Source organism: Staurois parvus, unplaced genomic scaffold, assembly GCF_062004578.1.
Source record: "Staurois parvus isolate SC_StPar_1 unplaced genomic scaffold, SC_StPar_1.0 ptg000827l, whole genome shotgun sequence".
Taxonomy (NCBI): Eukaryota; Metazoa; Chordata; class Amphibia; order Anura; family Ranidae; genus Staurois; species Staurois parvus.
In genome coordinates, this window is record NW_028318623.1 from 4899405 (window position 1) to 4971493 (window position 72089).

General features: G+C 43.2%; 3 protein-coding genes and 1 long non-coding RNA gene across 6 annotated transcripts in view; 1 reads left to right on the forward strand and 3 right to left on the reverse strand.

The window, feature by feature from the left end:
• Positions 1–6672: 6672 nt before the first annotated feature.
• On the reverse strand, positions 6673–31770 carry LOC149443870 (trypsin-3-like). Of its 2 annotated transcripts, none has more exons than XM_089655196.1 (5): positions 31689–31747; positions 29112–29277; positions 26870–27129; positions 24196–24332; positions 6673–6879 (listed from the first exon to the last, which is right to left on the reverse strand). In XM_089655196.1, exons 1-5 carry the CDS (start codon positions 31726–31728, stop codon positions 6730–6732), a joined length of 753 nt encoding a protein of 250 aa, XP_089511322.1. In that variant the 5' UTR covers positions 31729–31747; the 3' UTR covers positions 6673–6729. The 2 variants fall into 2 exon arrangements, with proteins under 2 accessions (XP_089511322.1, XP_089511321.1); XM_089655195.1 differs by lacking the exon at positions 6673–6879 and adding an exon at positions 16679–16883 and having other exon boundaries at positions 31689–31770.
• A 3293-nt stretch (positions 31771–35063) lies between these two features.
• Positions 35064–48102, reverse strand: APOC2 (apolipoprotein C2). The gene is made up of 4 exons (XM_089655197.1): positions 48079–48102; positions 40329–40413; positions 38106–38265; positions 35064–35303 (listed from the first exon to the last, which is right to left on the reverse strand). Exons 2-4 carry the CDS (start codon positions 40381–40383, stop codon positions 35216–35218), a joined length of 303 nt encoding a protein of 100 aa, XP_089511323.1. The 5' UTR covers positions 40384–40413; positions 48079–48102; the 3' UTR covers positions 35064–35215.
• A 190-nt stretch (positions 48103–48292) lies between these two features.
• LOC149443872 (uncharacterized) lies at positions 48293–54369 on the forward strand. Its single transcript, XR_016306603.1, has 2 exons — positions 48293–48816; positions 54107–54369. It is a non-coding gene; the product is annotated as an uncharacterized LOC149443872 (long non-coding RNA).
• Positions 54370–64700: 10331 nt separating this feature from the next.
• The window catches only part of LOC149443873 (uncharacterized), a 13389-nt gene continuing 6000 nt past the window's right edge, over positions 64701–72089 (reverse strand). For both annotated transcript variants that reach the window (XM_089655198.1, XM_089655199.1), the window contains exons 2-4: positions 70210–70272; positions 66809–66968; positions 64701–65057 (exon numbers count right to left, since the gene is read on the reverse strand). In XM_089655198.1, the coding sequence (XP_089511324.1) occupies positions 64865–65057; positions 66809–66968; positions 70210–70258 (402 nt within the window). In that variant the 5' untranslated portion in view covers positions 70259–70272 and the 3' untranslated portion in view covers positions 64701–64864. The remainder of the gene's footprint in view (positions 65058–66808; positions 66969–70209; positions 70273–72089) is intronic.

The window sequence follows — 72089 nt, forward strand, 5'->3', positions numbered from 1 at the left end:
GCCACCACTGGGTTGAAGTGCTATGTGACTGATGGGGAGCCAGCAGCAGTGTGAATCTGTGCCCTCCTCCCAAAGGGACATAGCAGAAGTGACATAATCCCCAACTACACTATATTGCCAAAAGTATTGGGACAGCCCTCCAAATTATTGGATTCAGGTGTTACAATTACCTCCATGGACACAGGTGTATAAAATCAAGCCCCTAGGCATGCAGACTGCTTCTACAAACATTTGTGAAAGAATGGGTCGCTCTCAGAAGCTCAGTGACTCCAAGCGTGGTACAGTGATAGGTAGCCACCTGTGCAAGAAGTCTATCTGTGTAGTTTCCTTGGCACTAAATATTCCACGGTCAACTGCTAGTGGTATTATAACAAAGTGGAAGCAAATGGGAACAACAGAAACTCAATCACGAAATGTTAGGCCGCGTAAAATGACAGAGTAGGGTCAGCGCATGCTGAAGAGCACACTGCAAACTTAATGTGCCCTTCAGATTAACACAACAACAGTGCGTAGAGAGCTTCATGGAATGGGTTCATATGGCCAAGTAGCTGCATCCAAGCCTTACATCACCAAGTGTAATGCAAATCGTCAGATGTAGTGGCGTAAAGCATGCTGCCACTGGACTATAGAGCAGTGGAGACGTGTTCTTTGGTGTGATGAATCACGCTTCTCTGTCTGGCAATCCAATGGATGTCTCTGGATTTGGCAGTTCCCAAGAGAACGGTACTTGCCTGACTGCATTGTGACAAGTGTAAAGTTTGATGGAGGAAGATAATGGTGTGGTTGTTTTTCAGCAGCTGGACTCGGCCCATTAGTTCCCGTGAGGGGAACTCTTAAGGGATCAGAATACAAAGACATTTTGGACAATTTCATTCTCCCAACTTTGTGGGAACAGTTTGGGGATGGCCCCTTCCTTTTCCAACATGACTGTGCACCAGTGCGCAAAGCAAGGTCCATAAGGACATGGGTGAGTGAGTTTTGGGTGGAGCAACTTGACTGGCCTGCACAGAGTCCTGACCTCAACCAAATAGAACACCTTTGGGATGAATTAGAGTGGAGACTGCGAGCCAGACCTTCTTGTCCGACATCAGTGCCTGACCTCACAAATGCGCTTGAAGAACAATGGTCAAACATTCCCATAGACACCCTCCTAAACCTTGTGGACAGCTTTCCCACAAGTGTTGAAGCTGTTATAGCTGCTAAAGGTGAGCCAATAAATATTGAACCCTAGGGACTAAGACTGGGATGCAATTAAAGTTCATGTGTGTGTAAAGGCAGGTGTCCCTATACTTTTGGCAATATAGTGTATGTATTTATTCTGCTTTATGTAGAATCCATGAGGGGAGCAAGATACCAAAGGCTTTGTAATGGCTGTGGCATGAGGATGATATACTGGTCCCCAAGCGATGTAAACCCAGCAAAAATATTACTATCATATTTACATGTTTTAAGTTCTGAGCAGATTTGACCAAAATCAAAAGGTGTGTGGGCTCCATATCCATTGTATTCATAAAGATCGTAAGAGTTTTTTTTCAAAGCACTGATCATGTAAGAAGGACATGTTTCTGTTAAATGTAAACTTGTTATGAGAGGGGGGACCTTGCTAACCTGTTCTGCAAATGCCAGTTTATTGGCTGATTCACTGACTATAATTCTGTTAGAATTTCTAAAGTCCAGGCACATAAAAAAATAATGCCATTGCATATTTGTTAAAATGATTAAATGTATTTTGAAACTGAACTTATATAAACTTTCATCTACTGCCATGCACCCTATTGTCCTTTTTCCTGCTTAATTCATCTTTTATTTGGTCAAAATGTCAGTAACCAATTTTTAGGAAGATACAAGGAGGCACCTCAATAAGGAAGATACAGTATACTGTACATATGAGTGGGAGAAAGCTGGTTGTGTTTCTCCAGGGCTTTGTCATGAGTGCCTGGAACCAGATGATCACCGTTCCAGGAAATTGCCTGATCTGATCAGAAGTTGATGATTCCCTTGGATTGGAATGTTGCTATGTATATCTAATTTATTATCTGTAATGTATCTTTAACCCAAGCTAAATAAATGTATTTTATTTTACTTTTTTGTGAGTTGTTGAATTATTGCAGCGCACCCATCTATCTGAAAAGTTGTAAACCTCTGAAATAAAAAGCGAACAAAGCATATCCTTCTACAGCACAAGTGTCAAACTGGCGGCCCTCCAGCTGTTGCCAAACTACAAGTCCCATGAGGCATTGCAAGACTGACAGTTACAAGCATGACTTCCAAAGGTAGGGGCCCCCTACTGACTCCAGGCCCTTGGGCAGTGCCCGAATGCTCGAATGGTTAGTCTGCCCCTGAAGCTAAACGTCATCAGTTATTTATTAAATACCCTGTGAAGCCTATGAAATACCTGCTAAGGCCACCTAATAACCAACAAAAGTGTCAATATAGCACAAGTAGAAGTACGCATGGACCTGCACATTAAGTGGTTACCTTGATGTTATTATCTGACTTCTCTGAACTAAAGGTGTCTATACAGATTCTCTGTCTTTAGCTGTATCACTACAATAGCTGCATGGCTTGGTAAAGTTATAACAATCTCCTTTTGTAAAAAAAGGCACCTCAATAAGGAAGATACAGTATACTGTACATATGAGTGGGAAAAAGCTGGTTGAGTTTCTCCAGGGCTTTGTCAGGAGTACCTGGAACCAGATGATCACCGTTCCAAGCAGGGGCGGACTGACAACTCATGGGGCCCCCGGGCAATAGGGGATCATGGGGCCCCTGTATCCTTGCCCAAACTCAAAAAAGCCTATGAAAAAGGTACCAGGGGCATCTCATGGGGCCCCTACTGACCCCGGACCCTCGGGCAGTGCCCGGGTTTCCAAATGGTCAGTCCGCCCCTGGTTCCAGGAAATTGACTGATCTGATCAGAAGTTGAGGATTCCCTTGGATTGGAATGTTGCTATGTATATCTAATTTATTATCTGTAATGTATCTTTAATCCAAGCTAAATAAATGTCTTTTATTTTACTTTTTTGTGAGTTGTTGAATTATTGCACCGCACCCATCTATCTGAAAAGTTATAAACCTCTGAAATAAAAAGCAAACAAAGTATATCCTTCTACAGCGTGTACTTGACTCCCAAACAGTATGATTTCTATATGTGTTTGAAACTGTACATTTTTAATGCTTGTAGAGGAAAGAGGGCTGCAGATAAATAGGTTCAACTTATGTAGGAGTCAGGGGCGGACTGACAACTCATGGGGCCCTCAGGCAATAGGGGATCATGGGGCCCCTGTGTCCTTGCCCACACTCAAAGTACACCCAAAAAAGCCTATAAAAGGTACCAGGGGCATTTCATGGGGCCCCCTACTGACCCTGGGCCCTCGGGCAGTGCCCAAGTGCTCGAATGGTCAGTCCGCCCCTGGTAGGAGTATTTGTTTCATTTTGCGTATTTGAAGCCAGTCACTTCAGTGGGTTAATTTAAGGGTTTACAACCACTTTAAGTATATTAAGCTTTTATAAAACAAATAAGTAATAAAGAACATCCCTTTATTACAGAAGTGGAACCAGTGTAAGCACTTAACTTTGTTTTGGTATCAGTATCAGCTTCTCCTTTGCTTGATGAGTTACTTAGTGAGGAAAGGGATGCAGATTAGGAAAGTCAGAGAAAAGTCCTTATCTGCATACTTGTTCCATATCAGTTATTTGGAAGTCTTTGATGCAACTGGGTAAGCAGAAAAACCATTTAGATAGCATTTTTTGAAGGAAAACACAGCAATGGTAGCCTCTATGATCCTTTTATGGCATATTTCATTTAATGTCTAAGAACGATGAATAAAACTCCTAATAAAAATGTTGTTTGCAGCATTAAGCTAAGATCCATCAGGCATTTATTAAATACCCTGAGAAGCCTATGAAATTATTATTTTTTTTTCCATTATTATACAGTATTTATAAAGCGCCAATAGTTCGCTCAGTGCTGTACATTACAATGGGGGACGGAACAATAACAATACCAATACAATGCAAAACATGAGGGGATTGAGGGCCCTGCTCTTTCGAGCTTACAATCTAGGAGGGAGGGGATGGTGGCACAGGAGGAGATAGCTGTGGGGGATGGAGTGGTAGGAAGAGTGGAGGAGGTCGGCAAGTTAGCAGGGGGTGGGGTAGGCTTCCCTGAAGAGGTGGGTTTTCAGGGTGCGCCGAAAGGAGAGGAGAGTAGGTGATAATCTGATGGGTTGGGGCAGGGAGTTCCAGAGGATGGGTGAAACCCTGGAGAAGTCCTGGAGGCAGGCATGGGAGGAGGAGACCAGGGAACTAGAGAGAAGGAGGTCTTGTGAGGAGCGGAGTGTGCATGCTGGGTGGTACTTGGATATTAGGTCAGTGATGTAGTTCGGGGCAGTATGGTGGACAGCTTTGTATATCAGTGTTAGGATTTTGAATTTGATCCATTGCGCAATCGGAAGCCAGTGGATGGATTGGTAAAGGGGGGTGGTGGAAACGGAGCGGTTGGAAAGGTGAATGAGTCTGGCAGCCGTATTCAGGATGGACTGAAGCGGGGATAGTCAGTGACGAGGCAGGCCAGTGAGGAGGGAGTTGCAGTAATCGAGTCGTGATATGATGAGGGAGTGGATGAGCTGTTTAGTGGTTTCTGGGGTTAGGAACGTGCAGATTTTGGCGATGTTGCAGAGGTGGAGTCTGCATGAAATGCTCACTAAGGCCAGCTAATAAACAACAATGTCTCAATACAACATAAATAGAAGTACGCATGGACCAGCACATTAGGCGGTAACCTTCATGTTATATTGAGACCTCTCTGAACAACTGGTGTCTATACAAGTTCTCAGTCTTTAGCTGTACCACTAAAACAGTTTCATTGTCCTAAGGGCAGGGACAAGGAAGGGGGGGCAGGAGGGGCGGTTGTACTGGGCGCTGGTAATAAGTGATGTGGGAGGGTGCTGCAAGGAGAGTTCCTGATGCTACAAGCTGACAGGGGTAGTGAGAGTAGCTTCATTACTCATGTCAGCTTAGCACAGAAAGTGACAGGCCAAATCCATAGAGGAGGAGAGAGCCAGGTGCGGGCTGTGTTCTCTCTCCCCTCCAGCTCCACATACATGCCACTACAGCGCTCCCGATCAAGACTTTCAGATTGAGACTTTGCAGGGTTTATTCACCCGCTTCCATCCAAACAATGTGGATAGGGGGCAGCTAAACAAACCCTATAAAGTCCCGATCTGAAAGCCAATGCCATTGCCAGTATGGGTACTGGTACGGCAATCCTGCGCCAGTCAAACGTATTGTAATGTTGCTTCCCCTAGGCTTCTCCTCAACTGTGATGCGTCAAGATGAGGAGGAGCTCAGGAGGCAGACCTGCATCTGAGATCTGTGTGTTGAAGGGAGGGGAGGATTGCACTGGGGACTCTGGGAGGTTGAAAGAGTAAAAAACATTTGCGTTGGGGATGAGCGTGTGCTAATAGGGGGAAAGGAGAAGGGATTTGTGTTGGTGGATGGAGGGGAGATTTGTGCTAGAAAAGAGGAATTTGGGGGGTCAGGGAAGTAAGATTTGTTCTAGAAGGAGACATTTTGGGAGGATTTGTGCTCGGAGAGGGGAATTGGGGAACAAGGGGTGATGGGAGTAGGATTTATTTTAGGTGGGGAAATTTGGAGGGGATTTGGGGGAGGGGTTGTGCTGGAAGAGGAGAAGGGCTTGGGGGATTATGAGGAGGGATATCTTCTGGGAGGGAGAATTTGGTGGGGTTGATGGGGGTAAGATTTGTTCTAGGAGAGAAGATTTGGGGGGATTTGATCTAGAAGGGGAAACAAGGTGGGGATCTGTGCTAGGAGGGGTTATTGGGGGGGGGGGTATTTGCTGGGAGGGGGAGAGTGGAAAATAATATGTGCTAGGAGGGATGATTGTGGAGAATGTGTGTTATGGTTGGATTGGGGTAGGGACTTTGTGCTGGGAGGGGGAATTTGGGGTCAGTAGGGAGTAAGATTTATTCTAGGATGGGAACTTTGGGTGGCATGTGCCAGGAGAGGTGATTTGCGGGGATTTGTGCCAGGGGATGTGGGAAAGAGGATTTGTGCTAGGGAGAGGGATTGGGGTGGATCTTGCACTAGAAGGGGATATTTGGAAGAGAGGAGAGCATTTGTGCTAGGAGGGGACTTTTTTTGGGGGGAGGGATTTTGTGTTAGGAAAGGGGGTTTGGGGGAAGATGTGTGCTAATAGGGATGTTTGGGGGGGGTTTATGCTAGAAGAGGGGGTGAAGACTTGAGCTGGGAGGGGGGATAGAGGGACAAAGTTTTGTGCCAGGAGGGGGGATTTCAGCAGGGGGAAATTGTACTGGGAGGAGGGGGGATATTTGTTTAAGGAGAGTTTGGCCAGCAAAGGGAATTTATGCTTAGTGTTGAGCATACAAATTACTGCTGGGTTTTTTTTTTTTGGGGGGGGGATTTGATGATACATAATACATCTTGTGAGGGGGGGCAGGCACAGTTTGGCATGTTTGCTCTGGGCGCTAGATGACTTTGTACCGGCACAGATGGCTGTGATAAAAATATAACAATATATAACAATCACCTTGTATAAAATACTTTGGTGGTTTAAAGACAATTTATGTTTAGTTATGAATATGAAAGTCCTAAAAACTATAGGCAATAAAAGCAATCCGGACACTCAGAGATGCTGGGAACATGCACTATGCTTTATTTTACGTTTGCTTAGGTTTAACATTGGCTTCAGTTATTCTCCATAACGTTCTTAATCCAGTCAGAATAGATGCAGACTTTGTTGTAGACACCAGGTAATCCACGCAGGGCACAGTTTTTACCCCAGGAGACCACTCCATAGAGCTCTCCATTGCAGATCAGTGGTCCACCAGAATCCCCCTGTGAAAAAAAGAGGTAAATCAGTGCAGGAAAGTACTTAAAGGTAAGACCACTGATAATCAAGTTCCGTGTTCATTTGTGTGGGATAAACCATCCTCCAGCTTCTGAAAATATATCTTCATCATTGTATCTGAAAACCTAATCAAAAAAGTTGTTGATATTGGTACATTTCATTTATAAAATTCCTTTTTTTTCAGTTATATCTTATAATTCCATATTTTAAATTTCATGTTTTGGTATCAAAACCTGCAGGTTTTTTTTTTTTTGTTTAAAAAGACATGGCAAGGACACAGCTGGTATGTCAACAGGGGTCATGACTATCCACTTGGGTCCAAAATGCACATGGCATGTCAGCAAACCTGCTAAACTCAAAACTGATTATTTTTAAGAAACAGAGTTAGAAAGCAGGACATTATTCCTCCATAAAAGTTCATGTGCAACATATTATACTGCATATAAGCTTCCATAAGTATAGTGCATAATATCAGTTTTATGGACACTCCGCCCTGAGTGGTTTTATGTGGATACTAATATGATAGGATTGGACTTTTGATTACACTTGCACATACACTGATCAGCCATAACCTTATGACCACCTACCAGATTCCATTGAGGCATGGACACCACTAGATAAATAATAAAATAAATGAATTCAGAAATATAAACATAAATCCAGCCACCATAACAGTGATAGTCCAATATCAACTTAATGTCAATCTTGAAAACAAACACCCATGTGCAAATCCGACACCAGATGAAATTAATACACTCACCAGAGCTATATGCTGATTATATTATAAACCAGCATGATAGCATTTTGCTCTGGAAGCAATGATCTGCAGGATATCCCAGTAGAGGAACAGCAACCAATAGTGAAGACGTCAAGTGACGAAACGCGTTGGGGCTGGCCTAATGGACGTGACGTTGGAACATTCCTCCCAGCTGTCGGCTGGGTTGATCGCAGTGCAGGAGGTTCGTCCCTTGGTTTTTCCCTTGTGGATGTGGCATTTTAGAGGCTGTCATTGCTGGTGTCGGCTAGACACCTTCTTTGTGAGTTCAATACTTTATTAATAAAATTTTACTGGTTTTAAACGTACTGCACCATCATATCTCTTCTTATTCCTCGAGCTTTGCCCATGTTATTGGAAGGTCATTTGCTGCTTAGCTGTTCCATATGTGCTGCTTAGCTGTTCCATATGTGCTGATTGGATCACTATTGGTTGCTGTTCCTCTACTGGGATGTCCTGCAGATCATCGCTCCCAGAGCAAAATGCTATCATGCTGGTTCATAATATAATCAGCATATAGCTCTGGTGAGTGTATTCATTTCATCTGGTGTCGGATTTGCACATGGGTGTTTGTTTTCAAGATTGACATTAAGTTGATATTGGACTATCACTGTTATGGTGGCTGGATTTATGTTTATATTTCTGAATTCATTTATTTTTATTATTTATCCTTGCATGTCTTGTGAATAATTAGCGCACTTTTTATTTGTACATCAAGTTGATTGAGATCTGGAGAATTTGGAGACCATCTCAATGCCTCAACTTCCCTGTTGTGTTCCTCAAACCATTCTTAAATTCATCAAACCAGAGCACATTTTTTTATTTCTATGTGGTCAAGGTCTGATGCTCATGTGCCCATTATAGTTTCTTCTGGCTGTGGACATGAGTAAGCATGGGTACCCTGACCAGTTTGTGGATACACAATCCCATACGCAAGAAACTGCGATGACCTGTGTGTTCTCACGCCTTTCTATCAGAATCAGCATTAACTTCTAGCAATTTGAGCAATAGTAGCTCTGCTATTGGGCTAGCCTTCCCTCCCCACGTGCATCAATGAATCTGAGCCACCCATGACCACGTTCCTGGTTCACCTGTTTTCCAATCCTTGGATCACTTTTGGTGGGTCCTGACCAGGATCATCCCACTAGAGCTGCAGTTTCGGAGTTGCTTTGACCCAACTGTCTAGCTATTACAATTTAGCTCTTGTCAAAGTCGATCAAATCTTGCTCATTTTTTTTGCCACCAACTTCAGAGAAGACAAGTTCACTTACTGCCTAATATGTCCCATCCACTTTCAGATGAAATTGTACGAGATCAACAATGTTATTAACTTTACCTATCAGTGGTCATCATGTTATGGCTGAAGGGGGGTATATGTCAACCCCACCTTTTCAAGCTGAATGCAGTGCTGCTTAGACACGTGTCCCACATAGAATATGACATCTCACCAGAGCAGGGGCGGACTGACCATTTGGAAACTCGGGCACTGCCCGAGGGCCCGGGGTCGGTAGGGGGCCCCATGAGATGCCCCTGGTACCTTTTTCATAGGCTTTTTTGGGTGTGGGCAAGGACACAGGAGCCCCATGATCTCCTATTGCCCGGGGGCCCCATGAGTTGTCAGTCCGCTCCTGCACCAGAGCATTGCTGTTTTTTGTAAACATGGAAGCTAGCAAAGTCTTCCACTACTCGCTTCCTCTGACTTGCTCAAATCCTGTCCAATACTGTGCTGATGGAGGTCCGGATAGGGTTGAGAGAGCCCCCCCCCCTTAATAACACTATGTCTGGCAACTACCCCTACTGCACCCCCCTCCCCCATCTCAGCCCTGATTAGATCTCTTATTTCAGTCTAAATTACACCGACACCAATGAAGTTGGGAAAGAGGGGGGTTCTAATACAACAGACGTACATTAACGCTGAACTAAACCATCCTATTCTTTACAGCCAAACAAGTAGCCACAGTGCCTCACATATGATCCTTTTATGACAGCAGCCAATTGATGACTTGACAGTTTGGTTGAGAGCACTAGCAACTGTGACAGTTATCATTCACAACATGCCTTGCATATTTTTGGGGGGAAACTATAAAATTGATAGGTTTACTTCTGCTAAAAGTAGCACAACTTCTGGTCCTAACCAGGCGCCTCTCTGCACTGGGCCCCATAGCCCAAGCAGTAGTTCTGCCATTGGTCCTATAGCAGACATAATCACTATGGATACACTTACATAGTTACATAGTTAGTCTGGCTGAAAAAAAGACAAAAGTCCATCCAGTTCAACCATAGAAAAAAAAAAGAAAAAGTTATAATCCTATACCCACAGTTGATCCAGAGGAAGGCAAAAAAAACCCCAGCAAAGCATGATCCAATTTGTACCTGCTGGGAAAACAAATTCCTTCCTGATCCCCTGAGAGGCAATTGGATATTCCCTGGATCAACTTCACCTATAAATGTTAGTATCCAGTTATATTCTGTGTATCTAAGAAATAATCCAGGACTTTCCTACAGCAATCAATGAACTGGCCAGAACCAACTCTTGAGGGAGTCTATTCTACATTTTCACAGTTCTTACTGTGAAGAAACCTTTCCGTGTTTGGAGATTAAGTTTCTTTTCTTCCAGACGTAAAGAGTGCCCCCTTGTCCTCTGTGATGACCTCAGGGTGAATAACTACATTGAGTTCACTATATGAACCACTGATGTATTTATACATGGAGATCATATCCCCCTTATGTATTATATATGGAGATCATATCCCCCCTTATGTATTATACATGGAGATCATATCCCCCCTTATGTATTATACATGGAGATCATATCCCCCCTTATGTATTATACATGGAGATCATATCCCCCCTTATGTATTATACATGGAGATCATATCCCCCCTTATGTATTATACATGGAGATCATATCCCCCTTATGTATTATACATGGAGATCATATCCCCCCTTATGTATTATACATGGAGATCATATCCCCCCTTATGTATTATACATGGAGATCATATCCCCCCTTATGTATTATACATGGAGATCATATCCCCCCTTATGTATTATACATGGAGATCATATCCCCCCTTATGTATTATACATGGAGATCATATCCCCCCTTATGTATTATACATGGAGATCATATCCCCCCTTATGTATTATACATGGAGATCATATCCCCCCTTATGTATTATACATGGAGATCATACCCCCCTTATGTATTATACATGGAGATCATATCCCCCCTTATGTATTATGCATGGAGATCATATCCCCCCTTATGTATTATACATGGAGATCATATCCCCCTTATGTATTATACATGGAGATCATATCCCCCCTTATGTATTATACATGGAGATCATATCCCCCCCCTTATGTATTATACATGGAGATCATATCCCCCTTATGTATTATACATGGAGATCATATCCCCCTTATGTATTACACATGGTGATCATATCCCCCCCTTATGTATTACACATGGTGATCATATCCCCCCTTATGTATTATACATGGAGATCATATCCCCCCTTATGTATTATACATGGAGATCATATCCCCCTTATGTATTATACATGGAGATCATATCCCCCCTTATGTATTATACATGGTGATCATATCCCCCCTTATGTATTATACATGGAGATCATATCCCCCCTTATGTATTATACATGGTGATCATATCCCCCCTTATGTATCATACATGGAGATCATATCCCCCTTATGTATCATACATGGAGATCATATCCCCCCTTATGTATTATACATGGAGCTCATATCCCCCCTTATGTATTATACATGGAGATCATATCCCACCTTATGTCAGCTCTGGACAAGGTTTATAAGGTCTGCATTGTGAGCAGATTGTCCATTCCCATTACTCACCTCCAGACACCTGACCATTCCCATATTATCTGCATAGAAACTACAGCTAACCCCTAGGAAACAGTGACTGCTACGTATATAGTGTTTGTCATCAACTTGTTTGGCTCTTATTTATTTGGGGTATATTTTTATACCTAACCTTGGAGCATATTTGTTGAAGTAAAGTTAAACCTGGATCACTTTCAAGTACATCTGTAACTGAAGGACACCACATAGGACTGGTGTTGCCTGGAAAAGCCAAGGTTCTCATGTAGTACTGAAAGATCTCATAGCACAAACTCTAAAAACATTAGGCTTGTAAGTGTAAAGAAACAAATATGCGTATGACCGCGCTCAAAATCTGAAGTGATATTCCATCTAGAACCAGAAAAAGTGTTAACCACTGGCCCTCCAAAGGATTTACCCCACTTCCTGACCAGGCCATTTTTTGTGATACGGCGGTGCGTTACTTTAACTGACAATTGCGCGGTTATGCAATGCTTCACCCAAATTAAATTTATATCCTTTTTTTCCCACGAATGGAGCTTTCTTTCTGTGGTATTTGATTGCCTGTGCATTTTTTATTTTTTTTGCGCTATAAACAAAAACCACCCACAATTTTGAAAAAAAAACAACAATATTTTTGACTTTTTGCTATGAAACATATCCAGTAAAAAAATGCAAAAGATCAAATTTTGTCATAAATTTAGGTCCAAATGTATTCTGCTACATATCTTTACTAAAAAAAATCCCACTGCGTGTAAATTAATTGGATTACGTGAAAGTTATAGCGTGTACAAATGGCGGTATAGATAATGGGATTTTTTTTTCTACTAGTAATGGCAGCGATTAGCGACTTATAGCGGGACTGTGGCGGACATTCTGACACTGGGGGAGGAACTAACTTGGTGTCACTGAAACCCCAAAGTCACCAATACAGTGATCAATGCTAATAAAAAAGCACTGACACTGTACTAATGGCACTGGGCAGGAAGGGGTTAATGTGAGGGGTGATCAAAGGGTTAACTGTATGCTGGGATTGTTTTACTAGGGGGTGGGGGGTGTGTGCTTCATTGTAAGCACACTGATCGGGATGGCTGTACTGTGCACAGACATCCCGAGCAGTGTGCTTGAGCTGACAGGGAGGAAGATTGTTTGTAAACAAAACAATCTTCCTTCCTGTCGGAAATGCTTGGTAATCACCGGGCACTGGAGGGTAATTGCCGGCCAGGACCCAGTGATTGACATCTGTGGCTGCAAATGGCGGTATGGGTAGGGTACGCACGCCTTGCGTGCGCCCCCTTCCCGGAAATGCAAAATTATGTATATATACGTAATTCTGCGCACAAGTGCCACCATGTAGCAGTATATCTGCTATAGGGCGGTCCTTAAGCGGTTACATTTAAAACTACTTGGGTCACATGAGAGTACCTCCTTTCTCTGTGGGGGCTTTCCACCAGATTTTTTTTTTCTTGTCTATTATATGACTATTCACGGACTGAATATCCTCTGATATAGCTGGTGTGTGTCCTTAATTGTGCATAATGTGCTAGAGCTCATTCCATTATGCGCCTTCTTCTTTCTTTGTTAGGTCTGGGATTGTTCAAGACCTGTTACCTTAACTGCATTTTCTTTTCCTTCTAACTATTGAGTATAAACAAACACAAAATTCTATACTCACAATCAGGGGTGGACTGACAACTCATGGGGCCCCCGGGCAATAGGAAATCATGGGGCCCCTGTGTCCTTGCCCACACTCAAACCACACCCAAAAAAGCCTATGAAAGGTACCAGGGGCATCCCATGAGGCCCCCTACTGACCCCGGGCCCTTGGGCAGTACCTGAGTGGCTAAATGGTCAGTCTGCCCCTGCTCACAATTGAGCTTCACTGCTATGTGACTCACATTACAGATATATATTTAAATGTTCTAACAATTTTATGCCATGATTTTTATTTGAGACTTCATACTTTCTTTTTGCTATTTGATTGTACTATATTCCCCATGAATTAATATTTGTACATTCTTTCTCATATTTTGGAATGTTATGCTTTAACAGTTGGTTTCTCTGCTTTTACGTCTGTCTTCTTGCTTATACAATTAATAAAAATATGATTAAAAATGGACAAATTCCTAACTGTGAATCTGCTAAATGGAATTTTCAGGGCATCCACTGCAAAACAGAAGGCCAGAGATAATTCTGCTAAGTCTTCCCTCAGGTCATCCCCACCATCTGTGGAATTCACTTTCCCTAGACAAATGATTCATGTGGCCCTTAAGACCCTGACAGACACCAATTGCTGCTCCTGCTGGCTGCATCTGTAAGGGACCACCTGACAGCACCTCTAGCAACCCACTGGTCAGGCTTCCCTGGAGCGCGGAGTCTAAGTTCCGGAGCACTTGTTCACCAGGGCCCCTGATGGTGGGGATGGACTTGGAGTGCTCCGAGACCAGGTCGCGACTACCGGGTATACCCACCAGTGGTAGAGGAGTCCGCCAGAGGGTAAGAGTCTGATGTGAGGAGACCGGGGGGTCCCAGTGAGATGGATGGACGGATGGATGGATGAGCTAAAGCTAGGTCAGACAAGCCGAGTCGGTAGCCGGGGGGTCGGTGCGGTACAAAGCAGCAGGCAAGGAATGGTCGGGTCACACGCCAGGTCAGCAACAGAAGGTCAGATCCATAAAGGGGCATCCAGGAGAGAGGTCAGGCAAGCCAAGGGTCAGGGCAGGAAAATACAGCAAGTCAATCAATTCGGGTCAGCAGCAGTAATCAGAAAACACAGGTACAGGATCAGGATACAGGAAAGACCATTCGGCAATTCCTGTCAGATTTAAATATCACGCCCCGCGCTGTCATTGGTGCCAGGCGCGCACTTGCAGCTCCGAGTGCGCATGCGCGGACTTCGTCTCAGCCGTGGCGGGCCGGGACCCAGCGCCCCCATCCCTGCATGAGAAGGCTTAATGCGCATGCGCCGGGACCAGCGCCGCGGCGATCCCTGACAGCATCTCAGCCCCCGACAAAGAAAAGAGGCCTTCAGCAATGTTTACAACCTCGTATTTGCTGGATCCTTATGAAAATTTCATTAATCATTTAATTTAATCATTTAATTATTATTTAATTATTTAATTAATATCATTTAATTAGTTAATCATTAGACTTCCCATACCTTTTGTTTTTAAGAAACTACAATGTATTAGGCTGATTTAAACTGAAATTACAGTTGTGTTATAAACAGAAACTATTATGGTCTGGGGTTGGTTTAATTTTACATTGTAAGAAATCTGTAGTGAGGAAGTATTTAGAATAAAGTGGCTGTAAACTTATAAAATGGAAAATGAACAAAGCATATCCATCTATAGTGTATATTTGCCTTAATCTATTGCGATTCTAAAAAATGGTTTTCAAGATTTTTTACAAATAAATATCTGAAAATATTTACTTGTAAAAAATTTTGAAAACCATTTTTTATTTTCCTTCCACTTCACAATTATGTGCCACTTTGTGTTGGTCTATCACATAAAATCCCAATAAAATATATTAACGTTTTTGGTTGTAACATGACAATATGTGGAAAATTTCAAGGGGTAGGAATACTTTTTCAGGGCACTGTACCTTCAAATTCTGTTTAGACCTCTTTGAAGTCTGAACAACAGGTGTCTATACTGTACATGTTCTCAGTCTTTAGCTGTATTGTTAAACAGTTCCTTGGCTGTGGTAAGAATATAACATCTCCTTGAGTAAAAAAAGTTGGTGAGCTAACTACATTCCGCCCAGCCACTGTACATATACGGCGGCAGGGCGGCACTCACAGGCAAAACCACGTTTTAAGACGTGTGTTTTGTAAACAAATAGGGGGCGTGCGCGAGGCGCGCCGCCGCCCTATCTGTCCCGTGGATCACCGCCGCAGATGTCAGTCGCCGGGTCACAGCCGCTTGTTAGCGGCTATGTTCCGGCGATCGGCGGCAAACAGTGACAGACAGCACAGCTGCAGTAGCTGTGCTGTCTGTCACTTCCATGTCAGCTCGAGGATGAGCTGATCGAGAAAGAAGAGTTTCTCTTTCTTGATCAGCCTTGTCCCGCCCAGCACACACCCCACCCCCTAGTAAAACACTCCCCTCACTCCTATAACCCTTCCCTGCAAAATAAAGTTAACCCCTTCCTCCCCAGTGCCATAAGTACAGTGTCAGTGTTTTTTTTTTTTGCACTGATCACTGTATTAGTGTTTTTGGGGATGTCAGTGACCCCAAGTCAGTACCCCCCAATGTCAGAATGTCTGCCGCAGTCCCGCCATAAGTCCCTGATCGCCGCCATAATTCGCTGATCGCCGCCATTATTAGTATAAAAAAAAACTAAAAATCCCAGTATCTTTCCCGCCATTTGTAAACGCTCTAACTTTCACGTAAACCAATTAATTTACACGTATTGGGTTTTTTTTTTAGCAAAGACATGTCGCAGAATGCATTTTGGCAGAAATGTATGACTAAATTTGATTTTTGCCTTTTTTTTTTTTACTGGACATGTTTTATAGCAGAAAGTCCAAAATATTGTTTTTTTTCCTCAAAATTGTCAGCCTTTTTTTTATAGCGCAAAAAATAAAAACCGCACAGGCGATCAAATACCACCAAAAGAAAGCTCAATTTACCGTATTGCATGACCGCGCAATTGTCCGTTAAACTAGCGCAGCGCTGTATAGCAGAAAAATGGCGTAAATTGCAGTATTTATACCATAGTTTGTAGACACTATAACTGTCACACAAAGCAATCAATATACACTTATTGGGATTTTTTTTACCAAAAACATGGAGCAGAATACATTTTGGCCTAAATTTATAACCAACTTTGAGTTTACTATATATTTTTTATAGCTGAAAGTAAAAAATATTGTTTTTCTTCAAAATTTTGGCCTTTTTATGTTTATAGCGTGAAAAATAAAAAGCGCACAGGTGATCAAATACCACCGAATGAAAGCTCTATTTGTGTGAAAAAAAGGACATAAATTTCTTTTGGGTGCAGCATTGCATGACCGCGCAATTATCAGTTGAATTAGTGCAGCGCCGAGTAGCAAAAAGAGGCCTGGTCATTAAGGGGGGTAAATCCTCTGGAGGGCAAGTGGTTAAGGACAACAGACAGTGTAAAGTAATATGGACACTCAGAGATGCTGGGAAAATGTACAATGCTTTAATATAAATTTGCTTTGGTGTAATGTTCACTTCAATAATTCTCAATAACGTTCTTAATCCAGTCAAAATAGATGCAGACTTTGGTGTAGACACCAGGATATCCACTTTGCGCACATCCTTGACCCCAGGAGACCACTCCATACAGCTCTCCATTGCAAACCAGCGGTCCACCAGAATCCCCCTGTGAACATTGAGATACATCAGTGTAGGGCATTATAAAAAGCATAAGACCACTAATAATTGCGTACTCAGTTTTGTGCTCATTTGCATAGAATAAACCATCCTTCAGCTTCTAAAAGTACCGTATTTTTCACTCCATAAGATGTACTTTTTTCCCCCCCAAAAAAGGGGGGAAAATGTCAGTGCGTCTTATGGAGCGGCCGGTCCGGTATTTCCACCGCCGCCGTGTCAGAATAGCGGGCCGGCCGCTCAGCTCTGCAGTGGGACCTTATGGAGATGACTGCTGACCTTTGGGGAGGTGGGGAGCGGGTACCTGAATTTGACAGGTACCCGCTCTTACTTCCGCGGAGTTGTTCTTTGACCTTACCTGTTCCTCTATCCAGCGGCGCGCTGTCTTCCCGGCTTCTGTAGTGTGGGCGCTGGGCTTGACAGCCGGGTGCCAAGTGCGCATACGCAAGAAGCGGTGCTTTTTGTGAATGGTAAGGCGGTACCTGGGACACATGACAGATCCCAGAAGCCGCCGGACCAATCACAAAGCGCAGCACTTCTCGCTCATGCGCACTGGGCACCCGGCTGTCAAGCCGAGCGCCATTACAGAAGCCGGGAAGACAGCGCGCGGCTGGATAGAGGAACAGGTAAGGTCAAAGAACAACTCCGCAGAAGTAAGAGCGGGTACCTGTCAAATTCAGGTACCCGCTCCCCACCTCCCCAAAGGTCAGCAGTCATCTCCTGTACTGTCCGCAGTCTCTGGTCATCCCTGTGTTGTCCGCAGTCTCTGGCATCCCTGTACTGTCCGCAGTCTCTGGTCATCCCCTGTACTGTGTCCGCAGTCTCTGGTCATCCCCTGTACTGTGTCCGCAGTCTCTGGTCATCCCCTGTATTGTGTCCGCAGTCTCTGGTCATCCCTGTGCTGTCTGCAGTCTCTGGTCATCTCCTGTATTGTGTCCGCAGTCTCTGGTCATCCCCTGTACTGTGTCCGCAGTCTCTGGTCATCCCCTGTATTGTGTCCGCAGTCTCTGGTCATACCCTGTACTGTGTCCGCAGTCTCTGGTCATCCCTGTGCTGTCTGCAGTCTCTGGTCATCTCCTGTACTATGTCTGCAGTCTCTGGTCATCTCCTGTACTGTGTCCGCAGTCTCTGGTCATCCCCTGTACTATGTCCGCAGTCTCTGGTCATCTCCTGTACTGTCTGCAGTCTCTGGTCATCCCTGTGCTGTCCGCAGTCTCTGATCATCCCTGTGCTGTCCGCAGTCTCTGGTCATCCCTGTGCTGTCCGCAGTCTCTGATCATCCCTGTGCTGTCCGCAGTCTCTGGTCATCCCTGTGCTGTCCGCAGTCTCTGGTCATCTCCTGTACTATGTCTGCAGTCCATTAGTTCAGAATTTTTTTTTCCTGTTTTCTGCCTCTAAAACCTAGGTGCGTCTTATGGTCAGGTGCGTCTTATGGAGCGAAAAATACAGTATGTATTCACCATTGTACCTCAAAACCTGAACAAAAAAGTTATAGATGCTGGAACATTTAAAAAAAACACTTTATTTCAGTTATGTGGTAGAATTCTAAATCTTTCTTTGGTACCTAAGCTTGCAGTTTCATTTTAGCTGATTAAGACAGAGCTGGAATGTCAGAAGGACTCGTGACCAGGGGCGGACTGACCATTTGAAAACTTGGGCACTGCCCGAGGGCCCGGGGTCAGTAGGGGGCCTCATGAGATGCCCCTGGTACCTTTTTCACAGGCTTTTTTGAGTTTGGGCAAGGACACAGGGGCCCCATGATCCCCTATTGCCCTGGGGCCCCATGAGTTGTCAGTCCACCCCTGCTCGTGACTGTTCATTTGGGTCTCAAAGACATTTTACACAGATGCATGTAGGCAAACCTACCAAACCTATTATATTACCAAATAGTGGGTATCAATTGAACAGGAAGAGGTCTGATTGCAAATGTCACTGAAAATTATACAATAACAATGGCGCTTTTCTCAAATTCAAAATAGTGACATGATAAATATTCCCAATGTGAACTACAGTGAAGGAAATAAGTATTTGATCCCCTGCTGATTTTGAATTTTTGCCCACTCACAAAGAAATGATCAGTCTAAAAATCGAATGTTAGGTGTATTGTAACACCGAGAGACAGAATAGCAAAACAAAATTCAAAAGAAATGTACAGGTGAAACTCAAAAAATTAGAATATCGTGCAAAAGTTCATTTATTTCAGTAATGCAACTTAAAAGGTGAAACTATTATATGAGATAGACTCATTACATGCAAAGCAAGATAGTTCAAGCTGTGATTTGTCATAATTGTGATGATTATGGCTTACAGCTCATGAAAACCCCAAATCCACAATCTCAGAAAATGAGAATATTCCATGCAATCAATAAAACAAGGATTGTACATAGAACAATATCGGACCTCTGAAAAGTAGAAGCATGCATATGTACTCAGTACTTGGTTTGGGCCCCTTTTGCAGCAATTACTGCCTCAATGCGGCGTGGCATGGAAGCTATCAGCCTGTGGCACTGCTGAGGTGTTATGGAAGACCAGGATGCTTCAATAGCGGCCTTCAGCTCTTCTGCATTATTCGGTCTCATATCTCTCATCTTTCTCTTGGCAATGCCCCATAGATTCTCTATGGGGTTCAGGTCAGGTGAGTTTGCTGGCCAATCAAGCACAGTAATCCCACGGTCATTGAACCAGGTTTTGGTGCTTTTGGCAGTGTGGACAGGTGCCAAGTCCTGCTGGAAAATGAAGTCAGCATCCCCATAAAGCTCGCCTGCAGAAGAAAGCATGAAGTGCTCCCAAATCTCCTTGCTATTGCTAGATCTGTGTACAGCACAGTGTACAGAATGGCAGTGTAAATTAAAGAATGTATAGCATGCCACACAGAGTGAAAAAGTCTGAACATGGAATATAGAGCAACATACAGCATGATAAATTCATAAATTCACAGAATAAGGCAGTGTGGAATAGGAAACGTATAGCATTATATACAAAATAAGGCAGTATGTGATAGGCAGGGCCAGGATTAGGGAAGGAGGGCAGGAGGGGCAGCTGCCCTGGGCGCTGTGGTGTCATGTGGGGTGGGGGTGCCAGGAGGAGAGTTCCTGCCTCTGCAAGCTGACAGTAGTAATGACAGTGGCATCACTATTTCTGGAAACTTAAAGCGGAACTCCACCCAAAAGAGGAAGTTCCACTTTAAAGACTGGTCCCCCGTTCCCCATTAAGGATTGGCACCTTTGGGGAGTGGGGGGGGGGCGGGTTCCCAAAATTGACAGGTACCAGCTCCCACTTCCACTGCGATAGCCTAGGCGATCGGATGTGGAATGTGTCCTCCCTTCCTCCCTCCCCGTAGTCTTTTGGGACACATGACAGGTCCCAGAAGACTATGGGGCCATTCAGTTGTCCTTCCCCCCTCCCTTCCTGTGGTCTTCTGAGACACGTGACAGGTCCCAGAAGACTACGGGGCCATTCTGGAAGCGCAGCGCGGCTCAGGCATGTGCAGTAGGCACCCGGCTGTGAAGCTGCAAGCTGTCACAGCCGGATAACCACACTGAAGATGCTGGCGCCTGGAACACCAGACGGCTGATGAAACGGGCTGCGGAGCGGGCACTGTGGGACAGGTGAGTGGCTGTTTTTTAAAAGTCAGCAGCTACAGTTTTTGTAGTTTTTTTTGACAGTGTGAGTGGAACTTCACTTTAATGCTGGAAGAGACAAGCTACTGGGAGGAAGGGAAATTTATACTTAGGGGGTAAACATGCATTTTAGTGCTTGATTTTTTGGGGGAAGGGGATTTTTGCTGACCCATATCGCTCATACAGCTGGGGAACATATGTGCGCCCTGGGAGCTAGATGACCTTGTCCCAGCACTGGTGATAGGGAAAAAACAGCTTGGTATATGGAATGAGGCAGTGGCACAATGTAGAGCATGGTATACAAAATGAGGCTTTGTATTCAGAATGAGGCATTGCAAAATAGGGAACATAATACTGTACATGGCATAGAGAATAGGATGGTGCATAATAAGGAATGTGCAGCATGTTATATGAGGCATTATGGATAGGGATCGTACAAAGTTGCATACATAATGGATCGTCATGTCATAGGAAATGCACAACATGGCAAATTAAATGGGGCAGAGAGGCATACGGAACATACAACGTGACAAACAAAATGAGGCTTGGCTGCATAGGGGTCTTACAGCATGGCGTTTGGAATGGGGCACTGTGGAATAGGGAATGTACAGCAATGCATATGGAATGTGGCTCAGTGGTATAGGAAGTATACAGGATGGCATACATAACACAGGAGTGCAAAAGTATTGTACAATATGGTATATGGAATGATGTGCTGTAGAATTGGGAATGAAAAGCATTGTTTACAGAATGAGAGCATGCAGAATAAGATACGTACACGATTGCATAAGGAGTAAGGAGATACAGAATAGGCAACTTAGAACATGCAGACAGACATTAGGTAACACACAGGGGCGGACTGACCATTTGGAAACTCGTGCACTGCCCGAGGGCCCAGGGTCAGTAGGGGACCCCATGGGATGCATGTATAAAAGATAGTTATTAAGAGGTTGTAAAATGATTTATCATGTCACCCAATATTTGGTCTCCATTCAGTAGCCAAAAGAGGCATTCAAAAAAAGGGGGATTTGTGAAAAGAAATTCACAGAGAAAGCGGCTACATTATGAACAGAACGTGACACTCAGAAAAAATTTCCAAAAATTATGCTTTATTACACATATATAAATATGACATATGGGCGTTCGCCCTGGTTTACCATCACCTCAGTATGAGACAATACACACAGACCTAAAACCATATAAAATGACATCAAGACCGGTCTAAATGCATGTGCAACAGAAAAAATGACTGCAGGAGTCTAATGTCCCTGTAGCACAAACACATAGGTGAACACTTCCCAAAAGAGGTGTATCCAAAAATTATACCATAGGCATACCATAATGTTAATTATTATATGTAGAACAATACCATTATGGTGAATCCCAATCAGGGAATCCAAAAATTGTACTATGGAAAAATATCACATATATACAATGCAGCAAGCACAATAGGCGTCAAGAAGAGAACAACAAGCCTCAGGCCTGTATGGGGGGAGACATAAATGTCAAATATATGATGCAATTCATTCCTGTGCCGGCACAAGTGGTTGGGGCCCATTCATCTGTAATATAAACAGCTGTATCCTAGAGCTCTTGAATGAAATAATGCCCCATTTATTCCCAGGGTGGAAGAAAAGATGCAAAAAGCAGCACTCTGCTAGAAATGGTATCTTCACCACTATATGTGGACTACACACCACCTTTCGTAGGGAAAACAGGACATATCCCAAAAGATCTTCTGCCCGTTGAGATATATATGGTATATCCTGTATCCTATACAAAGCACCATGATGTCCCCATCCTGTAGTGAGATAAATGATATGTGGGAAGTCACTGACAGAGTATACACTCAATAAGATATATAGGTCATATAGATCACAGAGGACCATATATCTAATGTCCTGTAACAGTCCACTCACCACCTGTGCTGTGGGTATTAGGAATGAAAAAGATGTCCTTCATGGGTACTGCCATACACGGCCACAGAGGCCTAGGAACCACCGCTGACATCCGCCGATATACCGCGGGTTCCAGCCCCTTCTTGGCACTTGTGCTGCTCACACTTGCCTCATGGCATATGAAGATGGCTTCCTCCTTATGGGTCAGCGTGCGTTCCACCTAATGCGCATGACCGGAAGTGACGTATCTGACGTATGACGTCAACGCGTTTCGCCGATGGGCGTATCTCACTCAGCTTCGTCAGGACCAAACGAAGCTGAGTGAGATACGCCCATCGGCGAAACGCGTTGACGTCATACGTCAGATACGTCACTTCCGGTCATGCGCATTAGGTGGAACGCACGCTGACCCATAAGGAGGAAGCCATCTTCATATGCCATGAGGCAAGTGTGAGCAGCACAAGCGCCAAGAAGGGGCTGGAACCCGCGGTATATCGGCGGATGTCAGCGGTGGTTCCTAGGCCTCTGTGGCCGTGTATGGCAGTACCCATGAAGGACATCTTTTTCATTCCTAATACCCACAGCACAGGTGGTGAGTGGACTGTTACAGGACATTAGATATATGGTCCTCTGTGATCTATATGACCTATATATCTTATTGAGTGTATACTCTGTCAGTGACTTCCCACATATCATTTATCTCACTACAGGATGGGGACATCATGGTGCTTTGTATAGGATACAGGATATACCATATATATCTCAACGGGCAGAAGATCTTTTGGGATATGTCCTGTTTTCCCTACGAAAGGTGGTGTGTAGTCCACATATAGTGGTGAAGATACCATTTCTAGCAGAGTGCTGCTTTTTGCATCTTTTCTTCCACCCTGGGAATAAATGGGGCATTATTTCATTCAAGAGCTCTAGGATACAGCTGTTTATATTACAGATGAATGGGCCCCAACCACTTGTGCCGGCACAGGAATGAATTGCATCATATATTTGACATTTATGTCTCCCCCCATACAGGCCTGAGGCTTGTTGTTCTCTTCTTGACGCCTATTGTGCTTGCTGCATTGTATATATGTGATATTTTTCCATAGTACAATTTTTGGATTCCCTGATTGGGATTCACCATAATGGTATTGTTCTACATATAATAATTAACATTATGGTATGCCTATGGTATAATTTTTGGATACACCTCTTTTGGGAAGTGTTCACCTATGTGTTTGTGCTACAGGGACATTAGACTCCTGCAGTCATTTTTTCTGTTGCACATGCATTTAGACCGGTCTTGATGTCATTTTATATGGTTTTAGGTCTGTGTGTATTGTCTCATACTGAGGTGATGGTAAACCAGGGCGAACGCCCATATGTCATATTTATATATGTGTAATAAAGCATAATTTTTGGAAATTTTTTCTGAGTGTCACGTTCTGTTCATAATGTAGCCGCTTTCTCTGTGAATTTCTTTTCACAAATCCCCCTTTTTTTGAAGACCCCATGGGATGCCCCTGGTACCTTTTTCATAGGTTTTTTGAGTTTGGGCAAGGACACAGGGGCCCCATGATCCCTTATTTCCCGGGGGCCCCATGAGTTGTCAGTCCGCCCCTGGTAACACAACTTACCTTCTGGTCCTGACCAGGGCCCCCCTTTCCTGAATGTTAGTTCCCACACTGGTTATAGCAGTCATACGGTCTGCCATGGATAAGTTTACCATCCAAAAAATACAGTGTAAAGACATTGATGAATATTCATATTTCTATTTATCTTTAATACTCACCTGGCATGAGTCTTTGCCACCTTCTAGGTACCCAGCACAGAACATATTTTTAGTGATCTGATTTGGATAAGAAGCTTTACAGCTGGCATCCGACAAAACAGGAAGATCAAGACACTGTAAAACTTCAGGATACTGCACTAAAAAATAAATATAATAATAAGTAAAACATATTGTTATCAACTATAATGCAGAATAATTTAAGAAACAGGTGATGTTATACACATCGACATTTTTACATTATCATTTACATTATTTTGGGAAAGTTTTTCTTTTCAATAAGTATTTTAATCACAGTGCAGTTCCAGATTAAAGCGGAGCTCCATCCAAAAGGGGAATTGAGCTTTAAAGACTGGTCCCCCACTCCCCATTAAGGATTGGCTCCTTTGGGGGGCGGAAGGAGTGGGTACCTGAATTTGACAGGTACCCGCTTCCACTCCGATCACCTAGGCGGCGATCAGCGACCTATGGCGGCGATCAGTGACTTATGGCGGCGATCAGCGACTTATGGCGGGACTGCGGGACTGCGGACATTCTGACATTGGGGGGTACTGACTTGGGGTCACTGACATCCCCAGTGACACCAATACAGTGATCAGTGCAAAAAAAAAACACTGACACTACTAATGGCACTGGGGAGGAAGGGGTTAAGTTTATTATTCAGGGAAAGGGTTAACTGTGTGAGGGGAGTGTTTTACTAGGGGGCGGGGGTGTGTACTGCAGGGAACACCACTGATCTGGTGAGAGAAACTCTTTTGTCCCAATCAGCGTGTCCTGGAGCTGTCAGGGAACTGACAGAAAGCACAGCTACTGCAGCTGTGCTCTCTGTCAGTGATTGCCGCCGATCACCGGGACATAGCCGCTAACGACCGGCTGTGACCCGGCGACTGACATCTGTGATCGGCTGTGATCGGCGGGACAGGTAGGGCGGCAGGGCGCCTTGCGCGCGCCCCCTACCTGTTTTAAAAACACACGTTTTAAAACGTGGTTTTGCCCAGCCGTGACGCCCTGCCGCCGTATTTCTACAGTGGCTGGGCGGCATGTGGTTAAACAACTTTGCTCAGTTTGCATAGTATGGGAGAGGGTTGGAACCTCCAGCAAGCTTGTATTTAGTTAGATTTGAGATTTCCTTCTCACCTATTTGCCTGGTAACCAAAAAGAGAAACAGACAGCAATAAACACCTGACAATATATGACCCTTCCCCACTCTTTTAAAATCATGGAAAAAAATGGTAGCAGCGAAAGTGTAAAAAAGAAAAATACATTTTTGCTTTGAAGCCAACCTGTGCTTTGCAGGGCAAATCATGAGCCAGGTGGGGCTGAGGGGGTGGAGTAATATTGAACATCAAAAACAAACACATTAAACATCATAGATAATACAATATGACAAATAATATTTTTTTTTTTGTTGGAGTATTATGGCCACAGCTTTTATTAAATAACAAGTTAATAACAATAACATAATTTATACACCAGTTCTTCAAAAATATAAAAGAATTCAAATTAACCCATTAAAGCCGGGTCCTTGACAGTGCCACCCAATGTCATGTTGCACTGGAAACCCGTACCGGCCACCAGCCATTCACAACCAACTCGATGGGTACACACCAGTCATTGTACACCATTATTCACTTGGAATAAACATTAACAAGTACTTCCTTCATGAACACCACATAATCATATATATTTTTGACTATTAAGGTTAAACCAGCCGTCCAAAAATCACCAACAATTTAACTTTTTGCCACCATCAAGGATCTGCCGATACTATGACAAAAGTACAACATTCCCTACTAAATCCATATTCTCTTCCCTTACCTCAGTTCCTTAAACTTATGTGTGATTAATTACAGTTATGTTCAAAATAATAGTCAATCAAGTGTGTTGAAAAAAAGTGAATAAAGCTCAAAATCCTTCTAATAGCTTTTATTTCTATACACACAAATGCATTGGGAACACAACACATTCTATTCCAAATCAAAACATGAAGAAAAATATATCAAATTTGTGTTGTTCCTCTAAAAACAATTGAAGAAAAGTGATTATTAGACTGTTCAAAAAAAATAGCAGTGTTTGAATTCTTCTTTACAAACTCAAACATTCGCTATATAAACTGAAAAATGTTTGAAGATTTTGCTTTCCTTTGAATGACTTCATGAATATTTGGTTGTAGTCGCACTGTTTCTGAGAACTGCTGTACATCTGTGTTGCATGGAGTCACCCAACTTCTGGCCCCTGTGAACAGGTATTCTAGCCCAGGATGATTGGACTACATTCCACAGTTCTTCTCTATTTCTTGGTTTTGCCTCAAAAGCTGCATTTTTGATGTCACCCCACAAGTTTTCTATTGGATTAAGATTCGGGGATTGGGCTGGCCACTCCATATTTACACATCTTCCAAGAGTGTGGGCCAAACTGCTCACCAATTTGTCTGTACCTCCTCAAGGTTTCATTAATCTCTGACCACCTCCTCCCTGCTCCTTACGTCATATCCTAAAATCATTCCCTACCAATTCGTAACTCTTCTCCTGCCTTCCAGCCCACCCTGTCGTGTGCCCTGTCTCCTATGTGCTCAGGGTAGCCCTTAGTTTCTCTTAAAATGTATATGGTTTTCCCTTTTTTGTTTTTTCAGAATAAAGTTCAACAATTATTTCTAAATCCCAGAAAATGAACTTACCTCCAGAGGTCTTCAGGTTTCCCCACCCTGACACCAGACACTGACTTCCTTCAGTCGGACAGGACGTGCCTATTGAGATGGGTTGGACGTACTGATTGAACTGGGCAGGCTCAGCTAGTTTGACCATCATGAAATCATGATCTATGTAATACTGGTTATAGTAGAAGTACTGATAAGCCTTTTCCACCTGGATATGCTGCTCGGTTCCTTCATGTTTAGTAGTGTCGTGTTCCCCAAGGTGAGCAATAAGGTACTTGGGCCTGTGCAAGTTGGATATAAGAATAAAGAAGAACTGTACATATTAAAGGGTTACTACAGACAATGTGTAAATGGTTTCTGTTAAATATTTCTTTCAATAAAATTCATGGCTAATCCCATTTCAGTAACTTTTTAGAACTGAGAATATTAACCACTTGCCCTCCAGACGATTTACCCCCCTTCCTGATAAGGCCATTTATGCAATACGGCACTGCGTCACTTTAACTGACATTTGCACGGTCATGCAACACTGTACATAAATGAAATTTATGCAATTTTTTTCCCACAAGTAGAGCTTTCTTTCGGTGGTACTTCATCACCTCTGCGTTTTTTATTTTTTGCACTAAAAACAAAAAATGACTGACAATTTATAAAAAAAAAAACAATATTTTTTACTTTTTGCTATTAAACATATCCAATAAAACAAATTTAAAATCAAATTTCTTCATACATTTAGGCAAAAATGTATTCTGCTACGTCTTTACTAAAAAAAAACCAATAAGTGTATTGGCTTAGGTTACAGTTATAGCGTTTACAAATGGCGGTATGTATGCTGGAATTTTTATTTTTATTTTTTTTTCTAGTAATGGCAGCGATCAGCGACTTATACCAGTACTGCGGGACTGCGGTGGGCATTCTGACACTTGGTGGGAACTGACTACCTGCCACTAACATCCCCAGTGACACGGTCATCATACCGGGGAGCAGCAGCTGCAAAGGTCAGTGTCAGTGCTAATAAAAAGCACTGACACTGTACTAATGACACTGGGCAGGAGGGGGTTAACATATGAGGCGATCAAAGGGTTAACTGTGTGCTGTGTATGTTTCACATTGCGTGCTGTGTGTGTTTTACTAGGGAGACATGCTGTGCAGAGAGATACAAAGTAGCATGTCCATGCTGACAGGAGAGAGATCTGTATTGTTTACACATAGATCTCTCCCCTCTCAGCCCTACTGACGACCACCGAGTCCCAGCTGGGAATCGCCAGCTGGGACCTGGTGATTGACATCCCCAGCAGCCGATAGCAAGCCCCCCTACCCAGAAATGCAAATCATGTATGTATATGTGATTTTGTGCAGCCCTGCCACCCTGTAGCAGTAATTCTGTTATAGGGTGGAAGGCAACTGGTTAAAATGAACGTGTAGTGGAGAAGAGTAACATTTTCTAAAACACTCGAATGCTCAAATTCTTCACCAAGTGTCACATTTAAAAGGTATGTTCGTCTTTACCAAAACACTGCCTATGCAGGTATGGGGTGCTTTGACCAAAGTTGAATAATGCCCTTGCTATAGGTGTGGGCCATCTATGTACCTCCCAATGCCTAGCCGAAAAGCTTCCAGTCATGGCATCCCGTCCTGACTTGTTGCAAGGATACTCCTAACCGTGATGGAGTAGACTCTTGCATGATGATGGAGGGGATTCCCACTGGTCAGATTGTTCAGACAACTATAAATCAGATTTTTATGGCAACCCTCTCTAATCCTGTTCAGAGATCCAATCCATTTTGGCCCTAGGCCACTGGCTTGGTCTGTGTTCTTACATAGTTACATAGTTAGTCTGGCTCAAAAATGACAAAAGTTAATCCAGTTCAACCATAGAAAAAAAAAGAAAAAAAAGTTATAATCCTATACCCACAGTTGATCCAGAGGAAGGCAAAACAAAAACAGCAAAGCATGATCCAATTTGCTCCTGCTGGGAAGAAAATTTCTTCCTGATCCCCCAAGAGAGATATTCCCTGGATCAACTTTACCTATAAACGTTAGTATCCAGTTATATTCTGTGTATCTAAGAATCAATCCAGGCCTTTTTTGAAGCAATCCACTGAGCTGGCCAGAATCAACTCTTGAGGGAGTCTATTTCACATTTTCACAGCTCTCACTGTGAAGAAACCTTTCCGTGTTTGGAGATTACATTTCTTTTCCTCCAATCCTGTTCTGGATTGCCAAGTAATACCAATCTACAAAGAAGAATCACAGAACTTACTGCTTATAGCAATGAGCTGCAGATATGATCCAACTTGCTGTGATCAGGGAGCCACCACACCAACGTTGTCCATTATAGGTGAAATAAACCTGCCAAGGCTGGGAATGGTGGGCACACTCATAGCCATTAATAATCTTATCATCATCATCATACCGAGGAGCAGCAGCTGCAAAGGAATCAAAAAATAGTTTACTAATATTTGGTGGAACAGACACCTAAAATTTGCTGCCAACTCTTGGAAAAGTTTAAACTTTACTCTTACTTCCCAAGAGCATATAATTATTTTCTGTTTGCTCCCCCATTGCTATATTCAGCAAGAAAGAGCAAACTAAATACTTCCAGGTATTTGAGGTATTAATGCGCATGCATACTGACTCTATGATAGTGCTGAGAAAATCACTGATGCTACACCTGTCACATCAGGAGACTCCATAACCTTGGGTCAGCTACAACTTGGAATGATTAGGTGTGTTGACAGGGCTGGACCTCTTGTTTCCGACATCTAAATGGTGCAAAGAGGGAGTAAAGGAGGGTGGTGGGCTTCTGGGGGAAAGGTGCTGTTGTTGCGGATGCAGCATCACAGTACGCATAGTCCAGCCTCCATCATTGCAACAGAGAGGCCAGGAGTTATGTGGATAGGTCTATATAGAATACAGGGCCAGGTCACCAGGCATGCAAGGGGGACAAAATGTAGGCCATTCGACCTTTAAAAGTGGCATCATTGGATCTTTGAAGGTCTAGAGTACTATGTGCATGGAGTTCCCTATACACCACCATAGTCAAGCTGCAAAGATAAGAGGCAGACACCCCTGTTGTAAGTAATATTGTATTTGCATGATTGAAATTATGTTTCAAAAATATATTTAGGGTGTATATAGGGAGATACAGTATATATATACAGTACATACACTCACCTTTTTTTATTAGGTACACCTGTTCAATCGCTTGGTAACTCGATTTGCTAATCAGTCAATCATATGGCAGCATCTCAATGCATTTAGGCATGTAGGCATGGTGAAGACAACTTGCTGAAGTTCTAAAACGAGCATCAGAATGGGAAAGAAAGGGGATTTTGAACATGGCATGGTTGTTGGTGCCAAGTGGGCTGGTCTAAGTATTTCAAAAACTGCTGATCTAGTGGGACTTTCATGCACAACCATCTCTAGGGTTTACAGAGAATGGTCCAAAAAAAAAAATATCCAGTAAGTGGCAGTTGTGTGGAAGAAAATGCCTTGATGTCAGAGGAGAATGGGCAGACTGGTTCCACATGATAGAAAGGCAACAGTAACTCAAATAACCAAGGTAAGCAGAATACCATCTCTGAATGCACAACACGTCGAACCTTGAAGCAGATGACCACCCTGGGTGCCACTCCTGTCAGCTAAGAACAGGAAACAGAGACTACAATTCGTACAGGCTCACCAAAATTGGACAGAAGAAGATCGGAAAAGAGTTGCCTGGTCTGATGGAATATACTCAGCCAGGGGCGGACTGACCATTTGGAAACTCGGGCACTGCCCGAGGGTCCGGGGTCAGTAGGGAGCCCCATGAGCTGCCCCTGGTACCTTTTTCATAGGCTTTTTTGAGTTTGGGCAAGAACACAAGGGCCCATGATCCCCTATTGCCCGGGGGCCCCATGAGTTGTCAGTCCACCCCTGTACTCAGCTATACACGCCATACTGTAATGGCGGTGATCAGCAACTTATAGTGGGCCTGTGATAGAGCGATGGGCAATCTGGCACTAACAGATACTATCTGGGAGGGTCACTGACATCGCTAGTGACACTAATATAGTAATCAGTGATAATACTGTACAATGACACTGTACTAACGACACTGGCTGGGAAGGTGTTAACATCTAGGGGCAATCAAGAGGTTAATTGTGTGCCTAACAGTGTGTAATGTGTGTTGCTTTTACTTTACTTTATGTCTGTTTTTTCTCCCTGCTTTGCAGGGAGAAGAAACCCCCAAATCATTGTTCCCTGTACTCAGGGCTATCTTTCCTTTTGTAGGGAATGGTAATCCATGCGCCAGTTAATTTTTTTTGATGCCCCATCTCACTTTCCCAGAGATGTAATAGGAAGTGAGAGAATTCTCTGGATCAACTGTAGGTATAGGATTTTAACTTTTTTTTTCTATGGTTGAACTGGGTGGACTTTTGTTTTTTTTAGCCAGACTAACTATGTAACTATGTTATGTTTTCCAAAGCGAGAGGAAATACCCTTTTGGAGAGTCGTCCCTGGAACAGCTGTCCACTTTGGAAAATGTTCCCTTATGTTTTGTTCTGGTAATAATTTTAAAATGTTGGGTTTCCCAATACGTTCTATCTTGTTGGCCATGGTCACTAATCTAGGACAAATGGAGAAGGTGAGTCTCACAAGCAGGGACACAGACACCAATAAAAACATAATAGGTTTATAATATTTCTGCAATGGATCCAAAACAGAAAAAATGTTTTGGACATACATACACTTCAAGACAACACCATTTCTGTTTTAAGAACAAGTATTCTTTCATGTTACCATGCAATTGTCTGAGCTGCAACAGAAAAGATATGTGATGGTGAGTAAGTTTTACCTGCAAGCCCCAGGAACATCCATATCCAGAGATGGAGCATCGTGAGCTGATTTTTGAGTTGTTGAAATGTTTAAAGGACCATGGCCAGCTCAGGACAACATTTATAAAGGTCTACGTTATGAACAGATTGGCAATTTCCATGGCTCATCTCCAGACACCTGACCATTCCCATATTAACTGTACAGATATTTCAGCTAATGCCCAAGAAAATACGACTGCTAAATACATTTGTCATCAGCTTGTTTGGTTCTTATTTATTTGGGGTATATTTTTATATAAAGTTGGAAAATATTTGGTGAAGAGAAGTTAATCCTGAAGCACTTTCCAGTACATCTGATGGTCACCAGACTGCTGCTGCCTGAAAAAGCCAAGGTTCTCATGTAGTGCTGAAGGAAGCCATAGCACAAACTCTAAAAACAATGCTAGGCTTGCAAGTGTGCCCATGACTTTAACAACTGTAGGACTGGCTGCCTTCATTGCACTGTACATGTACCTGTACATCGCTTCCTGCTTCCGGGTTCAGGGCGCGCACATGCCCCCACCGATTTCCTCTAAGACATATGTAGTGTGATTTTGAAAGCAGGTCCCAGTCAATGATTCATGGCCAGGTCCTACTGATCGGTTGTGTCTAATCACAGTCCAGAGGCCTGTGATGACATACAACACAGGGCTCTATGTTGTCAGGAATGGACTGGCCAGCAATGGTGGGACTCACCTGCCTTATGAGCTGCAGTACCAGGGCTGGCCAGCGGGTGCTCCCAGCAATCAGAGACTCAACCTTGCAGCCAGTCAAACACCTGGAACTGATTATACTGGTGTATTTAAGGGATGGCCAGACCTGCAGACTCTGCCTTGGTGTGTGTTTCTCCTGGGCCCTGTATCCTGTTCCTGCTCCCTGTTCCTGTCTGATTCGTTGCTGACCCTGCTCTGATCCCTGGCTTTGTCTGACCTTTCTCCTGCTCCTGATCCCTGGCTTGTCTGACCATTCTCCTCTGCCTGACCCTCTGTACCACGCTGCCCGCTACCTGCTGAACTTGGCTTGTGACCCCGACCATTCTCCGCTTGCTCCCCCTGTACCTACCTGCCCGATTGATATTGACCCGGCCTGCCTGACGACGCTTGCATTGTATGTACTGTCATCTGTGGGTGGTTGGTTTGGTTTGTTTGCACTGTGTTATGTTTTAGTATTGCACTGCGTTTATGTTTGTATTGTTAGTGTTAATAAATTATATTGGTTATAACATATCTGAAGTCTGCATTTCCCTGCGTCAGTCACATACCTCTGGTCATACCCTGGGAGCCCTGACATGTATAGACGGAACAATCTCTTTGTTTCTTCTCCCTGCAAAGCAGGTCTTTGCATGGTAAGCTGTATCCCACTGCTGATAGACCGGAGCCATTCAAGAGGAGCTAAGAGGGCCTGTTGCTGTGCCTGTTCCCCCACATCAGGGAGATGGGACAGACCTGCATCTGAGCCTGTTAGAGCTGCCTTCAGAGACTGAGTTGAGAGAGAGAATAGCTGCAGCTTTGGGGTCCAAAGAGAGATTGCGGCCGGAGTAACAATCCGTGACCTGATCGCTGGGAAGCGCTGATCACTAAGCTATTAGCCGCCATCCAGAAAGTGGTGAACTGAACTACATATCTTTCACGTTTGCCACATATTGTTAGCCCAAATGGAGACTGCCCTTACTTTCCGCTTAGTCTCTGTTATTCATTCTTAAAGAGAAAGTGCACCACCTACAAAAGGGCCCCATTGTATACCAGGAACCGGGAACTTTTATACACCTACAGGGGTAACCCATTCACTAGAGCGCATACACCTCCCTGCTGTTGGGGTTGTATGCCCAAGGTGTGCACCAGGACGCTTTTATATCTCTGAACTAGTTGAGGTTGTTTAGAGAATCTAGTTAACAGTAGTAAGTTAATTTAGTCTTGCTACAGTATATTGGCAGAGTGCATTTAGTGGGTAATTAATCATTTCACTCTTTATAGCATCTTTAAGTCAGTGTAATGTCATTTTTATTGAAGTACTCTCTTATTGGGTACTCTACTTTCCTTCCACACTCCAAAGACATGCTGGTAGGATAATTGACTCTTGCTTAAATTGGCCTTAGTATATGTGTGTGTACATGCAAGATAGACCTTAAAAGAGAAGTGCGGGTTTTGAAAAAAACAGACGTACATATTCACATAGGTGGATGCAGTATCAATCTGACGCTGCACGTGCCCCTCACTGCCTCTACACTGAGGACAAGACCACTGATCGCTCAGTTCTTGGTCTTCAGTGAGCATAGAACTGGTGACTTTCAGTCACCAGCTCTGTGCTCTGCCCCGTCAGCGCTCACTGGAGCATCCGGCTGTGGAGGGGGCGGGTGCTGTTGGCTCAGGCTTTCGGTGGCTTGCTGAGAGGCTGAACTAGCTGCTGGTCAGGCCTCTGGATGGATCTCGACATTAAAGTCTGGATCTCTCCAGAGTCTGGACTGCCTGAGTGATGCCAGCCAACAGTAGACTTTAGCCCGCTTTCAGCTGAATATGGGTCACAGGAATGCAGAACAAAATTCACCCTTGTGACCTACAAGAGAAGTAGGGCTAAAAGAGTTTTGGCCCTACTTACTGACCCTACACTAGTAGATTTCGAATGAATGATCGTACAAAAATGTGTATGAATATTCTCAGTACATTTGATAACTTGACAAACGTCGTACGAAAGTACTTCCAAATGTAGTTTGCATTAGACTTTTTAATTTTTGAACAAATGGACTTTCCTGGACAAAAAACACATTCACTGTAAAGAAATTAATTTATGCAAGAAAAATCGTCCTTCTTGCTCTTTTGAATTTTTCTCTTCAATGCGGTCAAAAATGAACGCCAATTTGAAACTCTCACCCTGGAGTCTGGGAAACTGAATGAAGGTTCTTAAAACAAAAAAATCAAATGAAATTCCACTAGTGTATGCTTAGCTTTTTGGGTGGCACAGTGGCTTAGTGGATAGCACTTCTGCCTTGCAGTAATTGGGTCATGGGTTCAATTCCCAACCATGGCACCTCCTGCATGGAGTTTGCATGTTCTCCCTGTGTTTGTGTGGGTTTCCTCCCACACTCCAAAGACATGCTGGTAGGTTAATTGGCTCCTGTATAAATTGTCCTAGTTTAATCCCTGGCCATGTGGGATCTCCTGCATGGTAGGGGTTGGGAAAGACCTGGCAACCTACCCTGTAAAATAATTGCTAAGAGAATTTATGGAAGAAGTTGCTTATGAGTGACAGTCCATGCAATCGCCAAGGGTCGGATACGACTGAATGGATAGATGGTTAGCTTTAGATTGTAAGCTGAATGTACAGTATGTAAAACAATTGTTATAAATAAAATAGGATAATTTGGGTGCAATTAATGCTTTATTTTTATTCTGATTCACAAGGATAGTTTATTGAATTTAGAAGAACAGTGAGATAAAATGCCGAAAAAAAGAAATGGTCTCATAAATCCTTCTCTTCTTCATTACTTCTTATTTGGAGATAGCATTGTCCATCAGTCGGTGCCGGCCAGGTGATATACTTGGTCAGTAAGGATGTTGTAATAGATGGTCACCTTCTGTGTTGTCTGGTCATAAATCTCCCTATGTAAAAAATGGCAGCATATAACATATATATTATTAATGTCTTTGACTTTTATTAACATAAATCCCTTTTTTCACACATTTCAAAGAAGTTCTCCATGAAAGATTGAGGTCTTCTTCACATGGGTGCTGTGGCCCATACAGCATGAGTGAGCACCTTGTTTATGTGGATGTAGCTGCGTGCAAGCTTTTCTTTGGGGACCCAGCATCTGTATGGGAAAAGCCGATCACCCTAATGTGACAGGAGCAGGGGCGGACTGACAACTCATGGGGCCCCCGGGCAATAAGGGATCATGGGGCCCCTGTGTCCTTGCCAAAACTAAAAAAAGCCAATGAAAAAAGGTATCGGGGCATCTCATGGGGGCCCCTACTGACCCTGGGCCCTCGGGCAGTGCCTGAGTTTCCAAATGGTCAGTCCGCCCCTGGACAGGAGTGCAGGAGTGGGTGAGTGACTCTAAACACAGGCAGGGTGTATCCAGGACCAATCACTTGCCTCTACATGGCTGACACCTTAGGACTGGTGGCTGTGTCAATACAGCCTCTGTGTCCTCATGAGAAATGCGCACGCAGCTTCAGCTGCATAAACAAGGTGCTTGTTCACATTGTATGGGCATTATTTTTTTTTCGTTTGAAACAATGCAGAGGGTTAAATGCTAAGCACATTTTCAGTATCCATATCAAGCGAGTGTCTATCTTCTAATAGTATGCTTAAAAAAATGAATTGCTCAGCTTCTAGTTATTGCACTTTGCACTTGTTTATTGTGTAAGACTTTCAGGCTCCATTCACACTTGTGTGGCCTGTCATGCGACTTTGGACACATAGCCAGTTGTTTTCCTTGGCCCCCGTTCAAATTTAAATTTGCAGTGACTTTGAAAAGGTTCCTGCACTGCTTTGATGCGACTTAGTGCCAGAGAGTGTAAAGTCAGATCAAAGTTGCACTCAAAGTTGCATCAACGTCGCACTGCAAAGTCGTGCTGGAAATCGTGCGACTTTGGAGTCACACAAGTGTGAATGGAACCTTAACCGCTTAAAGACCGCCCTATAGCAGAAATACTGCTACAGGGCGACACCTGTGCGCAAAATCTCGTATGTATACGTTATTTTGGCATTCCCGAGTAAGGGGCGCGCACACCCTACCCACCCCGCCAGTCGCAGCCAATCACCGGGTCCAGTCCAGTAATTACCGACAATCACCGATGGGGAGGAAGACTGTTTTGTTTACAAACAGTCTTCTTCCCTGTCAGCTCGGGCACACTGCACTTTGATTGGGATGGTTGTGCTGTACAGTGTGCCCAAGCTGACAGGGAAGAAGACTGTTTGTAAACAAAACAGTCTTCCTCCCCATCGATGATCATCAGTAATCACCAGGTAGGGGACGCGCACGCCCTACCCACGCCGCCAGTCTCGGCCGCGGATGTCAATCACCAGGTCCTGCCCGGTAATTACCCGCCGGCGCCCGGTGATTACCGACAATCACCGATGGGGAGGAAGACTGTTTTGTTTACAAACAGTCTTCCTCCCTGTCAGCTCGGGCACACTGCACACTGATTGGGATGGTTGTACTGTGCAGTGTGCCTGAGCTGACAGGGAGGAAGACTGTTTGTAAACAAAACAGTCTTCCTCCCCATCAGTTATTGGCGGTAATCACCGGGTAGGGGACGCGCACGCCCTACTCACGCCGCCAGTCTCGGCCACGGATGTCAATCACCGGGTCCCGCCCGGTAATTACCTGCCGGCGCCCGGTGATTACCGACAATCACCGATGGGGAGGAAGACTGTTTTGTTTACAAACAGTCTTCCTCCCTGTCAGCTCTGGCACACTACACAGAACAGCCATCCCAATCAGTGTGCTTATATTAAAGCACACCCCCCCGCCCCCTAGTAAAACACTCCCAGCACACAGTTAACCCTTTGATCTCCCCTCACATTAACCCCTTCCTGCCCAGTGCCATTAGTACAGTGTCAGTGCTTTTTTTTTGCACTGATCACTGTATTGGTGTCACTGGGCATGTCAGTGACACCAAGTTAGTCCCCCCCCCAGTGTCAGAATGTCCGCCGCAGTCCCGCTAAAAGTCACTGATCGCCACCATTACTAGTAGAGAAAAAAAAATCACAGTATCTATACTGCCAGTTCTAAACGCTATAACTTTCAGGTAAACTAATTAATTTACATGTATTGGGATTATTTTTAGAAAAGACATGGAGCAGAATACATTTTGGTCTAAATTTATGACAACATTTTTTTACTAGACATGTTTAATATCAAAACGTCCAAAATATTATTTATTTAAAAGCTTACTGTTCTGGGTGGGAATATGTAACTTGTTTGTAAGGACACTGGCTCCCTAACAACCAGGAGCCCTGAGAAGCAAGCTGGCCATACAAGCTGCTGACATTCATGCAGATTATCACACTGGTTGAGCAACACTATTAAAAGCAGAACCCCCCTACCATATTTGTCATGGATTTTATTGGAGGGGAGCGGTTCCAATTTTTGACAGGTACCTGCTGCCACTTCTGCTGGATAGATAGCTAGCAGCTTAAATCATCCACATATGAAAAATGTTATTTGCCACAGGGTGAGTACAGAATAAGAAACCTTACGCGTTTCGTCTGACGGCCTTAGTCATAGCAATGACTAAGACCATTGGCCGAAACGCGTAAGCTTTCTTATTCTGTACTCACCCTGTGGCAAATAAAGATTTTTATATGTGGATGATCCCAGCTGGAGGCTATCCATCCCTGCTATTATGTAAAGTTAAAAGGTTTACAACATTTAGACTTTTATCTCATTAACTCACTTTATTTTGTCAGGAACACCAGTCTCTTTTACTTTATCATAGGCCTTCTCTGCTGCCCTGCTGATGCTGCCGAACGCTGATTCGAAATATCCTTGTGCTGTTGCTAGAATACCGGTCTCCTCTTCAGCTTCTCTCTTATGGATCCTGAAGCTCTCAATTCCTAAAGATGGAAAAAGTGACGGAAGATAAAGAGATGGAGGTTATTTACTAAAACTGGACAGTGCAAAATCTGGTGCAGTTCTGCATAGAAACCAATCAATTCCCAGCTTTTATTTAAAAAGCTTAATTGAATAGGCTGAAGGTAGAAGCTGATTGGCTCCCATGCACAGCTGCACCAGATTCTGAGTGCACCGGATTTAGTAAATCTACCCCAGTATGTTGAAGACAAATTGAATTTTCATAGATAGATCCAAACCGGTGCCATTGAAAACAATGGGCTGCAACTTGTCATGCAAATTTATGTGTCTATAAAGCTTAATGTTAATGGTTATCTCCTGTTATTTTTTTTTAAAGGCAAACTGACACAAAATAGTTAAAAAAAAATGTAAATCTAGCTGTATATTTCTTGCTATTACCAAAGCCTACCACCAAAGAACAGCACAAAATAAATTCTCATGATCTTGATAATCATAGCCTTACCTGAGTTTGCCACCTCATCCCTTTAAAACCTAACACATATTAAAGTGATACTAATCCCAGGACCCGGCATTCACTATATCTGGTCTCCCAGGACCCTGCATTCATTATATCTGATTTCCCCGGGCCCTGCATTCACTATATCTGGTCTCCCAGGACCCTGCATTCACTATATCTGGTCTCCCAGGACCCTGCATTCACTATATCTGGTCTCCCCGGAACCTGCATGCACTAGATCCGGTCTCCCAGGACCCTGCATTCACTATATCTGGTCTCCTCGGAACCTGCATGCACTATATCTGGTCTCCCAGGACCCTACATTCACTATATATGGTCTCCCAGGACCCTACATTCACTATATCTGATCTCCCCAGGCCCTACATTCACTATGTATGGTCTCCCCGGGCCCTGCATTCACTATATTCGGTCTCCCAAGACCCTGCATTCACTATATATGGTCTCCCAGGACCCTGCATTCACTATAGCTGGTCTCCCAAGACACTGCATTCACTATATCTGGTCTCCCAGGACCCTGCATTCACTATATCTGGTCTCCCCGGACCCTGCATTCACTGTATCTGGTCTCCCCGGACCCTGCATTCACTATATCTGGTCTCCCCGGACCCTGCATTCACTATATCTGGTCTCCCCAGACCCTACATTCACTATATATGGTCTCCCTGGACCCTGCATGCACTATATCTGGTCTCCCCGGACCCTGCATTCACTATATCTGGTCTCCCCGGACCCTGCATTCACTATATCTGGTCTCCCCAGACCCTACATTCACTATATATGGTCTCCCTGGACCCTACATTCATTATATCTGGTCTCCCCAGACCCTGCATTCCCTTTATCCGCTCTCCCCAGACCACGTATTCACTATATCTGGTCTCCCCGGACCCTGCATTCACTATATCTGGTCTCCCAGGACCCTGCATTCACTATATCTGGTCTCCCAGGAACCTGCATTCACTATATCTGGTCTCTCCGGACCCTGCATTCACTATATCCGGTCTTCCCGGACCCTGCATTCACTATATCCGGTCTCTCAGGACCCTGCATTCACTATATCCGCTCTCCCCTGACCCTGCATTCACTATATCTGGTCTCCCAGGACCCTACCAGGACCCTGCATTCACTATATCTGGTCTCCCACAGTACAGCGAGTGACAGGACCAGATGCATCAGCTTGTTGGCCTGATCCGAGGGGAGGGAGAAAACATTTTCCCCGCTTTCTCTTTCCTTACCAGCCAGGCTGCATGCTCAAATAAGGGTCTGGCATGAATTTTGGGGAGACCCCATGCTTTGTTTTCTTGTTTCTTCATCCCTACCAAGGTATCATCAAGCATAATGTTCTGTTATAGATTAAGAAAACTCTGGCTATTCTTTTTTTTTTACAAGCAGAATGTTATTTATCACCACAATGTCTATAGCTACAGAGGTGAGTGACAGCTTTTTTAAAGTGCTTTTTCTGCTTGTTCATTATACTTTAGTGTTCATAGTCATTGCACTGGTTCATAGTAACTCCTTAATAACCATCCAACATAAGTAGCAGCCTGGAGTAGTTATGGAAGGGGTACTGACCTGAGCTGAGGAGTACAACAAATAAAGAAATCGCTAAGACTTGTGTTAGCCTCATGGTGTTGACTTGGGATGTCCACAGCAGTTCCTATGAGAAAAGTTTAAAGCACTGTATGTTAAGAATAAAAGTCTTACCCACCGCCCCACCACAGCCAGGTTATATGAAGATTAAATGCTGTACATAGTTTTGTCTTCTAGGCCAGCTAGAAGTTCCATCACATCCCTCCACAATGAGTTTCTGCAAAAGCAGGCCACAGAGAAGTCAAAAATGGAATGTTCTGTGGATCTAAAAAGGTAAATGGCGGATACAATGCTAAATGGTAAATGGCCTGCTCGTATTTTTGATAATATTTATCTACAAAGTGTTCAACCACAAAATCACTTACCCTTTTAGAGAGGCAAATGCATGGGCAGGGGAATTGTCTTTAACGACTTGCCGACCGCAGATAGCCGAATGATGGCTTCACTGCGGCCGGCCAGTTCTGGGTGGATGTCATATGACGTCCTTCAAGAACGCACTCACCTATGCGCCCCCGGCACAGCTGATCACGTGATATGGGTAAAAGGCCAATCACAGCCGCCTTTTACCATGTGATCAGCCGTGTCCGATGACACACTGATCACAGGGAAATGCAGTTGCCAGTTATCGGCTGCACTTTCCTCACACTGTCACAGCAGTTGTCAGAGGAGGGATTGGCACCGATCATCAGGGCACTGATGTCCAGCAGTGCCACCCACCAGTGCTGCCCACAAGTGCCCAGCAGTGCCGCCCAAAAGTGCCCAGCCGTGCCACCCACCTGTTCCCATCAGTGCCCAGAAGTGCCATCCACTAGTGCCAAACAGTGCAGCCCAGCAGTGCCCATCAGTGCCATCAGTCAGTGCCCATCAGTGTCGCCTATCAGTGCCCATCATCAGTGCTACCTATCAGTGCCACCTATCAATGCTGCTTATCAGTGTCCATCAGTGCCGCCTATCCGCGCCACCTCATCAGTGCCGCCTATCAGTGCCACCTATTAGTGCCCATCAGTGCCACCTATCAGTGCCCATCAGTGCTGCCTATCAGTGCCCATCAGTGCTGCTTATCAGTACAGTCTCATCAACAGACGTCAGTGAAGACGAAAAATTACCTGTTTGCAAAATTTTATAATAGAAACAAAGAAAACTTTTTTTTTCAACTTTTTTGCTCTTTTTTTGTTCATAGCACAAAAAATAAAACACACAGCGGCGAGTAAATACCACCAAAAGAAAGCTCTATTTATGTGAAAATTTTTTTTACAAATTTCATATGGGTACAATGTTGCATGACCACGCAATTGTCATTCAAAGTGTGACAGTGCTGAAAGTTGAAACTTGGCATGGTAAGGAACGGGGTATAAGATCCTGGCAGGCAAGTGGTTAAAGCCTCATGCACACTGGACGTTATAAAAATGCCAGAATTAGCTGTAGAATTCTGCAATACAAATGTACGTTTTTTTGCGTTTATTAGCTTGTTTGCATTCGCTTTTTTCAGCATTTTTTTTTTGTGTTTTTCTGCATTTGCATTTTTTAGCAGTTAGCCCTCATGCACACTGGACATTTTTACAGCGGCTGTTTTTGGCTTTTGACATTTTTTTCTACAGCCAGTAAACCCCCCAGCATGTTTTCCTATGTGTCCATACACACAGACTGTAATCAACATTTATTGGCTGGCAAAAAATCCCAGGACTAGTGGGTTTCTAGAGGAGTTTTTAGCTGTAAAAATGCTCTAACGCCGAAAAATGCGTCCAGACTCGGTAAAACACTGCAAATCTGCGTTTTTGGACTTTTTTTACCAAAAAAATTATTTTTTTGGTAAAAAAAATCACTAAAAAACAGGGATTTCTTCTTTACCAGCCTAAAATGTACAGTCCTAATAACCTCTACACTGTTATTTTATGACATTATTTGTCCTGTACCTATGCAGTTCTTTACCATCGATGTACTTTCTTGTTATGTTTTTTTTTCAAACATGCTGCTTGTATACTTACGTGAAAACCAATAAAAATTGTTAATAATAAAAAAAGAAAACGCAAGCACGGAAAAATGTGGGAAAACGCCACTAAACGTGAATGCAAAAACGCTTAAAAAAGCTGAAAAACGCACGTTTTTAACGTGACTTTACACAAATAACATTAGCAGCATTATCAAAATGTCCCGTGTGCATGAGGACTTATACTCTCACAAAATATTCAGACTCAAAATGCTCATAAACGCCGGATAGCTGCGTTTTTCAGCTTTTATTGGCGTTTTTCAGCTTTTATTAGCCTTAGAGACTTTTTACAGCTTAAAAAACTCTTCTTGAAACCCACTAGTTCTGGGTATTTTTTCCAGCTAGAAAACGTTTCTGCCAAAATCCGCTGATTCCAGTCTATGTGTGCATGGACACATAGGATAACATGCTGAGGGGTTTACTGGCTGTAGAAAAAAATGCCAGAAGCCAAAAACAGCCGCTGTAACAACGCCCAGTGTGCATGAGGGGTAAAGGTTAACTTCAATAAAAAAATAAGAATTGGCCACAAGGCTGGGAATTTTGCACAAAACTCCAAAAATGTTATGGTACGCAACACTTAGATGCCACCATGTGCCAAAATTTTCACAATGTTAATATTATCAGTGAACCTGTCTACAAAATTGAAGACATAGAGTGATTTTACAGGCAGCACAGTGGCTAAATGGTTAGCACTTCCACCTGGCAGTACTAGGGTCGTTGGTTTGAATCCCAACCACGGCACCACCTGCCTGGAGCTTGAATGTTCTCCCTGTGCCTGCGTGGGTTTCCCTCCCACACTCCAAAGATATGCTGGAAGGTTAATTGGATCCTGTTCAAATTGGCCCTAGTATGTATGATTGTGACTTAGGGGACCTTAGACTGTATGCCCCTTGAGGGTTAGGGACTGATGTGAATGTACAATATATATGCAGGGGCAGACTGACAACTCATGGGGCCCCCAGGCAATAGGGGATCATGGGGCTGCTGTGTCCTTGCCCAAACTCAAGAAAGCCTATGAAAAAGGTACCAGGCAGGGGCGGACTGACAACTCATGGGGCCCCCGGGCAATAGGGGCTCATGGTGCCCCTGCGTCCTTGCCCAAACTAAAAAAGTCTATGAAAAAGGTACCAGGCAGGGGTGGACTGACAACTCATGGGGCCCCTGGGCAATAGGGGCTCATGGGGCCCCTGTGCCCTTGCCCAAACTCAAAAAAGTCTATGAAAAAGGTACCAGGGGCATCTCATGGGGCCCCCTACTGACCTTGGGCAGTGCCTGAGTTTCCAAATGGTTAGTCTGCCCCTGCTGGTAGGTTAATTGGCTCCTGTCTAAATTGGCCCTAGTATGTGTATGTATGAATGTGAGTTAGGGACCTTAGATTGTACACCCCTTGAGGGTTAGGGACTGATGTGAATGTACAATATATATGTAAAGTGCTGCATAAATTTATGGCATTATGAATGTACCTGAAATAAATAAATATGATTTTGTCCGATATTTACTTTCTCTGCTGTTTACATGACCTTTGGGATCCCAGTTGAATGGGCTCCTAATTAAGCGATACTGATCTTGTAGAACACTAAGGTCTTTCTGTTAAGTTTGGTCAGTACAAAGTTCTCACCAGCTCATTATTCCAGGTTAACAGTGTTATTATCTCAGTTGTTCTGTTTGCCGGGAACACAAGTATCAAATGTTGCATGTCTTAGATATTTATAGAGCAGTCGATTAGGATGGATTCCAGCAAATTATTACTCACTCTCACGCTTTTTTACATCAATAATGTAATAATGGAATTATTACCCACAGATCTAAAGAGATAACTTCAAGGCTAAAGCCCCATACCCACAATGAGAATATTGGACGAATGATCGTCTGTTTTTTTTTTTTTTTTGCATGCTAATCACATATCAAAAGTGAACAGGTTACTAAAGTTACAAAAATGATTGTATGACAGAAAGAAAATGTAATGTACTTGTAATGTATTTTCGGATGAAAATTGTACCGATTAAACAAAAACCGTATGATCTGGTATCGTACGAGAAAAAATACAAATCTTCCGGCTGGGACCCATGGATTTCCAACTGTAGCACCAATGGCAGCATTAGTAGGGCAGAGCGGCATGCAACCCCTACCCGGAAATACAAAATCACGCATATATACATGATTTTGCACAGCCCTGCCACCCTGTAGCAGTACTTCTGCTATAGGGCGGTTTGGAAGCGGTTAAGTTATATGTAATAAAATGGAAGGACAAAGGGAAAAATTATTGAATACATGAAGAAAGGGAGGTGCAAAAAGGCATGGAAAGCCAAGACACCAGCTGAACTCTATCAGTAATTAGAAAGCATTCCTGCCCCTTGTTAGTGCAAATTATGATCAGCTGGTTCAGTCTCAACTGATGCCCTATTATTATTATTATTATTACATCGAGTTTATATAGTGCCAAAGGGTTTGCTCAGCGCTGTACAATAGATGAAACAGTACAGCAACAACAAACAGCACACGAGGGGTTAGAGGGCCCTACTCTTTCGAGCTATAAAAAGGTGTCTCGTTACCAAGGTGTCACACAATAAACATCTCATGATGGGTAATAGCAAAGAGCTCTCACAACCAAGACTTTCACAACCATATTGTTACAAAACATACTGATGGCATTGGTTACAGATGTATTTCTAAGCTTCTGAATGTCCCAGTGAGCACTGTTAGGGCCATAATCCGGAAGTGGAAAGAACATCATTTCACCATAAACAAACCACGACCAGGTGCTCCTCACAATATTTCTGACAGAGGAGTGAAAAGAATTATCAGAAGAGTTGTCAAAGAGCCAAGGACCACTTGTGGAGATTTTCCGAAAGACCTGGAATTTGCAGGTACAATTGTTATAAAGAAAACAATAAGAAATGCACTTACAGCTATGGCCTGTATGCACACTCACCACACAAAACTCCATTGCCAAAGAGAAAGCATGTTGAAGTTCATTTAAGGTTTGCTGCACAGCATTTAGACAAGCCTGTGAAATACTGGGAAAATATAGTCTGGTCAGATGAGACCAAAATTGTACTCTATGGATGCCATAACACCAGGGGCGGACTGACCATGTGGAAACATGGGCACTGCCAGAGGGCCCGGGGTCAGTAGGGGGCCCCATGAGATGCCCCTGGTACCTTTTTCATAGGCTTTTTTGAGTTTAGGCAAGGACACAGGGGCCCCATGATCCCCTATTGCCCGGGGGCCCCATGAGTTATCAGTCCGCCCCTGCATAACACACACCATGTTTGGAGGTCAAATGGCACTACACCCCAAAAACAACATACCAACAGTGAAGTTTGCAGGTGGGAACATCATGGTGTAGGGCTGTTTTACAGCATAAGGTACCGGCAAACTTCATGCCATTGAAGGAAGGATGAATGGAAAAATGGACCTTCTTGATAAAAATCTGCTGCCATCTACCAGGATGATGAGGATGAAACGAGGGCGGACATTTCAGCAAGACAATGATCCCAAACACAAAGCCAAGAAAACTCTCAATTGGCTTCAAAGAAAGAAAATAAAGCTGCTAGAATGTCTCAGCCAATCACCTGAATTGAATCCAATAGAAAATCTATGGAAAGAATTAAAGATCAGAGTTCATAGAAGAGGCCCCCGGAAACCTTCAAAATTTGAAGACTCTGTGGAAGAAAAATGGACCAAAATGACACCTGAGCAATGCATGTGACTAGTTTCTTCATATAGGAGGTGTCTTGAAGCTGTCATTATCAATAAAGGATTTTGTACCAAGTAGTAAATAAATTTCAGTTAGCGTGTTCAATACTTTTTCCCTGTGACATTCCATTGTATTACACATAACTTAATTTCTGAACTTATTTGTTTTGGTTTCTTTGTATGTCTGGATTATATGGGTTGTTACCAGGAGCGGACTGACAACTCACGGGGCCCCCAGGCAATAGGGGATCATGGGGCCCCTGTGTCCTTGCCCAAACTCAAAAAAGCCTGTGAAAAAGGTACCAGGGGCATCTCATGGGGCCCCCTACTAACTCCGGACCCTCGGGCAGTGCCCGAGTTTGCAAATGGTCAGTCCGCCCCTGGTTGTTACCGACATGTGGTGAACATTTCATGTCAATAGCACCTTTAGAAATATATTTACCAAGAAAAATTGTGACTTGTTCAATACTTATTTTACCCGCTGTAAATGCGAATTGGATACACTTTGAACCGCATTTGATTCACATGACGTGATGTGAACTGAAAGGCTTTTCTATAGAGGCGGTTCACATATGTGTGGGCTGGCTACAGTGCGATTTCAAAAAGAGACCAGTACAGTTTTTGGCCTGGTTCAGGTGCGATTTCCAATGTCATACACTTTAACAATTTGCACCTGAACCGCTGAATGTAAAGTTGCAAAGTTGAAATTGTGCTGCAAACCGGCCCCACACATATGTGAACCAGCTCCATAGAAAAGCCTTTTGGTCCACATATCATGCGGATCGGATGCGGTTGAAAACACGTCCAATTTGCATATATGTGAACCAGAGCTAAAGCTACCCTTCGAAATCTAGAATACTGTTAATTTATTTATTTCAGGTACTTATATAGCGCCATCAATTTACGCAGCACTTTCCATATATATTGTACATTCACATCAGTCCCTAACTCTAAGGGGGCGTACAATCTTGCTAACTCACATTCATACATACACATACTAGGGCCAATTAAGACAGGAGCCAATTAACCTTCCAGCATGTCTTTTGGAGCGTGGCAGGAAACTGGTGTACCCAGAGGAAACCCACGCAGGCACGGGGAGAACATGCAAACTCCAGGCAGGTGGTGCCATGGTTGGAATTCGACCCAACGACCCTAGTACTGCCAGGCAGAAGTACTAACCATTTAGCCACTGTGCTGCCCATATAATACTGAAGACATTAAATATATGAATAGTATAACAGAACTCATGGGGTGTGCGTTGGTATAAGTGAGAGAGATGGAGAACATGTCCTGGAAAATGTGTGCAAAGAATTATTAGACCAATAGACCACCATTACAGAAACCATAATAAAATGAAAGGGCTATCATCACTATTATTAGATGCCTGACCAGGGGCGGACTGACCATTTGAAATCTCGGGCACTGCTTGAGGGCCCAGGGTCAGTAGGTGCCCCATGAGATGCCCCTGGTACCTTTTTCATAGGCTTTTTTGAGTTTGGGCAAGGACACAGGGGCCCCATGATCCCCTATTGCCCAGGGGCCCCATGAGTTGTCAGTCCGCCCCTGTGCCTGACTGCTTTTGGTTTCAATACATTCTGAGTCACAAACCAGGAAGAATCGGGAAGATCGGGTAACTTAGAGTAAAGTCAGAACTCCTGATCTGTTAACTTTCAGCTGGGTTAATGACTTTGAATGTACTGAAGCCATTGAATCCACACAATAGTCAGACAACAAGTACTTTCAGTTGGAGAAGTTAGCAATGTCTGCTTCAATATTCTCTCGGTACAGGTTTTCTTTAACAGCCTTCCACCTCCCGTAAGTGGTCCCATGTAATGTAGATCGCACTATAAAGAAGTATAGAAAAATGTGGCCCCTTACCTAAACTTTTTCAATCACTTGTTCATACATAGGCAGCACATAGGCATAAATTAAATATGAAAATATATAATCCATTATATAAATGTTGCTATTATTTGATGCATCTAGTGTTTTACAAATGCAATGTAATAGCCCCGGTCTCCCCAGTCCCTATTGTTCCATTCTTACCTTGTCGGTGTTGTCAGTGGGATGACCAGGTTCCTGGGTCACTTCATTATATATTCTTCCTGGTGTGTTGTCAGGGCAGAAGTCCAAGCAAACAGTGAGCTCAGTGTTCAGAGGTCAGAAGTGTGGGACCTGAACCTGCTAGAACTTGTAGCCTCTGTCTATTGTGTACCTTGTAGATGTTGCATTATGTGCGCCCTGTCTAGGGTATCGAACATGTCTGACTAAGAGGGACCATAAAGGTCTCTACTAAAAATGCTATAAATTACACCATCACTACCAGAGACCAAGTCACCAGACCGTTCATTCAACAGAAATCTTCCCATAAGATCACATGTGCAATCAATCTAATTTATGCATGTTATTTACCTGTTAAAGTTCCCCCAATATGAGGACATCCAAAAGCCCCGAGACTGCTGCTGTGTGCTGCCATCTTGGATGTGATATCAGTAGTCTGGCCTGCAGATAAGGAGGTACAGGCTGTCCACCCGTACCAGGCCCAACTGGATTAGTGAGGGGCCAGCAGAGGCCATCTGCAAATCTCCCCTCTCGGGAGATAGGTTGTTCCCTGGGGCTCCTCAATATCTCCTCCCATGAAACACTTTTGGGACCAAAAGCCAAAGTTCAGCCAGAGGTGTGGCTGCCTCCTTGTGCAGATGGTTGCTTCGGACTGGCTGATCCAGCAGCTGAAGATGAGGCAGGAGAAGGCAGCCCTGCAAGTCTTCCATCTCCAGCCCTGAGGTAAGTGACTGAGTGCCCTGACACCGCATGACACTGCCTACCACTACATAAAATCCACTGACTACCACTATATACTTGCCTCTCTATCCACTACATACTGCCCACTGACTATCTACCACTATATACTGCTCACTAACTGCATACCACTATATAATGCCCTACCCTGCCAATACATACTACTGACTGACTTCCCTGCCACTACATACTGCTCACTGACTGCATACCACTATATAATGCCCTACCCTGCCACTACATACTGCTCACTGACTGCCCTGCCACTACATACTGCTCACCACCCACCCTGCCACAACCTACTGCCCACTGATCGCTCCACCACTATATACTGCTCACTGACTGCCCTGCCACTACATACTGCTCACCACCCACCCTGCCGCCACCTACTGCTCACTGATCGCTCCACCACTACATACTGCTCACTGACTGCCCTGCCACTACATACTGCTCACCACCCACCCTGCCGCCACCTACTGCCCATTGATCGCTCTACCACTACATACTGCTCACTGACTGCCCTGCCACTACATACTGCTCACCACCCACCCTGCCACCACCTACTGCCCACTGATCGCTCTACCACTACATACTGCTCACTGACTGTCCTGCCACTACATACTGCTCACCACCCACCCTGCCATCGCCTACTGCTCGCTGATCACTCTACCACTACATACTGCTCACTGACTGCATACCACTATATAATACCCTATCCTGCATTACATACTATTTACTGACTGCCCTGCCACTACGTACAGCTTACTGACTGTCTACCACTATATACTTCCCTCCTTATCCACTACATGCTGCTCACTGGCCACCCTGCCACCACCAACTGCTGACTAACCACCCTACCACTACATACTGCTCACTAGCCGCATACCACTATATAATACCCTACCCTGCATTACATACAATTTACTGACTGCTTTGCCACTACATACTGCTCACTGACTGCATACCACTATATAATACCCTACACTGCATTACATACTATTTACTGACTGCTTTGCCACTACATACTGCTCACTGACTGCATACCACTATGTAATACCCTACACTGCATTACATACTATTTATTGACTGCCCTGCCACTACATACTGCTCACTGACTGCATACCACTATATAATACCCTACCCTGCATTACATACTACTTACTGACTGCCCTACCACTACATATAGCTTACTGACTGTCTACCACTATATACTTCCCTCCTTATCCACTACATGCTGCTCACTGGCCACCCTGCCACCACCAACTGCTCACTAACCATCCTACCACTACATACTGCTCACTAGCCGCATACCACTATATAATACCCTACCCTGCATTACATACTATTTACTGACTGCCCTGCCAATACATACTGCTCACTGACCACCCTGCCACTGCATACTGCTAACCGATCACCCTGCCAATATATACTGCTCAGTGACCACTTTGCCACTACATACAGCTCACTAATTGCCTACCACTACATACTGATTACTGACCTTCCTGCCACTATATACTGCTAACTGACCACCTTGGGACTACATACTGTTCACAAATTGCCTATGATTACATACTGCTCACTGACCTCCTTGACTCTATATACTGCTCACTGACCATACTGCTCAATGATCAGCCTGCTACTGCATACCTCACTGCTTACCCTACCCTTACATACTGCTCATTGACTGCCTTCCACTCTGTAGTGCTCACTAACTGCCCACCACTACGTACTGCTCACTGGTAGCTCTACCACTACAAACTGTTCACTTACCGATCCGCCACTACATACTGTTCACTGACTGCCCTGCCACTATATGCTGCTAACTGACTGCCTACCACTACACACTAGTTACTGACTGCCTACCACTACATACTGCTCACTAATTGCCTATCACTGCATACTGCTCCCTGATCACTCAACCACTACAAACTGCTAACTGACTACTCTTCAATTTCTTACTGCTACATACTATTCACCCCATGACTCTGCACTGCCATTTATTACTGCAATGCTCTACAGCAGGGGTGTCAAACTGGCAGCCCTCCAGCTGTTGCAAAACTACAAGTCCCATCATCCCTCTGCCTTTGGGAGTCATGCTCATAACTGTCAATCTTGCAATGCCTCATGGGACTTGTAGTTTGGCAACAGCTGGAGGGCCACCGCCCATGCTCTACAGTCACATCAAGTGTGGGAAGGGAGGGCGGCTTTGCTAGGTAACCTATAAGGGGCCCCATGATTTCTACAGGTGGCCCTGACAGTAGCCTCAGCAGACTTAGAGCTGTCCATCTACTGACATTCTAGAGCAGTGTTTCTCAACCTTTTTTCAGTCAAGGCACCCATTAAAATTCTGCACAATCTCGAGGCACCCATTACAAAATGTAAAAAAATGAAACAAATCGTTTTACAGAACGCAGCAACATCTGTATATGTGGAGTACTTGCTTAATAATGGAATGATGGCCAGAATAACGCCATTCGTTCCCTTTTCTAGCATATTTTAAGCAGCCAGTTTGATGTGACGAATGTGTTTTGCTTGTTGCTAAATTTTCTTTTAATTTTTTTAAAAATTTTAATAGTTCTATTATCAGTGCGCTTAATCCTAAATACACACCAAATATCTTCAATTGACAAACAATACGCACTGTCATTGTTTAGAATGTCTACAAATCCATTGATTTATATTCAAACCCTTTGTAGCCACTTTATATTTATTATCTATATACTGTTTATATAAATATATATATATATGGACAAAAGCAGAAAAGGGCGCACTCTCATCGTGCATTGCCGTAGTACACCACGTATTTATTAAGAAAACAAATAGATATATACTCACAAACCCAAAAGCGAATAAAAACAGAACAGGTAGTCCACGACAACAGACCAATACGATACTGCACCCTGCATAGGGATACACTGACACGTTTCGGGAGACGAACCCCCTTCTTCAGAGCTCTCCCGAAACGCGTCAGTGTATCCCTATACAGGGTGCAGTATTGTATTGGTCTGTTGTCGTGGACTACCTGTTTTGTTTTTATTCGCTTTTGGGTTTGTGAGTATATATCTATTTATTTTCTTAATAAATACGTGGTGTACCACGGTAATGCACGATGAGAGTGCGCCCTTGTCTGCTTTTGTCCACCAGTACCCAGATTTCCCGATCTTAGAAGGGCAGCACCTCACCATTTGGTATTCAGAATACCATTTAGTCTGTATGAAGATTTGAGCGCTGGTTTCGTTTGTTTTTGGATATATATATATATATATATATATATATATATATATCTCACCACAATAAAAAAAAACAGAACTTGTACTGTAGGCAATGTATGTTCACAGGGTCTGTATAAATAAATAACTATGATTTCTTTAGTGTCAGTTTAACAAGGGCAAGCAAACAGAAGGAGAAAATACTTATAATACTGTTTATTGCCTACTATGGGACTCATCGTAGCTATGACCCCACAGTCTGAAAATGAACCTTTCAGCTATTTCTCATGTTGGTTGTTTTTTGGTCTTAGCAGGGAGTGATGCGATGACCCTGACATACATAGCCATACATAGCCACCATGCCTTCATCTATGGAAAATAAGTAACATCACTTTTAAAACCGTGACTTTGAAGGATGCTGGTCAATGGTATGCTTTTTCAAGTTTAGCTACAAAATAAACCATACCTGTGGGTTAGAATTACAGAGTTAAGCTGGCCATACTGTAGACCAGGGGTGTCAAACTGGTTTCCCTCCAGCCTTTGCGAAACTGAAAGTCCCATCATGCTTCTGCCTTTGGAAGTCATGCTTGTAACTGTCAGCCTTGCAATGCCTCATGGGACTTGTAGTTTGGCAACAGCTGGAGGGCCACCAGTTTGACACCCCTGCCGTAGATGCCTGAGCTAGAGATCATCAAGCAACTAGAGGAAGTGATGAGCCTCCTTATAAAGGCTGTCTGGCACCAGACTGAGGCTGATGTGTACTTCTGCGGCCATGTAGAGTACTGGCAGAAATGCCAGATCTTCCAGAACTCCTGCCATGGACAGGACCCTGACACTTACATTACCAAGTGCAATGCAAAGCGTCAGATGCAGTGGTGTAAAGCACGCAGCCACTGGACTCTAGTGCAGTGGAAACATGTTCTCTGGAATGACGAATCACGCTTCTCTGTCTATCAATCTGATGGACTTGTCTGAGTTTGGTGGTTGCCAGAAGAACTGTACTTGCCTGGCTGCATTGTGCCAAGTGTAAAGTTTGGTGGAGGGGGGATCATGGTGTGGGGATGGCATTCAGGGGTTGGGCTTGGCCCTTTAGTTCCAGTGAAGGGAGCTCTTAAGGCGTCAGCATACCAAGACATTTTGGACAATTTCATGATCCCAACTTTGTGGGAAGAGTTTGGGGATGGTCCCTTCCTGTTCCAACATGACTACGTACCAGTGCACAAAGCAAGGTCCATGAAGACATGGATGAGCGAGTTTGGGATGGAGGAACTTGACTGGCCTGCACAGAGTCCTGACCTCAACCCCATAGGTCACCTTTGGGATGAATTAGAGCAGAGACTGCAAGTCAGGCCTTCTCGTTCGACATCAGTGCCTGACCTGACAAATGTGCTTCTGGAAGAATGGTCCAACCTTCCCATAGACACCTCCTAAACCTTGTGGACGGCCTTCCCATAAGAGTTGAATCTGTTATAGCTGCAAAGGGCGGGGCCAACTCAATATTGAACCCTACAGACTAAGACTGGGATGCCATTAAAGTTCATGTGTGTATAAAGGCAGGCGCCCAAATAATTTTGGCAATATAGTGTATCTCTAGCGACATGGTATATTTACTGATATTTTCAGGAGCCCTATTTTAATGCACATATTCTTAATACTTACTTAATAGCATCTATTCCATTAAAAAGGGAATGCAATCCAAAATTGGATTGCATTCCTTTTTGATGGATTAGATGCTATTAAGTAAACAACTTTTTCCTTCTTATAAACATTTTTTTGGTAAAATAGCTCTTGGACTGGTTCCGGTGTATATGGCAATGACCTCAGTGTGAGAATTTCGGGGGCGTCTTCACCATGTATTTCCATCTTTTGGTCATATTCAGCCCAAGACACCCTAGGGCGCTGGTGGTGGACGTACCGGCAAGGAATACCCCCCTCTGCATATATATACATTACTAGGTGATAAAAATTAAGAAAAGGATTTGTTGGTATGTCATATAGACTTGTGTCTTCAATCACAGTATGTTAATTATTATGTATGGAATCTCACTATTCTTTATTGTGTTCTATAGAATCTTTTGTAGCCATCCCCTTTCTTCAGCTTACCCCCGATGAAAGACTTTGTTCTGAAATGCGTTGGGTTTCCTAACTGAAGAAACACCTGCATTCCTTCCCTCGCCATCATCCTACAGAGGGAGGTTCAATTTCACAGCAATCAGCATGTTTTCTTGCAACTGCCTAAAAATGTTGATGTTAGTTTTAGTTACATGTACATGTGTTGATCCTATATTCTTTTTATACTTTTTTTTGCAATAAAAGTTATCCATACATGTTATATATATGTATGTATGTTGCCTTTAAAGTCCCATTCTCAGGGGAAAATGTATTGGTCTGTAGGAATGATAGCAGCCTTCACAGACCCCATCCAAACTATGCACTAGTGCGTTTTGCCCACCCCAGTGGTGAAATGCATAGGACTAGGTCTGTGATGGCTGCTGTTCTTTCTATAAAACACTGCTTTGCATTGTATGTGACCCCAAGGGTGGGGCAAAACATGTTGGGGCTGTGGCTTGGATGGGGTCTGCTGAGGCTGCTATCATTCTTATAAAACATGGCTTTGCATGGTGTGCTGCTATCAGGGGCGGACTGACCATTTGGAAACTCGGGCACTGCCCGAGGGCCTGGGGTCAGTAGGGGGCCCCATGAGATGCCCCTGGTACCTTTTTCATAGGCTTTTTTGAGTTTGGGCAAGGACACAGGGGCCCCATGATCCCCTATTGCCCGGGGGCCCCATGAGTTGTCAGTCCGCCCCTGGCTGCTATTGAGATGTTCTGAACGTTTTTACAACGTATTCTTTAACCTCCTTGGCGGTATGATTCTTTCCGATTTTTGGTGCTGAAAGCGGTACCATTTTTTGCATGGAAATATGTAGTTTTTTATTGTAGACCTGTAATTTTTAGTAATAACTCACTGAAATCTGTCCGAACAAGAGTCTAGTAAACATCCCGGGTATGATAAAATTTGAAACACGAAATCATAAATTATAATTTAATAAATAATCATAAAAAATAATAATATAATAATAATAAATTTAATTCAATAATATAATCAAACCAAAAACACTGAAATTTGAAATACAGAGGCAAATTCGCACATCGCTGAGCAAAGTTGCAAAATCGTTTTCAGTGTCTGATGACGAATTTCCCCACAAATCATTATCACTCAATTCTGCAAGTGGTTCTGATTTACTATCGCTGTTCTCTAGCTGGTCTAAAACCGCTTTTGACGTAAAGGGACGCTTTTTGGATGCCATGGACTTTTCTAAGTTTCCAGGCAGAAAGAACAGTCAAAATGCAGACAGGGCGCCGGACAAAGCGCTCGGGACAAAATGTATGTGATATGCCATTGAAACAGCAATGTTTTACTATGTAATAATCATTTTTAAAAAAATGACATTTTTTAAAAATCTCAAATTTGCCGCCGATTCCGGCGCCCGTACGTCACAGGGACCAGAACACGGAAGCCGGATGCCTGCATCGGCCGGAGGAGATGGCCGGGGACGCTGCAGGGGACACATCCCGGGAGCGAAGTACAAGGTAAGTGCTGCAGGGACTCCATGAGCAACGCTGCAGTGTATTCCCAAGTGTAGCTCGGGGTTACCGCTTTTGGTACTCAAATTTTACCCCGAGCTACACTCAGGAATACCGCCAGGGAGGTTAAGGTCGAAGTCTATTCTGTTTACACTTTGTCTTCCATTGTATCTCCTTCTTTCCCTCATCAATGAAATGTTTATAAACTCTTTCTGTTTTATCACATACCTTACCTTAGATCCAGTGATGTCATCACTGGGTTTCTGTGCTCCTATGCAATGCAAGCAGATCATGGCTGGTGGGAGGGGCTAACAGGGTCCTAGAATCCTCATGAGGAAAGAACAAACAGAGGGTGCACAGGCCTAGCGCATTACCATAAAAAAAATCTTTAATAAGAAATAAAGTAGGTGTTGTGCTCACAAACGACAATAAAGTCAAGGCACGTCATAAAAGAACAGCTGGGTCAACACCGCACTGGGTAACAGTCCGCAATAGGGAGTGTAGGCATCCAATAGGCTGACGCGTTTCGAGGACTTGCCTCTTCCTCAGAGCAACTAGAATTCTCATCCCTGATCGTGGACTGACTTTTGGGAGGAGTTGTGCAATTATCAAAATGCCTTGATGGGTCAATGTCAGTCTGGGGGAGGGACAGACATCATTTGCAAGCAGGCTACCCTAGATAGCACCCACATGTGATGCTAAGCCTCCAAGCCATCCACAACACAGCCTTCCGCTACATCGCCAACCTCATCTCAACATATTTCCCAAATTGTCCACTCCTCCCAAGATCTCTTTCTCTCTAGCTCCCTCATCACCTCCTCCCATGCTCTCCTCCAGGACTTCCCCAGAACCTCTCCCATCCTCTGGAACTCTCTACCCCAATGTGTCTGGTTATCTCCTATCTTGTCCGCCACCATTTTGTCATCTTCATCAGCTTAATCCCCCACAGCTATTACCTTTTGTACCATCTCACCCTCCCTTTTAGATTGTAGCAGGGATCTCCAAATCCTTCTGCATTGAACTGTATTGTAACTGCACTGCCTTTCTTTATATTGTAAAGCGTTGCACAAACTGTAGGCGCTATATAAAAATGTATAATAATAATCTAATGATTGAAAGGGGTGGGTCAGGGACACTCAGGATGGGGAGGAGTGATCAGGATGATGCTGGATGTCCTCCATCCAGGAGCTGACATGGACTCTTTCTCACTTTTTCCAGCTTTTAATATTAGTACACCATTAGAAGCTCACAGTGTGTACTGAAATCACAGAAGAGGAGCCGTACAACTGTACAAGACTAAAGGTAGGGTTGGAGTTCACCTTTAAAGTGTTACTAAACCCAGGACCCTGCAGTCACTATATCCGGTCTCCCAGGACCCTGCATTCACTATATCCGGTCTCCCCAGACCCTGCATTCACAATATCCGGTCTCCCCGAACCCTGCAGTCACTATATCCGGTCTCGCCGGACCCTGCATTCACTATATCCGGTCTCCCCAGACCCTGCATTCACTATATCTGGTCTCCCCGGACCCTGCATTCACTATATCTGGTCTTCCCGGACCCTGCATTCACTATATTCGCTCTCCCCAGACCCTGCATTCACTATATCTGGTCTCCCCGGACCCTGCATCCACTATATCTGGTCTCCCCGGACCCTGCATTCACTATATCTGGTCTCCCCGGACCCTGCATTCACTATATCCGGTCTCCCCGGACCCTGCTTTCACTATATCCGGTCTCCCTGGACCCTGCATTCACTATATCCGGTCTCCCCAGACCCTGCATTCACTATATCTGGTCTCCCCGGACCCTGCATTTGCTATATCCGCTCTCCCCGGACCCTGCATTCACTATATCTGGTCTCCCCGGACCCTGCATTCACTATATCCGGTCTCCCCGGACCATGCATTCACTATATCTGGTCTCCCCGGACCCTGCATTCACTATATCTGGTCTTCTCGGACCCTGCATTCACTATATTTGCTCTCCCCGGACCCGGCATTCACTGTATTCGCTCTCCCCGGACCCTGCATTCACTAGATCTGCTCTCCCACAGTACACACAACATGCAAATGCAATTATTTTTGTAAATATAAACTACTAAATACCTTTTCTCATCAGCAGTTAGAGCATTCTTGTGACTTCTGTCAGTGTCCAGCAGATAACTGGTTACAATTTGTAGGAGGAGTTTTCTCTCTGCTCTAGGAGGATGCAAAACCCCTGACCCTCTGTCTGGACATTGCTGATTGGCCCTGTGCTGAACACATGCACTCTCCCAAGAAAAAAAAAAAAACCCTCTCTAGCAATACACACTAAACTGAGCATGTGCATGTGGCTACAGGCTTAGTCCGTCTTATCAGGAGATAAGACGTGGACATTTTAACAAGAAGTGGAGCAGAGAAGACAGGATCAAACTGCCTTTTTACACAATGCGGAGAATTAACTCCTTAGGTACCACAGTGAGTATAACAAGCATGCTTTACTGCATATAAAGACTGATTTTACTGTTGTTGGTTTAGTAACACTTTACGCCCAACTCTGGGTTTTGGAGGTCCATCTGCCATAAGAAGTAAGGGGTTCATACCTCCAAACAGCAATAAAACCAACTTTTCAGTCGTGAAGGGTTAGGACCTCTATCACATTTTAGTAAATGTAGGACCATTCCTCACTCTATCCAAAAAAAAGGTTCTGGCCTCGAATATGATGAAGACAAAGCACAGTATTGTCCCAGGTTAGTGAAGAATAAATACGTAAAAAAAGACTAAGGCTGGGTTCACCATACTGTGTTCGGGAATGCACACAAAATCATGCACTTTCCCAACATGCACAGAAACGCACTGTCATTTAGCAGATGCACAGTTCAGTGCGGGACATCATTTAGAAAATGTTATAAAGTCGTGATTACGAAATGCGTCAGTTTTGTGCGTTAGGCGTTACCGGATGTTCGCGGCAGCCATCTTGGATGGGGTCCTAACTACCATGAGGAGATAGTGAGCTATTTAGCTGATTTTAAAGCTGTATATTCTCTGCATTGATGTAAGCACTTTTAATAAAGTTTTACAATACTTTTAACCTCCCTGGAGGTATTCCCGAGTGTAGCTCGGGGTAAAGTTTCAGCACCACAAGTGGTAGCCCCGAGCAACACTTGGGATTACACTGCAGCGTTGCTCCGGGATACCTCCAGCACTCACCTTGTCCTTCGCTCCCGCGATGTCCCCCCTGCAGTGTCTCTGGCCATCTCCTCCAGCTGATGCCGGCATACGTCTTCTGGGTACCGTTCCCTGCGACGTCGGGACGTACGGGGGACGGAACGGCGGGAAATTCAAAAATTTTAAAAGTCACATTCACTAAATACACTAAAATCTGATAGTATTCCATTCCTGTATCAAACCATTTCACATACATTGTGTCCCTACTGCTTTGTCCTGCGCCCTGCCAGCATTTCTACTATTCTTTCTGCCTGGAAACTGAGAAACGTCCATGGCGTCCAAAAAGTGTCCCTTTAGGTCAAAATCGGTTTTAGACCAGCTAGAGAACAGCGATAGTAAATCAGAACCACTTGCAGAATTGAGTGATAATGATTCGTGGGGGAAATTCGTCATCAGACACTGAAAACGATTTTGCAACTTTGCTCAGTGATGTGCGAACTTGGCGCTCTATTTCAAATTTCAGTGTTTTTGGTTTGATTATATTATTGAATTGCATTTATTATTATTATATTATTATTTTTTATGATTATTTATATATTATAATTTATGATTTTGTGTTTAAAATTTTATCATACCCGGGATGTTTACTAGACTCTTGTTCGGACAGATTTCTGTGAGCTATTCCTAAAAATTACAGCCCTACAATAAAAAAAACAACATATTTCCATGGAAAAATTTTTTACCGCTTTGAGCACAGAAATATGGACATAATCAGACCGCTAGGGAGGTTAAGAAGGTATTGCACGATGATACTGTCTTTTTTTAGACACGCGGAAAGGCGCTCGCTCTTGGTTGCACCTAAATGGTGTGAATTAGGCATGTGCGATTTGTTTCATTACGAATCAAAATTGAATGAATTTTTCATTATTCGGAGATTAGGATGTTTACGAATCTCTGATTTACAATAAGAACAAATTTCAACTAATCCAAAATGAATTATAAACAACAAATTCATTTGTAATCATTCGTTTCATTTTTATGACATGATCAAATACTTTGGGCCTTTTGTTAACCCCTGGAGCGCTGGGAGATTTTCCCCCCTTCATGACCAGGCCATTTTTTGCTACACTGCACTGTGCTACTTTAGCTGGTAATTGCGTGGATATACAACTCTGTACCCAATGACATTTATATCATTTTTTTTACAGAAATAGAGCTTTTTTTTGGGTGGTATTTCATCACCACTGGGTTTTTGTGATATAAGCGAAAAAAAAATAATAATTTTTACTTTCTGCTATAAAACATATCCAATAAAAATCTAAAACAATCTAATTTCTTCATAAATTTTGTTTAAAATGTATTCTGCTACATGTGTTTGATTAAAAAAAAATCCCAATAAGTATATATTGATTGGTTTGCGTGAAAATTAGAGGATCTACAAATTATGGTATATGTACTGGAATTTTTTATTTATACTACTAATCTCAGTGATCAGCAACTTATAATTGGAATGTGGAGGGCAATCTGTCACTAACTGCCACTGACTAACTGCCACTGACATCACCAGTGACATTAATACTATGATCAGTGATAATATTTTACACTGTCTCTGTACTAATGACACCGGCTGGGAAGGGTTAACATCTAGGGTGATCAAGAGGTTAAGTGTGTGCCTACCTATGTGTAATGTGTGTTTCTTGTACTAAACAAACTGTAAGTTTGTTACTGACAGGTTGTTCCCTCTGTACACAGCTCTGTGTTGATTGTCAACACAGAGCTCAGGGCTGTGATTGTACGCAGCCAATCAGCAGGTCCCGGCTGTGAATCATTGGGCAGGACTTGCTGACAGGCTCCCACTGTGTACAATCACAGCTGGTCCCAGCAGGGGGGGGCACACACGCACGCCCGAAACCCGAAAGTAGGCAGTGACATACGGAAGGTCACTTTGCCTAAGGCGGACGCTCGTCCACAGTACATTAATGGCGGACGGTCTTAGAGTGGTTAATGTTTGAAGCATCCGAAATACCGAATTGATTCGGATCCATTTCATTTTTATTTTGCATTAACATTTTTCATTATTATATAAAATGCACTACACATGAAATGGAAACATATTGCAATAAATACAGTAAGGTATAAAAGTGAACTAAGATGATTCCTATTTATTGTGTTTGGATTGGATGGAGGTGGATCCATCAGAATCTCCGAATCATGACATAACGAATGAATCGGAAATGAATTTCATTTTTATTCGTTCTTTCAGATGCACATGACTCAAGTCGATATTGAAATCAGCTCATTCCATTTTTCTTTGTGGGTTGGACTAGAATGGACGACTAGACATGTGCGATTCATGTCCAGTCATCCATGTTTTCAGATGCACCTGAATTTCCAAATCACAAGAGTAAAGAATTTCAAGGAATCCAAAATAAATGATAACAAAATGAATTATCTGAATTTGAATTAAAAAAAATGAATTTGAATCTGAAATTGAATGGAAACATATTACAATAAATACAGTAAGGAATAAAAGTGAAATAAGAGGATGATTCCTACTTAGGCTGCTTAAAGCTGAGTTCCACCCAAAAGCAGAAGTTCCGCTTTAAGGACTGCTCTCCCGCTCCCCATTAAGGATTAGCACCTTTGGGGGGTGAATTTGACAGGTACCCGCTCCCACTTCCGGTCCGTTCGCCTAGGTGATCGGAAACGTAAGTTGCCCTCCCTCCCTCCCTGTAGTCTTTTGGGACATGGGACAGATGAGCACAGACAAACACATGAGAAGGGATCAGGAACAGGACTGCAGCAAGGAGCTGAGTTGCACTGAGGGGTCCAAAATCCAAGGATCGCCTTTGGGCTTTCAAGGAGCATAATTTACGCATTTAATTTCCTGACTACCTATCGCATTTCTTAATCTCCTCAAGTACCAGGACAGGAGAATCACCCACAACAGACCCAATTTTGGGAAGCAAACACCCCAAAGTATTTTATGAAAGGCATGAATTAAAGAGTGGAGTAAAAGGAAGTATTAAACCCCTGGAGGACAAAGGGAGAAATCCATCCATCCTGATCTAATACAGGGATCAGCAAGCCTAAGAGATACCAGGTGGGAAAATTGAATCACTACAACTTGCACCTCATCAGTCTTGGAAGGAAAACTACTATTGGAAAAAACCTCATCTGTCCAATTAAGGACAAAAGGCTTTTTTAGCCTAATCTATAGTATAGCACATAAGAAAATCACATTCAGTTTTTTAAAATTGTTTTCACGGAGTGGACACATTATTGGATTTTTTATGTAAAATTCTTTGGACATTTTTTAGATTATATTTTAATTATTTTCATATATATAATTTTATATAAAGTATAGATTTATCACATTCACCTGGTGATATATATTTAATTTATATTATTGTATATTCCATCATATATATATATTTTTGTTTGTATCATATGTTATATGGATATGTAGAGCACATATTACACTTTATATATTTAATTAATTCATTTAGTGGAGCGTGGCACATAATAATATTTTTTAAGGTTTCAGAAGACTACAGGACCATTCATGAAGCGCAGCGCTACTCGCGCATGCGCAGTGGGCACCCGGCTGTGAAGACGCAAGCTGTCACAACCGGGAGCCCACACTGAAGATGCCGGCCTCCTGGAATACAGGACGGCTGGTGAATCGGGCTGCGGGGGACACACCACGGGACCGAGGGACAGGTAAGTGGCTGTTTTTTAAAAGTCAGCAGCTACAGTTTTTGTAGCTGCTGACTTTTATTGTTTGACAGCGTGAGTGTATCTCCTCTTTAATAGAATAGAACAGGACAGAAAAGAATATACAAATATTGACTAGAATAGAATAGAACAGAATATAACATAATAGAGTAGAACAGAAAATTAAGGAGTAGAATATATTAAACAGAATAGAATAGAAAATAAAAGCAAAGAAAAGAATAGAATTAAATAAAACAGAAAATAAAAAATAAATTAACCACTTGCCTTCCAGAGGATTTACCCCCCTTCCTGTCCAGGACATTTTTTGTGTTGTGGCGCTGTGTTACTTTAACTGACAATTGCGCGGTCATGCAACAATGGGTGCAGTGCCAAAATTACATTTACGTCCTTTTTTTTCCCACAAATAGAACTTTCTTTTGATGGTATTTGCTTGTTCATTTTTTATTTTTTGCGCTATAAACAAGAAAAGACCGACAATTTTGAGAAAAAAAACAATATGTTTGACTTTTTGCTATTAAACATGTCCAATAAAAAAATTTAAATCAAATTTCCTCATAAATTTAGGCCAAAATTAATTGGTTTACATGAAAGTTATAGTGTTTACAAATGGCGGTATAGATACTGGATTTTTTTTTTTTACTAGTAATGGCGGCGATCAGCGACTTATAGCTGGACTGCAGCAGGCATTCTGATATTGTAGGGGAATTGACTTGGTGTCACTGACATCCCCAGTGACTCCAATACAGTGATCAGTGCTAATAAAAAGCACTGACACTGTACTAATGGCACTGGGCAGGAAGGGGTTAACATGTGGGGTGATCAAAGGGTTAACTGTGTGCTATTTTACTGTAAGCACACTGCTCTGTATGGCTGTGCTATGCAGAGCCATACAAAGCAGTGTGCAGGAGCTGACAGGGGAGAGAACTGTATTGCTTACATATAGTTCTCTCCCCCATCGGTAATATTCGGCGATCACCAGGTGCCGGCGAATAATCACCGGCCGGGACCCGGTGATTGACAGCCGAGGCCGCGAATGGCTCTTGCGCCCCCCCTACCTGGAACTGAAAAATCATATATATATATATATATATATATATATACAGTGGGGATCGAAAGTTTGGGCACCCCAGCTAAAAATTTGTATTCACAATCTCCTGACCTCAAGATAATTGGAAATCTATGGATAGACCTTAAAAGAGCAGTGCGTGACAGACAGCCCAGAAATCTCAAAGAACTGGAAGACTTTTGTAAGGAAGAATGGGCAAAGATACCTCAAACAAGAATTGAAAGACTCTTGGCTGGCTACAAAAAGCGTTTATAAGCTGTGATACTTGCCAAAGGGGGCAGTACAAGATATTAACTCTGCAGGGTGCCCAAACCTTTGCAGACGCCATTTGTTTGTTTTCTGTTATTTTGAAAGTGTAAATGATGGAAATAAAATCTAACTTTTGTTGACATATTATAAGAATGTCTAATCTGTAATTTGATGCCTTTTGGAGATTTTTCCATCTTTCCTTGGCTTCTTTATGCACATTAATACAAATTTTTAGCTGGGGTGCCCAAACTTTCGATCCCCACTGTATATATATATGCGATTTTGCACACCCGTGCCACCCTGTAGCAGTATTTCTGCTACAGGGCAGAGAGGAAGCGGTTAAACAGCGGTTGTTCTTTTGAAAAACTACAGATTTACTGGATAGAATTGAAAAGAATACAATAAAACAGAATAGAGTAGATTAGAATAGAAGAAAACAGAACAAATATAGCCATCTTCCAAAATTCAAATTTCGACATTTGAATTTCGAATAATTTAGAAATTTGAATTTCGAATTTTGAATCGTTCTAACATGACGAATTTAAATTATTAACTTAATGAATAAATTTGAACCCCCCCCCCCAATTTTTTTCTATTGTGCACATCCCTACTGAGTCAAATAATTAATTAACACGTTAAAACAAATATAGCCAACCTTCCAAAAATATGAATCGATTCGGAACAACGAATACACAAAAAAAAAACTGAATGAGCAAAATGAATTTCCGAAATCCAGTCATTGTATCATAACAAATATGATCAAATTAAATTATTCATTTAATGAATGAATCCGAAACAAAACAAATTTTTTTGTTCGGCGTGCAGATCTCTAGTGTGAACTGGGCCTATAAGTATTGTCAAAATACATCAACATCACTTCAGCAATACTTTATTGGATTTACTTCCTAGGCAATAGAGCTGTAATCACATGGTCTTAAAATGAGGTTGCATTGGTCCTTCGGGAAGGTTGGAATTGGAAAATCGCAGATTTAATGACACCATCACAAAGTAAGACTTTTATTTATGTCATGTAGTGTTTATTTGGCCTGAGAGCTTTCTTCTTGTTCCTTCTTCTGAAATGCCTCCCGTATTCTCTCCAGTATGGGTTTGGTTTTGCACTCAACCCATTCCTTAGTCTTCTCCACCTGCTTCTGTAAATGGTCTTCATAGTAGGTGTGAACGAATCCTCCAGTCAAATCGATGGCTCCTTGTACCTGATTGGCAGCTTTCCTGAAAATGGGCAAATGTAACATTTGAAAGAATGTAGATCTGGATTTTAGCTCCAGTAATATTAAACCCTCAGTTGGTTTTAAGCTCTTTTAGCAGCAGATTTAATTATTTCATGACTTTGCAGCTTCTTTATCATTTAATTCTTGCTTATGTTCCAGTATAAGTTGGCAACATGATGGCTGCCCTAAGTTTCCTGTTTCAGGGTGGCTCCTTTCTCTTGCAATGTCCTATGGAGCCACCCTTGTAAGGACTAGAGCTTTATCTTCCTACACTGTGTGCATCAATAGAAGCACACAGCCCTGTAGCCTAGGTTGGCAAGACTCTCCCTTGCCCAGGAGTGGACTGACAACTCATGGAGTCCCGGGCTACAGGAAATCATGGATCCCCTGTGTCCTTGACCATACTAAAAAAAAAGACTATGAAAGGTACCAGGGGCATCTCATGGGGCCCCCTACTGACCCCGGGGCATCAGGCAGTGCCTGAATGCCTACATGGTCAGGAGCGGACTGACAACTCATGGGGCCCCCGGGCTACAGGAAATCATGGGTCCCCTGTGTCCTTGACCACACTAAAAAAAGACTATGAAAGGTACCAGGGGCATCTCATGGGGCCCCCTACTGACCCCGGGCCCTCGGGCAGTGCCCGAATGCCTAAATGGTTAGTCCGCCCCTGCCCCTACCTACTCCTTCCCTCCTCCCTTTTCCAGGACTGCATTATCCACTATTAACGCTTTCCTTTGAAGACCTGAAGTTTGGGGATACAGTATGGAGAGGAGCCAGCAACACTGAGAGGTGTAAACTTCAACTGCTAGGGTAAGAAATGTAACAAACAATGGAGAAACAATAGACAAACAATAGAGAATGTTTATTTTATTGTGCTCACTGTGTTAAAGTGGTTTCAAATCCTGAAGGTTTTCATTCATTTCATTCTATGCATTAAGGCGGGGTCTCCAAGCTTTCTAAACAAAGCGCTAGTTTACTCTCCTGCTGGACTTTGGCCATTGGGAGTAGAAAAGGTTCCAACATCAATGAATTAAACAATATCTCATTGTTGGTGCCAGTGAGAGCAATAGCAGCCCATCATTGGTGTCAGTGGGAGGAATAGTGCCCCATCATTGGTGTCACTGGGCCCCATTGTTGGTGTCATTGGGAGGAATTGTGCCCCATCATTGCTGTCATTGGGCCCCATCGTTGGTGTCATTCTGAGGAGTTTGTGCCCCTTCTTTGATGTCAGTGGTGGGAAATTATTTCCCATTGTTGGGATCAGATGATGAAAATAGTGCCCCAAGGGCCGGATAATAGAAGCAAGCAAAGGGCCACATCTGGCCCCTAGGCTGCAGTTTGGAGACCACTATCTTAAGGTATCAAACCTTTAGAGTGCAGCTCCCTCTCCCTTATACTTACCTGAGCCTGATATCGATCCAGTGATGTGCACAGAGCAGAGGCTCTCTCTGCTCTCTCCATCACCATTGGCTCAGAGACAGCAGCAGGAGCCATTGGCTCCCACTGTTGTCAATCACAGCCATTGACGAGGAAGCCTGTGTGTTTTAAGGACACACAGAGCCAGCCTGGGAGCAAGCATGCAAGAGTGCCCCCATAGAAAGGGGCTTGCTAGGAGGGCATGCGGGGACCAGAGAAGAGGTGGTTGCCCAAAGCAACCACCTCCTTTACAAGTACTAGCAAAAAAGAAACCTTTGAGGGTTCAATTCTACTTTTAATGCAAGTGGTGAGATCTTCAAGGCAGCAACTTACCCGAACAAGTTCCAAGCGGTAGAGTTGGTGAGCCTGTCTACCACTGGCCTTGTGTATGGCGTGACATAATCATTGACTACATTTGTCAGGATGGTGGAGACCCTCCAATCATCAGACTGCATTTCAGTGGGAAGTCCAGAGACTTGGTAGATTGAACATGCTGCTGGGCCAATAGGTAAAAAAAAAAAAAAAGTTGGTTACACAGGAAAATACAATTGCATTTTGTTTATCAGCCTGAAGAAAGGGTCTTAGGGCTCCTAAAGATCATACGCCATTAAAGTGGTAGTAAACCGCAGCTTGAGACGAAAAAAAAAAAATCCCCTGGTATGAGGCAAAAACAACATTTTGTACTCAACGGACCGAACAGCCAGCAGGTCACCACTGTAACCTGACAACATATGGACCTTTTGGATCATTCAGGATCCTATATAGAGAAGTGGTGCGGACTACCAGATGGTTGCCTATTTTAATTACAAAATTTTGGTTTTTCCTCACCCACATGGAAGAAAAATATATTTAAAATATATTTTAAAAATATTCTTCCCAAATATATTGCCATATATCAGAAATGCTAAAAATTTTGCCCGTATTCAATATATTTCAAAATATATTTCAATATATATATATATATATATATATATATATATATATTGCATGTTGAAATGCTGAAATTTTGACCATATTAAATATATTTAAAAAAAAAAAAATATATATATATATATATATATATATATACTGCATGTTGAAATGCTAAAATTTTGGCCATATTAAATATACTTAAAAAAAAAAAAATATATATATATATATATATATATATACTGCATGTTGAAATGCTAAAATTTTGGCCATATTAAATATATTTAAAAAAAAAAAAAAAAAATATATATATATATATATATACATATTGCATGTTGAAATGCTAAAATTTTGGCCATATTAAATATATTTAAAAAATATATATATATATATATATATATATATACTGCATATTGAAATGCTAATATTTTGGCCATATTCAATATATTTCAAAATATATTTCAATAAATATATATATATATATATATATATATATACTGCATGTTGAAATGCGTTTTTATTACAAAATATATGAAAAATATTTTAAAAATACATTTCAAATATATTGTATGTCTTTATAAATACAAATCTACATTTTTCAAATGTATTTACAAATATATGTAAAAATATATGTTAAAATGACTTTTTATATGTTAAAAAAAATCTGAAATATATATTTAAAAAATATATATTTTTAAAAATATATATTTATTTAAATATATTGTTTGATGTCTCGAAACGCGTCAAATGTCCTATTATGACTTGAACCCTGCTTTGTGTTTGTATATAATCTGTGATTGGTGTGCACGCACAACTGTCTGTATTTGTGGGTTTATGGGAATTGTTAATGTTTTGTACAATAAAAAATGGAGTCAACTTTTTTTAAAATTAAACTTTGATACAGATTTTTGTGCCTTTAAAATCCCACCAAAATAAGAGGGCTTTTTTTTCTATTTTTACTTCATTTGGGATGATGGCGCTATTCTTCACCACACCCATCTAATGTAATCATAAGCGGTGGAGGCATTTCCCGCTCCACATCTGCACATATACAAAAGGCGTACGCAGGGGCGGACTGACCATTTGGAAACTTGGGCACTGTCCGAGGGCCCGTAGTCAGTAGGGGGCCCAATGAGATGCCCCTGGTACCTTTTTCATAGGCTTTTTTGAGTTTGGGCAAGGACATAGGGGCCCCATGATCCCCTATTGCCAAGGGGGCCACATGAGTTGTCAGTCCGCCTCTGGGCGTACGGGGTGGGGAATGTTTCTGCCACTTTTCTTGACTGTCCACAGTGATAGCGTCTTGGTAGTATACAGGGGCGGACTGACAACTCATGGGGCCCCCGGGCAATAGGGGATCATGGGGCCCCTGTGCCCTTGCCCTAACTCAAAAAAGTCTATGAAAAAGGAACCAGGGGCATTTCATGGGGCCCCCTACTGACCCCGGGCCTTCGGGCAGTGCCCGGGTTTCCAAATGGTCAGTCTGCCCCCGGTAGTATAGCTGATGCAGGTTTGGACTCCGAACATCCATCTGCATGCTGTCCTTGAGTCTAGGTTCACGTCTATGCGTTTTGCGGAAACGCACATCATGATTTCCTATGGGACAGGTTCACATCTCTGCGTTTTCACCCGGTGCATTTTTTGGAAAGAGTCAGGGACTTTTTTCAATGCAAAACATTGCGTTTTTGGTTCTATAGACGTCAATGGAGATGCTGCAGAAAAGCATGTAGTGAGTTTTTGATGTATTTTGTGTTTTAATCTGCCCAGCAACAAGTAAAAGAAAAACTCAAAAAGCATCAAAAATGGGGCAAAAACGCATGTGCAAAAACACAAAATGCACTGAAGAAACGGATCAAATGCAAACTGCATAGGTGTGAACCTATCCTAAGTCTAGGTTAACACCTATGCGTTTTCTGCAGCATTTTGCGGAAACACACAGCAGTCCATTTAACATGATTTCCTATGGGACACGTTCACATCTGCGCGTTTTCACCCGGTGCGTTTTTTGGAATGGGTCAGGGACTTTTTTAAATGCAAAACGTTTTAATTTTGGTTCTATAGGCTTCAATGGAGATGCTGCAGAAAATCATGTAGTGCATTTTTGATTAGTCTTGACCAGGGGTGGACTGACAACTCATGGGGCCCCCAGGCAATAGGGGATTATGGGGCCCCTGTGTCCTTGCCCAAACTCAAAAAAGCCTATGAAAAAGGTATCAGGGGCATCTCACAGGGCCCCCTACTGCCCCCGGGCCCTCGGGCAGTGCCCGAGTTTCCAAATGGTCAGTCCGCCCCTGGTTTTGACACGTTTTTGCTGCATTTATGATGCGTTTATGATGTGTTTTGCTTTTTAATCTGCCTAGTAACAAGAAAACAAAACGCGTCAAAAAGATGCAGCAAAAATGAATCAAAAATGCATGTGCAAAATGCACCGCGAAATGCACTGCAAAAACAGATCAAACGCAAACTGCATAGATGTGAACCTCGCCTAAAGTGGTTGTAAACCTAAGACATGAAATATGAGCTAAGCATATTCCTTTTTAGTGTTCACTTGTCTCTATCCAGAGCACTAAGTGTCATTTCTGTCTGCTGTCCTGTTCCCCTGCTATCAGCATGAGTCACTTCTGAAAATGTTTCCTGACACCAAGAGAAAAAAAAAAGTCAGGGGAGGGAGCTCCAGCACACACCCTGTTATTGACAGCCTCAGCTGTGTGAAAGTGGGGGAGGGGGGGAGGGACGAGAAGTAAGGGAAATCCACCCCAATGGCACTCAGACAGCAAAAGTACAGCTTGTTTTGAGTTCCAAAATGACACATGAAAATCACTTACCTAGCAGACATACTAATGCCGCATTCCAAACACGGACTGTGATCTGCATTGTGTAGAGATGACCTAATGAATGAAATAGGAAAAACCGGTATTGCATTTTATGTTGTCAACCCCGTTTAAGCACAATTTTGGGAGGGGGGGGGGGGGGGGTGCGGGCGTATAATGTCATGTCATCATAAGCAGGCATTAAAGAAATATAAAATATATATATTTTTAAATGCGATTTGTCTACCTGTCCGACCCATAGGGCATTACAATCATAAATATCATCCTGAATATGCATTAGATAAAGGTTCACATGGGGGATTGACAAGACAGAGTCTTAAATGTGAGTATACAGACTACACAAAATGAGAGCCACAATCTACGCGTTTCGCCCTTCTTCAGGACTTTTCTTGTTTCAAAATGTATATCATAAATTCCTATGAGTTCAGTCCATTCCATGGGCACCAATTCAGGAGAGAGGGATGGGCACCGAAGGGCGGTCAAAACAAGCCCACCCCATCCGTGGAGGGGGAGGGCCCACATTGCGCATGAGCCACCAAGCCAGCCTGTTCACATGGGAGATTGACAAGACAGTGTTTTAAATGAGTAGACAGAGTACACAAATGAGAGCCAAAGTCTACGCGTTTCGCCAAATGATCCCCTTCTTCAGGACTTTTCTTGTTTCAAAATATATATCATACTTTCCTATGAGTTCAGTCCATTCCATGGGCACCAATTCAGGAGAGAGGGACGAGCACCAAAGGGTGGTCAAGATAGGCCCACCCCATCCATGGGGGGGCCCACACCACGCATTAGTCGCAAAGCCAGCCTGTTCACATGGGCGATTGACAAGACGGTGTTTTAAATGAGTATACAGAGTACACAAATGAGAACCAAAGTCTACGCGTTTCGCCAAATGATCCCCTTCTTCAGGACTTTTCTTGTTTCAAAATGTATATCATACATTCCTTTGAGTTCAGTTCATCCCATGGGCACCAATTCAGGAGAGAGGGATAGGCACCAAAAAGCAGTCAAGACAGGTCCACCCCATCCATGGAGGGGCCCACACTGCTCATTAGCCGCCAAGCCAGCCTGTTCACATGGGAGATTGACAAGACAGTGTCTTGAATATGGGTATACAAACTACACAAAATGAGAGCCAGAGTCAACGCTTTTCTCACAATGACTGCTTCCTCTGGTTTCAAAAGGTATATCATATATTCCTATGAGTTCATCCCATGGGCACCAATTCAGGAGAGAGGGACAGGCACCAGCAGCACAGCACAGCACAGAACAGCAACCAAGACAGCAAAACACAGCCTGTTACGGAATATGACCAGCATGTGGAGTTTAGATGCTTATGAGGTTAGGACTAATAATGAATAGGAGTTTATTTAGACCACACCTTATGTTTTAACATTGTAGACTAGCTTGGCATATGGTGCGCGGTGTGGGCCCCAACAGGCTGGATGGCCTTGTTTTGACTGCTCTTTGGTGCCCATCTATCTTTGGTGACCATAGGGTGGGCCAAACTCATAAGAATATACATATATATATATTTATTTTTATTTTTTAACTATTATTAGGTACACCTGTTCAATTGGTAACACAAATTGCTAATCAGCCAATCACAAGGCAGCACCTCAATGCATGTAGGCATGTAGACATGTAGACATGTTAAAGATGACTTGCTGAAGTACAAACCGAGCATCACAATGGTCAAGAAAGGGGATTTAAGTGACTTTGAATGTGGCATGGTTGTTGGTGTCAGACGGGCTGGTCTGAATGTTTAAAAAACTGCTGATCTACTGGGATTTTCATGCACGACCATCTCTAGGGTTTACAGAGAATGGTCTGAAAAAGATAAAATATCCAGTGAGCAGCAGTTGTGTGGA

What these genes read in the sequence shown, in the direction of transcription:
- LOC149443870 (XM_089655196.1), bottom strand. Translation starts at nt 31,728, where the DNA reads ATGCTCCATCTCTGGATATGGATGTTCCTGGGGCTTGCAG. An exon ending in GCAGCTCATTGCTATAAGCA is followed by an intron (nt 27,130 to 29,111) that starts GTAAGTTCTGTG and finishes CAACTTGCACAG; the next exon opens with GCCCAAGTACCTTATTGCTC. An exon ending in AAACCTGAAGACCTCTGGAG is followed by an intron (nt 24,333 to 26,869) that starts GTAAGTTCATTT and finishes TTTATTTTTTAG; the next exon opens with TGCAGTATCCTGAAGTTTTA.
- APOC2 (XM_089655197.1), bottom strand. Translation starts at nt 40,383, where the DNA reads ATGAGGCTAACACAAGTCTTAGCGATTTCTTTATTTGTTGTACTCCTC. An exon ending in TGTTGTACTCCTCAGCTCAG is followed by an intron (nt 38,266 to 40,328) that starts GTCAGTACCCCT and finishes TTCCATCTTTAG; the next exon opens with GAATTGAGAGCTTCAGGATC. An exon ending in GGTGTTCCTGACAAAATAAA is followed by an intron (nt 35,304 to 38,105) that starts GTGAGTTAATGA and finishes TTTTTTACATAG; the next exon opens with GGAGATTTATGACCAGACAA.